At 42.7% G+C, this 72,089-nt stretch overlaps 2 protein-coding genes across 2 annotated transcripts; both read left to right on the top strand.

The window, feature by feature from the left end:
- Positions 1-32,269: 32,269 nt before the first annotated feature.
- On the top strand, positions 32,270-38,082 carry LOC115138194 (kelch repeat and BTB domain-containing protein 8). Its single transcript, XM_029674786.2, has 5 exons — positions 32,270-32,369; positions 33,234-33,435; positions 33,650-33,956; positions 34,215-35,022; positions 35,099-38,082. Exons 1-5 carry the CDS (start codon positions 32,354-32,356, stop codon positions 35,560-35,562), a joined length of 1,797 nt encoding a protein of 598 aa, XP_029530646.1. The 5' UTR covers positions 32,270-32,353; the 3' UTR covers positions 35,563-38,082.
- A 370-nt stretch (positions 38,083-38,452) lies between these two features.
- On the top strand, positions 38,453-69,975 carry LOC115138193 (monocarboxylate transporter 2-like). The gene is made up of 5 exons (XM_029674759.2): positions 38,453-38,600; positions 57,051-57,271; positions 60,713-60,856; positions 64,241-65,083; positions 68,665-69,975. Exons 1-5 carry the CDS (start codon positions 38,521-38,523, stop codon positions 68,931-68,933), a joined length of 1,557 nt encoding a protein of 518 aa, XP_029530619.2. The 5' UTR covers positions 38,453-38,520; the 3' UTR covers positions 68,934-69,975.
- Positions 69,976-72,089: the final 2,114 nt, after the last annotated feature.

The following is a 72,089-nucleotide window of genomic DNA, read 5'->3' as shown; positions in this document are numbered from 1 at the left end:
AAGATGGTAGTGATGCGGAGAGGGAGGAAACGGATAACGCGAGCTCTCTTCCACGAGCTCGGTGACGAAGATCTACCCGTCGTTCTATACGAATAGCGAGTTCAATCAAAGAATCCACGCTGGAAGGAACCTCCCGGGAGAGAATCTCATCCTTTACCTCCGCGTGGAGACCCTCCAGAAAACGAGCGAGCAACGCCGGCTCGTTCCAGTCACTGGAGGCAGCAAGAGTGCGAAACTCTATAGAGTAGTCCGTTATGGATCGATTCCCTTGACATAGGGAAGACAAGGCCCTGGAAGCTTCTTTCCCAAAAACTGAACGATCAAAAACCCGTATCATCTCCTCCTTAAAGTTCTGATACTGGTTAGTACACTCAGCCCTTGCCTCCCAGATTGCCGTGCCCCACTCACGAGCCCGTCCAGTAAGGAGAGATATGACGTAGGCGATACGAGCTGTACCCCTGGAGTACGTGTTGGGCTGGAGAGAGAACACAATATCACACTGGGTGAGGAACGAGCGGCATTCAGTGGGCTCCCCAGAGTAACACGGTGGGTTATTAATTCTGGGCTCCGGAGACTCGGAAGCCCTGGAAGTAGCCGGTGGATCGAGGCGGAGATTGTGAATATGTTTCGAGAGGTCGGAGACTTGGGCGGCCAGGGTCTCAACGGCATGTCGAGCAGCAGACAATTCCTGCTCGTGTCTGCCTAGCATCGCTCCCTGGATCTCGACGGCTGAGTAGAGAGGATCCGAAGTCGCTGGGTCCATTCTTGGTCGGATTCTTCTGTTATGCAGATGAGTGAGGACCCAACAGCGATTCAACAGAAACAGTCTTTTAATGTCCAAACAGGGAAAACATAAATCCTCAATCGTTACAGGAGATGTCCAAACAGGGAAAACATAAATCCTCTATCTTTGCAGGAGAGTCCTCCTTCTAGTAGTAGAGGAGAATTGCAGGGCTAGCGGCAACAGACTGCAGGTCCCTCAGGGTAGGCGCGGGCCGTAGAGGACAAAGACACCTGCTCACACGTAGCATCTAATAAAGAGGCAGATTACGACAGGACGGGGCAAAGCAAACAAGAATCCGACAAGGACAGAAGCAGAAACAGAGAGAGAAATAGAGACTTAATCAGAGGGCAAAAGAGGAGACAGGTGTGAGAGAGTAAACGAGGTCGTTAGGAGAATGGGGAACAGCTGGGAGCAGGAACGGAACGAAAGAGAGAGAGAAAGATAGTAACCTAATACGACCAGCAGGGGGAAACGAAGAGAAGAGAAAGCACAGGGACAAGACATAACATGACAGTATGTAAACGGTATATCAATTCTAAAACTAACCATTGGGATTCACATCAGTGAGGATGAGTTAGTGTAGTTCAACAAGCCCATAGTCTAGCCCAGGGGTACTCAACTCTGACCCTACGAGGTCCGGAGCCTCCTGGTTTTCTGTTCTTCCTGATAATTCATTGCACCCACCTAAATCAGTCCTTAATTAGAGGAGAACAATGAAAAAAACGCGGTGGAACTGGCTTGAAGTTCCAGAGCTGAATTTTAGGGGTCTAGTCCATGCAGCCATCAGACAGAGCAGAGCTGAAAGCTGACTCCCATAGCTCCCATGCAGGTGAAGGGGTAGGAGAGGTAGGATAACCCCGGTGTCATACCTCCCAGGGGGTACATCAGGTCCCCTCGCCGCCCTCCCTCACAGCCAACATCATCTACTGATTCTTTCACCATGTGACAAGACCTCTGTCACAGCACCCCGAATGAAAGCGAGCCTTTCTTCTCCTCCCTGTCTGGGCCATCTGACAATCCAATATGCTGGGCCAACGGTAACCATACACTACTCCTCCTCCTTATCCTCCTTATCCTGCCCCTAACTACTCCTCAGCCATGGCTCTCTGCTTCTCTCCTCGATCACTCCCTTCCTCTCTCTCTATCCCCCTCTCGTTCGTCCTATACTCCTCTCTTTCTGTTGTTGTGGCAGAGATCCACAGAGAGGTGATCGTTGGAAGTGCAGGTGTCTGATTTTCATTAGAATTGCAAATTGAAGCGGATGCCTGATCTGATAAGGAGACGCGTCTGGGACTCACTGTGCTCTCTTTCAGCTCAGGGAAGACGAGCAGGGATCATTAAACAATACACCACACCCCAGGGGACAGGACGATCCCCCTTACCTTGACCCCTCTCTCACCAGCCTCCCACCGTGTCACAATGGACAATGCCATGGGAGCCAAAGACCTCCACAGGAGTCTGGGATGAGACAAGACTAAGTCAATTGTGTGCTATATTTTCAAACAATGTAAAACCATTTCCATAAAACAATGTGTCATCACAATATTGTAACTACAGTAATTACTGTTTAGTTACACAGGTACAAGAGAAACGTAATGTAACGTGTTACCATCCTGTCCTGAACGTGTATTCATGTCATCTACACTGTTAGATCCTGCATGTCATTACAAAGACACTGTAAATAGTGAACATGATAATAGTAAATGGATCTAAAGTGGTACAACGCTGTGGATAAAAAGCACAGAGCAACACCAGCTGGACCTTTAAAGAAGAGAGCAACAGCTTAACACCTCTCCCCTCTCAGTGAAATATCACATCACATTTCAGGCACCAAAAATCACAATTAACAAAGAGGATTTGTCAACCTTCCAAGTTGTGGGAAACAACCGATTTGCGGTGTACTGTGAAAAGCACTGCAGCTCGGCCACATCATGCTTGCTTGTTAAATCACATTGACAAGTCCAGTTTGTAAAAGGATAACCTTTCCTTTGTAAATGTCTTTGTAAATGTCTTTGTAAATGTCCTCCTTCTGTCTATGTGAGAAACGTTTCCCCCCTAAAGAGACACACCTTCCTCCCCATAGTCATTGCTCCCTCCACACTCCCCCAGGGTGAAGTGTTGAAAATCATAATTTCCCGTGGGCATGTTGCCGTGGTGAAGGCTTGCAGAAACACGGTCGGTCGGCTTTTGTGCTCCCAACATGCACCTGAATGTGTTTGTGAAAGGACATGACAGGCTGGAACGAAGGAACAGCTATGTCAATACAGCCAAAATGGGAAAAACAAACATTTTTGAGTCAAGTGTCACTTCAGTTATTTTCACCTCTACTGGAGCTCACCCCCGTACAAAAACACACACACAGACCCCACCCTCACACACACAGACCTCACCCTCACACACACAGACCTCACCCTCACACAAATCAAATCAATTCACATTTTATTTGTCACATGCGCCGAATACCTTACCGTGAAATGCGTACTTACAAGCCCTTAACCAACAAGGCAGTTTATAGAAAAATAAGAGTAAAAAAAAATGTACTAAATAAACTAAAGTAAAAAATAAAAGAGCAACAATAAGATAACAATAATGAGGCTATAAACAAGGAGCACCGGTACCTAGTCAATGTGCGGGGGTACAGGTTAGTCGAGGTAATTGAGGTAATATGTAGGTAGAGGTAAAGTGCATAGATAATCAACGGAGAGTAGCAGCAGAGTAAAAATGCAAATAGTCCTGGTTGCCATTTGGTTAGTTATTCAGGAGTCTTATGGCTTGGGGGTAGAAGCTATTAAGAAGCCTTTTGGACCTAGACTTGGCGCTCCGGTAATGCATGTCGTGCGGTAGCAGAGAGAACAATCTATGATTAGGGTGGCTGGAGTCTTTGGCAATTTTTAGGGCCTTCCTCTGACACCGCCTGGTATAGAGGTTCTGGATGGCAGGAAGCTTGGCACCAGTGATGTACAAGGCCGTACGCACTACCCTCTGTAGCGCGTTGCGGTCAGAGGTCGAGCAGTTGCCATACCAGGCGGTGATGCAACCGGTCAGGATTCTCTCAATGGTGCAGCTGTAGAACTTTTTGAGGATCTGAGTACCCATGCCAAATCTTTTCTGTGTACAGGAGCGGACTAAGCACGCACCCCTGAGGGGTCCCTGTGTTGAGGATCAGCGTGGCAGATGTGTTGTTACCTACCCTTTACCACCTGGGGGCGGCCAGTCAGGAAGTCCAGGATCCAGTTGCAGAGGAAAATGTTTAGTCCCAGGGTCCTTAGCTTGGTGATGAGCTTTGAGGGCACTTTGGTGTTGAACGCTGAGCTGTAGTTTGTGAACAGAATTCCCAGGTAGGTGTTCCTTTTGTCCAAGTGGGAAAGGACAGTGTTGAGTGATTTCGAGATTGCATTATCTGTGGATCTGTTTGGGTGGTATGCAAATTGAACTGGGTCTTGGATTTCTGGGATGATGGTGTTGATCTGAACCATGACCAGCCTTTCAAAGCACTTCATAGCTATAGATGTGAGTGCTACATGTCGGTAGTCATTTAGACAGGTTATCTTGGTGTTCTTTGGCACAGGGACTATGACGGTCTGCTTGAATCATGTAGTTATTACAGCCTCAGCCAGGAACAGGTTGAAAATATCAGTGAAGACGCTTGACAGTTGTTCAGCTCATGCACATCCGTCTGGCCCTACGGCCTTGTGAATATTGATCTGTTTAAAGGTCTTACTCAGTCGTCCGGAACAGCTGGTGCAATCATGCATGCTTCAGTGTTGCTTGCCCCGAAATGCGTCTATAAGTAATTTAGCATATCTGGTAGGCTTGTGTCACTGGGCAGCTCGCGGCTGGGCTTACCTTTGCAGTCCGTAATAGTTTGCAAGCCCTGCCTGTCATGAACCTTGCCGAAGATGGTGCCTCTTCCTGTTCGGGCGGTGCTCGGCGGTCGTCTCGCCGGCCTATTAGCTACCATCGATTCCCTTTCCGTTTGTTTCGGGTTATTGGGTAATTGGGTACACCTGTTTTGTATTAGGGTTTGTTTGTAGGGTATTTAAGGGCACTAGGCCTGCAGGGTATTTGTGCGGGCTTGTTTGTGTTACTCTGTGTTTGATGGTGTGAGTTATTCATGTATTTATTCTCCGGACTATTTTGTCCTGTTGTTTGGACTGGCAACTTATATACGCCCTGTGTGTTGGCGTGACTGTTTTGTTGCGCTGGGGAATAAATTTGAAAGAAAGACTGAACCCTGCTCTCTGCGCCTGATTCCATCCACCACTCCTAGTTGATCGTAACACTGCCACATCCGATGAGAGTCGGAGCCGGCGTTTAATGGTTCGTCTGATGGCATAGTGGGATTTCTTTGAAGCATCCGGGTTAGAGTTCCGCTCCTTGAAAGATGTATCTCTACCCTTTAGCTTAGTGCGGATGTTGCCTGTAATCCATGGCTTCTGATTGGTGTATGTACAACGTCATGTATGTACATTGCTGTAGGGACAACGTCATCGATGCACTTATTGATGAAGCCGGTGACTGATGTTGTATACTCCTCAATGCCGTCGAATGAGTCCCGGGAATCTGTGCTAGCAAAACAGTCCTGCAGCTTAGCATCTGCATATTTGACTACCGTATTGAGCGAGTCACTGGTACTTCCTGCTTTAGTTTTGGCTTTTAAGCAGGAATCAGGAGGTTCGAATTATGGTCAGATTTGCCAAAGGGAGGGCGAGGGAGAGCTTTGTACGCATCTCTGTGTGTGGAGTAAAGGTGGTCTAGAGTTTCCTCTGGTTGCACATGTGACATGCTGGTAGAAATGAGGTAAAACGGTTTTAAGTTTCCCTGCATTAAGGTCCCCGGCCACTAGGAGTGCCGCCTCTGGATGAGCATTTTCTTGTTTGCTTATGGCTTTATATAGCTCGTTGAGTGCGGTCTTAGTGCCAGCATCGGTTTGTGGTGGTAAATAGACAGCTACGAAAAATATAGATGAAAACTGTCGTGGTAAATAATGTGGTCTACAGCTTATCATGAGATACTCTACCTCAGGTGAGCAAAACTAATATTAAGACTTCCTTAATATTAGATTTTGCACACCAGCTGTTATTGACAAATAGACACAGACCGCAAACCGTTTTCTTAATAACAGAGGCAGCTGTTCTGTCCTGCCAATGCATGGAAGAAACAGCCAGCTGTATATTATCCATGTCGTCGTTCAGCCACGACTCGTGTAACATAAGATATTATAGTTTTTAATGTTCCGTTGGTAGGATAGTCTTGAAAGGAGCTCATCTAGTTTATTCTCCAATGATTGCACGTTGGCCAGTAGGACGGATGGTAGAGGCAGGTTACACACTCACCGACAAATTTACACAAGGCACCCGGGCCTACGTCCCCTGTATCGACATCTTCTTTTCATGCAAATGACAGGGATTTGGGCCTGGTCGGGTATCTGGAGTAAATCCTTTGCCTTCGATTCATTAAAGAACAAATCTTTGTCCAGTTCAAGGTGAGTAATCACTGTTCTGATATCCAGAAGCTCTTTTCTGTCATAAGAGACGGTGGCAGAGACATTATGTACAAAATAAGTTACAAACAGCGAAAAAAATACTCAAAATAGCACAATTGGTTAGGAGCCCGTAAAACGACAGCCATTTCCTCCAGCGCCACAGACTAAAGACATCAGTGTAATCTAAAAAGAGACAATTACATTTTTCTCCTATACTACTGTATAAGAGTCCTATACTCTTCAGCTTCGTGGGTGAGAAGAAAACTAAAAACAGATTTGATATCTTTTCTCTTTCTGTCGCATACTGAAATTAAACTTCTTTTCAATTGAGATTTTGCAATAAATACTGTACGATATCATTCATACGTCAGTGGTATATTTTGCATCTCTCAAAACTCTCTCTCAAAAGGGTTTAAAATCCTATGGTTACATCTAACTCTATCTCTCTGCTCGTGAAGAGCCCTCTGAGGCAGATCCACTCTAGCCCGTGCCCCTGACTGTGCCCTCATTGCCCTGGGTCGGGTTTACAGTTCAGACCGGTTTAACACACATATTCTCTATTCAGCTGGACACGGCTGTAGAGTGCACCTGGTTGTGTCCATGTTCTCACGACATTGTGTCATTCCACAGCACCTGTTGGTAGAACCGTCAGAAACAGATGTTCCAGCCACATACCAGCAGTAAGGCATGACTATTGATTTGAAGGAAATCCCTGTCAGGATCCATCATAGAGTTTGCTTTGAGCTGTGGTGTGGGAGCATTGCAGTGCCATACTGTGCTGCTCAGAAATTAACTCGGGGGAAAACACTCTCACCCAAAGCCAGGAAAGCTGTTTCCTGTCATGTTATGACACATGCACACACACAAACACACTCTTGTAATTCAATGTGTCAATTTGTATTTATTTACAGTAAGTCCAGTGAAAGGATATAAACATGTTCATACAAAGAAAGGAATTCATGACGGTTCTTTTCCTCTGTGACTTGATACAAATGTACAGTATTACATCTGAACAGTGTGCTTTCTCTTCTTTCGTTGATGGTGTAGCGTGATATGCAGCAGTCTGAAGATATAGATCACAGGGCATATTTGCTGACGAACGTGATTGTTAAGAAGAAGTACGGTTTGACAGCGTAACAATGACAGCCGTCCTTGTAAATAAGAATTTGTTCTTGACTGACTTGCCTAGTTAAATAAAGATAAAAAGCAAGTGGATGACTTATGGAGCAAATCTGCCTTACAGCGCTCTGTTATCTCCTCACACTGAGATACCTGAAAAAGATTGAGAGTGACTACGAACAATTAAACCAGTTTGGGTGAGTGAGTGAGCGAGTGAGAGAGTGGGGAGTGACCCTCTAGGAGGCTGGTGGGAGGAGCTATAAGAGGACGGGCTCATTGTAATGGCTGGAATGGAATCATGGGAATGGTACCAAACACATGGAAATTGTTTGACTTCATTCCATTGATTCCAATCCTTCCATTACAATGAACCTGTCCTCCCATAGCTCCTCCCACCAGCCTCCTCTGGGAGTGACTTACTGAAATAATGAATTAGTGAGTAAGGGATGAGTGAATGAATAAGTGAGTGACAGTGAATGAGAGACAGGAATGGAGGAGGGAGGGAGTGGGCTAGAGGATTGCAGAGAGTGGGAGAGCTTTCACCTCTTTCGCCATTAAAATCCAACGGCCACAAGAAAGCTCTCTAAGAGAACAGGCCGTACAGCTGTAACTCCCAACTATAGAAAAGGCTCTCATCTTTATTACTACTTTTTAGTTAACTGTCCCTTTAATTGCACTTTCTGGTTAACTGTACCTTTTAACTGCAGGCACCTCAAAGCCATAAAGATTGCAACGACGTATCAGTCCTCAATGGCGCTGCCCATGTGAACATAGGCTTTATGGCACGAGAGACGTCTATACAGCTCTATGCTCTGAGCATTTCCCTTATTGAATACCTGAGTTCCCTGTGTCTTTCAGTTCAGTGCCAAACAATCAATGTCTCTTGATAATACTCTCCAGCATGTATCCCTTTTAGTTATGTTATCTGTGCTTCCAATACCCAACCACACACACGTCAATAACGGAAATGAAACTGGATTATGATTGAGTGGAGAAAATCAACCGGAGCTGCAACTCTAAATGGAAAGTCTCTCTGCTCCTATCCTTGCCCTCTATTTGGGACTCCCATACCTGTATCAGCTCCTACCGCACCCAGTGCATTCAGAATAGGCAACCAGCCTTAATACCCACAAACTTACAGACAATTACTGATTTTGGTTGCCGTGGCAATGTCATTTCTGACAGAGCAATGTAATTTACAAAATAGCTTAAACAAAGCAAACTGCAGCCTGACAATGGGCCATTGGGCATGACTTTTGTCCCCAAAAATTATGCATTCTTCCTCAGTGACTTCAAACGGTCCAGCTACAAAAACATTATTGTATGTTCCCTGCATTACAGGCATCCCAATACAGAGACAGGCCCTCCTCTCAGAGGCTGAGGGGTCCTCAAACCCTGGCACTTTTCTTGTCATTGTGCAGTTTTTGTGAATGGGGCCGCAAGTAGGGTTTGGTGTGGGTGTGTGTGACATGTGTGTCCCTCACACACAGACCCCATCTGTTGATGGCTGGACACAGTCTGGGAACGTGTGTGCAGGCAAAGAATTCACACACAGCACAAAGGTCCAATTATGAGCCCAAACTCTGAGGAGGGAGGAGGGCTGCTTTGGAGAAGGATAATAGAGGCTTGTCCATCTCAGACGGGGGTATGATGGTTTCCTTGCCTCTCCCCTTCCCCCTCTCCTACCAACTCGGATGAAGTTGTAGGGTAACTTTACTTTAAAGCAAAATATATAACAATATAACAACAAAATGACACAACATTTTCAAATGACATAACTTGACATCTAGTATAGTAAATAAGTATTTTTTAAATAAAAAAATATTTCACCTTTATTTAACCAGGTAGGCTAGTTGAGAACATTTGAGATACTACTTTAGGTTTAAGAAAAAAACCTGGACAGAGCAATCTCCTGTGTCGAAATCCCCCTTGAAAACTTCACCTTCAGTCTGTGTGAACTCTGTGAAAGCTGATTAGATAGCCTCTATTGGGAGGCGGCGATAATGCCCTGTAAGCGTCACCTTTCATCCGGCGCAGTCACAGGAGTGACAGAAGTTGTGCCAGCTCACAACTTTGATTCCTTATCTCACATTTCAACAATCTACTTTTGCAAAAAATGTTCTCTCCTTCATTACACATCTATTTTATCTTGACAAAATGTCAAGCTACTCTACTTTTATTTCACACTTTGTAGTTTGCGAGACGTTGTGACTGCTTTCATCTCTCCCGTCTTGTTTAAACTGGACAAAGCGTTACTTCCCTTGTTGTGATACCAGAGGCTGGGAGTGTGTACTGGTCCAAACTTTGACACTTCTGGCCTGAGTCAAAATAAACAACCTCAGTAACATGACCGAGTTAGGTAGCACAAAAGCAATGTGGATAATTCACTTTGAAAGGCATGATAAAAGTTTGCCTATCTGCTACTGCAGGGCTGTTCTCCACGTACTCATCGTTTGCCAAAGCAACTCAATAGGTTTTTGTAATCTGCAGGTTATATGCACTCCCGTATGGTATACTAAACACATTTCACATTTACAGCATTTCAAATGCATAGACATTCAGTTGCAGACCAGTCCAGGGACTCAGCATTGCATCTCGTACTTTGTTGCAGTTGTGCGTACAGGATTGTGTCTTTGTGCATACCATTAGGGATATACAGTAGGCTCTGGAGAGCACATGTGAGCATGAGTGCAAATATGTAGGTGTAAGATGTATGTATGAACAAACATGCAGGCGTGTGTGTGTGTGTGTGTGTGTGTGTGTGTGTGTGTGTGTGTGTGTGTGTGTGTGTGTGTGTGTGTGTGTGTGTGTTTGTGTTCTGTTACTGACATCAGAGTGTCAGCAGCTGGTCAACTCTTCTCACACACCAGGTGTGACCTGTAGCTTTCAGCGCTGTGTCAGCACATAACCTAGCAACATGACACTGTTTAACACAACGGACACACACACACACATACACACACACACACACACAAACACACGTGAGTACGCAAGCACACACATCTTTATATCTCACATGGAAGCGACTTCACCATCATTGGCAATTTCACCACAGCATGATCATTGACTTATGTATGAATATTTTTGTAGGGCAGGATATAGTTGTAAACTAATTGTGGTCATCTTCTGGTTGTGTGGCTGTGGTGTGATCATGACTATTCAAACTGAGGCCACAGAGACAGATGGGCTTGTACTGCCTCTGTTACTTGTGTGTCCCTATCACTTCAATTATGGCTCACATCAGCACTGGGAATATGACAAGCCTGCATGCCTCTCTCTCTCTCTCACACACGGACGCATCAACTGACCTAACACACTCTTACAACTTTGGTTCAAGCCATGTCTATGTTCAGATAGTGAGTCGTGCCCTCTATCTCTGTTTGACCCATGTCAGGACAAGACAATCCATCAACGTTGACTAATTACTGGTTAACAGTAAATACTTTATTGAACCACGATAATCTGTAGAATTCATATTTTTCTTATGAGGAAAACAATGGCGGAGGAGAGCAACTGATACGAGCAGGCGCTGACAGACACGGTAAGACACAGACACCAGTCCGGGTCACAACATTAGACCGCACTGCAGACTTCCCAATCATCTCCAAATTCACATAATCCCACCGTCCGGATTTAAAGGTTATTGCCTGTGTTCTATTCTTTGTCTCAGGGGTCACTTTTGAGGCTGAGGTGACTCTGAGGTGAACACTGAAGGATTGTAGCACAACGGGATAATGTAGTGTTGATGTAAAATATAGCATCCCAACCCGTGCGTAACGCTCATTCATTTTGATGGAAATAATCTGCGATGACAAACCTTTGAGGGCGGTTACCTGTTGAATAATATTATTCAAGGCCGTTGCAGTAGTGAAGGGTGCATGGGGAGGTACAGGCAGGGCAGGCCAATCTATTGTGAGGCCAGTTGAATGTTTGAACAGAACACCGAAGGTCATGGGTGACACCTGTTTTCTGTCTCATCTCCAACGTCAAGTTGAGTCTCTGCAGGGATTCTATCCCCCACCCACTCTGGCTCAAATACCCCAGTCTTCCTTTCCTAAATAGCCTACAATAAAATGAAGGGACAAAATGTCAACGGTTGTAATTTAGAATGATAAATTAATTCCCAAGTTGAAATGAAAGGAAGGCATATCTCTATTGGAAATGTACTCTTTGGGATTTATGCATGAAAACTTATTCTGGTTTGAGCACCATATACAATTGGATAAACGTATGTGTGAGCATCTGTTAGGGCCTAAAGAAACACTATAGCCCAATTACTAGAAATGTGAATGGAGACAGATTGCCCCCTTGTGGGAGCTGTGAACAATGTTGAGTTGCCCTTGTGCCGAGACTAAGTAGTAGGCCGCTAAGCAAATTCACACAGCTTGCCTCACATTAGATAGGATCATGGTCTGTTAGGCAGGCTATAAATCATGATCCCTTATTGATGTCACTTATTAAATCCACTTCAATCAGTGTAGATGAAGGGGAGGAAGGAGACAGGTTAAAAATATGTATTTTTAAGCCTTGAGACAATTGAGACATGGATTGTGTATGTATGCCATTCAAAGGGTGAATGGGCAAGACAACAGATTTAACCCTTGTGTTGTGTTAAGGGTCAAAAATGACCTGCCACAATGATTAACAGCAGAGAAAACCCACTAAGTTATCTTTTTTCAACTTGAAATTTCATTTCTTTTCCTAGAGTGACCCCAACATTTGAAAAAGTGAAACATCGCCTTTGTTCATATTTCCATGAAAGCAGTACACCACGAGGGTACAAATATTGTCTAAGGGTAATTTTTGACAAGGCAGTTATAAAATCATTTACACACCACAAAAAAAAAAACAAAGACACACACACACACACACAATGCGAAATTGAGATTAGGTGTGCTACTGATTGAACTCAGACAAAACTCAAATGTTCTTGTGCATGTGCAGCATCTCCCCTCCACGACCCCACACATGACTCAAGTTCACAGACAAAATAAAAACAATTTCAGACAAAATAAACAACATTTCAGACAAATTAAACATTTCTTGAAAGCATTGTTTAGTAATGGGGAATGCAGTCAGAAGCTATAAAGGTGCTGCTGATGACAGCCCCCCTAGTTCTCTCTTTGCTGAACCATGAGTGTACGTTTCAGTGCCCAATAGGTCGTAGATCTGATTTATTTCAGATGTCCAGGAGGAACAGCAGTTTCTGCAGCGCTTATGAAAGCTGTTCAGGAGGCTGAATCTTGTCCTGATCCACCTGAGGCTACAGCTGGGGCAGGCAAGAGGAGGAGATGCCATTTCTGCCCCCCAAAGAAGGACTGTAAAACAAATACTTTGTGCTGCACATGTGAGAAATACATCTGCAAAGATCATGCACAGACACTTGCATACTGTCCTACATGTGCTAATTAGAGTTGATTGATGTATGTTCTTCACGTTTTTGCTATTATCTTATTTTATTCCTATTTATTGTTGATGTTTATACACCTTGTGGGTTCAAAAAATAGGAATAGACTAGTATTTTGTAGTTGAATTCCTCATTGTACAGTATATAATAATGTTGCCAAAAAGGTTCATGACTTTTATTGTTTCCCTTCAATAAAATGCATTCAATACTACTTTCTGCACATTTCTGCTACTTTCTTAGGCTATACAAGTGCTATCTCTTGCACCGATACACCTATGCAGTACCTTCAGCAATAATAATAATAAACTTTTACTTTAGTAAAGAAAACAATTATGACAGGTGTGTTGTAATATAAATGAGTGGTGTCCACTGAATGCTGTCTTTCGGCATTGTGAAGAGGGAAAACCAAGATATTCACAAAGTTTGTGATGAATCACAGGTTGTTTCTTCATGCAAAATAGATTCGGGGTTTAAAATTCAATTAAGCTGCTTTATTTTAGAGCTTTAATGAAGGCGGGTCATTTTTTAATCCTCAGGGCAAGGGGAGTATACAGAATGTTAAGACTACACAAGGGTTAAGTACCTTTGAACAGGGTATGGTAGTAGGTGCCAGGCGCAATGGTTTGTGTCAAGAACTACAGAGCTGCTGGGTTTTTTCAAGCTCATCAGTTTCCTGTGTGTTTCAAGAATGGTCCACCACCCAAAGGACATCCAGCCAACTTGACAAAACTGTCGAAAACATTGGAGTCAACATGGGCCAGCATCCCTGTGGAATGCTTTCGACACCTTGTAGAGTCCATGCCCCGACGAATTGAGGCTTTTTCTGAACTCAATATTAGTAAGGTGTTCTTAAAGTTTTGTACACTCAGTGTATATAAGCACCCACCTTATTATTATTTAAAAAACTTGTTTTCAGCTTTGCACGGCGTTAGGCCCCCCAATAAATGTCTAGTGGATTTTTATACCTTCATTATGCTTACCACTGGTAGGCTCATTGAGATATACTATGTAATTGACATTTGGGGCTATTTGTACAACGGACAAGTAATACATTATAGGCTATAGGTTCCTTTTGTGAGGGTCTTGTTTTGAGGTATTCTACCTGTTTGCCTGTGCAAACTAGTATAAACCCATGTGTTTTGTGTTGTCATGGTCAGGCTGTTTGGCTCTTACCTTTACCATATGGTCTTGTATAATGCTGTGTGCACACCCTTAAGGCCGGTTTGTATTGGGAAGGGTCTCAGTAAAAGAGGAGAAAAGCGTTTTCTTCCAGCCTCTTTATTAGCCCCCTGTTTCCCAGTTGAGTTCTCTGCAGCTGAGGCGTGAAACTGCTCTGTGTTTAAGGCCATGACGCAGCTGCACACTGACTCAAGGTGCAACTCCTACTCCTTATCCCTCCTCCCCTTCTCCTGGCTGTCCCTTCTTTTCCCCCTCCTTGGTTTGGAACATGCTAAAGCACTTACCCCTTCTCGTTCTCTCTCTCTCTCTCTCTCTCTCCCTCCTCTCTCGTTCTCTCTCTCTCTCTCTCTCTCTCTCTCTCTAAAACCATTACACGGATAAGAGTGCATCCACATGTATTCCTATGCTAAGGAATTTAAGGTAGCCTAGCGGTTAAGAGCGTTGGGCCAGTAACCGAAAGCTTGCTGAATTGAATCCCTGAGCCGACTAGGTGGAAAATCGGTCGATGTGCCCTTGAGCAAGGCACTTAACCCTAATTGCTCCTGTAAGTATCTCTGAATTAGAGTGTCTGCTAAATGATTAAAATGTAAATGAATTGTCCTCCATTTCATATGTTAGACATGACTTGCACAGAGTTAGTTATTGTTGAGAAGATACTATAATAGCAACTTGGGTAGTTATGGTTTACAATATTGGTAAAACCATACAAGTCAAACAAAACCAATCAGAATGACACAAACCCATTCAAACCATACAAGACCATACAAAATCATACAAAACAATACAAAACCATACAAAATCATACAAAACAATACAAAACCTTTCAAAACCATACAAACCATACAAAATCATACAAAACAATACAAAACCTTTCAAAACCATACAAACCATACAAAATCATACAAAACAATACAAAACCTTTCAAAACCATACAAACCATACAAAATCATACAAAACAATACAAAACCTTTCAAAACCATACAAACCATACAAAACCATACAAACCATACAAAATCATACAAAACAATACAAAACCTTTCAAAACCATACAAACCATACAAAATCATACAAAACAATACAAATCATACAAAACCATACAAAACCAAAACCAGTAGATGGCATCAGTGTGCCATAACTTGCTTGTAATGTATTTCTCTTTAAAGCATTGTACCAGTCAATGTGTGGTTTGTATGGTATTGTGAAGACGACAATAAAAGTGTTGGGTGTTGAGAAGATACTAGAATCTGACAAATGAGCCAGCCATCCCTGTAAAATATGTTTCAGACAACTGTCATATTTATATTCATTGGACACTGTAATTCATTATACAAGGCTCTTCATCCAAAACCAAATCTACTAATTACACGTTTCTTCCCCTAGTGGATTTACCTCAAAACCTTCTGCATCTAACTCGATGACAGACAGTTGCATTGTACATTGTGGTGAGGTCACTCTTGTGCCCCGGCCAGGTGTTGACGCCGTGGGAAGGGGATGCTGTGAGCTGTGAGGACAGGAACGGAGACAGCTGTTTGAGCAGATCATTGAACAGTTTAACATCAGAATATCTAGAGTGTGCTGGACTGGGCACACTTTGTGCATCAGCTCTGTATATTTCCAAGCGACTGAACCTCAATAGCCTGCCGTAGGTATGGCATATACTATGTGTGTATTTTTCAACCCCCTCACTGTTTTTTATGTCACTATCACTATGTTTAATTATTGGCTCTCCATATTTGGGCGTTCATCCAAGTGAGCTTCTCAATTTCCCAAATCCATATATTATTCATGTAGACTACACAACACTATTTAGTGTTGCATTCTGACTTCCCCCGGCCATGCCTATGCATGGAAGAACCCTGCAACATGCAAACCTCACCGGCCACCTTGAGTGCACAACCATTAATCATTTCACCCACACCGTTTGTGCACGTGAACGAGCGTCTGAGTTGCCAAGCGCTAAAAAAATAACTTAGTTCTATTTTAATTGAGGACGCTTCACACACTGCACGTCCCCTCCTTATTGGCTATCAGGAAGATACAAACCCAAGCGGATGCTTGAAAGACAAACTAGGAGAGATTCATTGGAGATAACTAACTAAAATATTACTGGGTTTCCCTTTTTAGCTGTGGATTCATCTTCAGAGTAGAGAAACACATGATTTACACACGATTTTGTATGACTCCTTGTAATAAAAAAAAAGAAGTTCATCTGCATGTCATGATTGCATCTGGTGCGGGAGACAAAATCAACATGAGCTCATACCATATTTCCTGAAACGAGGTAACTGCAGAGTGCGTCGCTCGTGCGCATGCGCCATCGCTTGTCTGGTGTCTATCCCCACCAGACGTGATCATGACACACAGGTTCAAATACCAAAATCAACTGTGAATCATTGATATTCATTTCTGTCAGGTTGAAGCGCACATGAAACATTCATGGACATTTAGCTAGCAGTTTGTCCTGGGAGATGAACACCTGGGTTGTTATTTGACCTGACATACACATAGTCCTCTTTTTAACTGGTTCTTCCTAGAATTTTGACGAGGAGTCATACAGAATCGTGTGTTTCTGTACTCTGACGATTCATCCACAGATAAAAAGGGAAACCTAGTTTGTTTTTTGTTATCTTTAATGAATATCTTCTAGTTTGTCTTTCAAACATCCACATGGGTTTGTATCTTCCTGATATCCAGTAAGGAGGGGGACTTGCAGTGTGTGGAGCATCTCAATTACAGTAGAATGAAGTTCTTTTTTTTGCACTTGGCTAAGCAGACGCTCGTTCACGCGCACAAGTGGTGTGGGTGAAATGATTGAATAACATGTCTGTGTACATTTATTTTGCAACGCTCGCACACACAATGTGGCTGGTGAGGTTGGCATGTTAGAAGCGAATGGCACTCTCTACATTTGGATAGTCAGAGGAACTTATCAATCCAGCCAGAGCTGAGCTGAGGCCTCATTTGTCTCCCTTTCACATGCCTCTTAGATGACTGGACGCTGCCTTTTCGCCCAGCTAGTGGCAGCCTTCCTCAGACAGACAGACAACTTATTAATCAGGCTTTCCTCCTCCTCCTCCATTCCTCCTCAGCAGCCCCCCAGAGTCCCTCTCAGATTGGACAGCTGCAAACAATACTGGAAAAATCCTTGAAAGTGTAATTAATGAGTGTAATGGTGAGATAATTCTGGCGAACAAACATATTGATCAGGGCCAAGAACTCCCGAGTCTTACAAAAAGGAGTGCGCGCTCAGCAGTTACCTCATCCATGTTTCAGGAAATATGGCATGAGGTCATGCTATACCTCTGACTATTTTATTGCAGTAAAGCATTATTCAGATGGATAAAGAACACACAATCAGAGAAGAGACAGGTTCTTAGTTGAACTCTCACTTCTTTCCATTTAGGAGAAAGTGTCTGAACTGGGGAGAATGATTACTGTATTGCTGTGCTGAGGAAGTGACTTTATTATACTGTTAAAGTGCCATAAGCCACCCGGCAATCATAGTAGATGTCATTCTTGTTTAAAAATGGCCGAGTCATTATTAAAAGAGCATTGAAGTTTACAGTAAAGCCGCTGGTAAAGTTTCATGTGTGAGGTGACTGTGAACTTGTGAAGGACTCCTTGGTGACCTCTATTGGTTCTGCATAACAAATAGCCAGTGTTTCCTATTTGACTGATGAAATGGAGTCACACACTGGACACGATCAATGATCCAAAATGGGCTAGCAGAATAGAATAAACAGTAGTCCAACGTACTCACTGAGACCTTAAAATGACCTCAAGGAGTAACTTCTCAACACTTCTACCCTGTACATACTCTTAACATATCACACTCAACATAAGTAAGCATTTCACTGTAAGGTGACCTGTTGTATTCGGCGCATGTGGCTAATACAATTTGATTTGATTTGATATCAATTCAAAATGATGAAATAAGGACATCAATACAACAGCCTGTTTCAAATGATTGGCTGACACCCAACATGCTCTCCTCTCCTCACATGGTTGGGGTTAATGAATGAGGCTGTGTGCTGATGGCGAGATGAAGGATAGTCAGTGAGAGTGACAGGTTTATTTTGGGGCTCATACAGGAGCAGGCTTGAAAAATGACGTGCCAAGCTGAATAATTCAGCAGCTCTCAGTTCTACTGATCCGTCCACAGATCAATAGACACTATTCAGATGGATCGTGCCATATGTCCTCTAAAACTCGACATCACAACCACACGGATTCGATTTATCTTAGTTAACCTTTCTAATATCCAAACAACCAATAACTGAAAGGTACAGTACCCAGACTGGGCATCATACACTTCCCTTCAATGTAATGACTGGGAGCTCTTTACATCAGCCAGGGCTTGTACTGGTATGTCTCTTATAGCCAATCAATTCCATTACTGCAATTTCCCTCTTGTAAACATTAGTCAGTTGTGTACATGAATCCACATGATCATTATTGCAGCAAGTGGCTTAATATTTTTTGTATTATCCCGTAATCCATGTTTGATTGAATGCAGCCTAATGTGTTTTTCTCTGTCTGTTTAACACCAGTAGCGACAGTGCTGCACCCTGTTCTGGGTTTAGAGTGCTTGTTATTTCCTAAAAGGCCCCTGACCTCTGCGGCTCCCTGACAGGGTGAAGCATTAGCCACTCGCAGTGGCGTCCGCACACCAGCAACTCTGATGCAAATTTCATGTCACAACCTCAAACGCTCATCTGATCAAAGGTCAGCTCTCCTTTGTGTAGGTGTTTGATATAGAAATTTCTATTTCATCTCCAGCTGTCAGGGTATGTTAGGAGGGAGAGAGGGAGGGGAGAAAGATAGAGGGAAAGAGAACGAGAGAGAGGAGAGCTCTGTGTATTCAGTGTACTCGGTGAATAGAAGCTAAAAAGCTTGTCATTTGCTGAGTGTTTCTTTTTGTTATCGGAATGTGTTTTGCAAATGGTTAGTTTGAGGAAGACAGTTTGGTACTGTGAATGTGAATGCAGACTACCTGATTATTCCTGTAATAGTAAACCAATTGGATTTTGAGAATATCTACTTGCTCCTGAAAATCCTAACCCAGCTCAATTAGATTGTTAGATTGTGCTTTGGACATGCACCTACACTCACAGGCACACACAAATGGATACACATACACTCAAACATGACCCTACACACCTCACACAGTAAAACATTGAAAGCAAAAAGGATGCTGAACAGCAATTTTATGTGTAATAAAATGCCTCATCTGGGTTTACTGGCCCCTCACCTCAAATGGCATTGTTGTTATTTCCCCATGTAATCCTCGTGAGCCACAGCAGATTGGAGAGGAAGGTAGTTTGAATCGATGCATCATTCCGATTAATTAGGGGCATGATTTGCTGCTGCGCCTCTGAAATAAACCAATCTGAATGTGAAATTAGGATTCATCAGAGAACAGCGAGGCCAGGAAACATCCAGATATGTGACATTATGCATTAAATTATGTTTAAAATAAAAACCTCCCTCCCTCCCTCCCTCCCTCGTGTGTGTGTGTGTGTGTGTGTGTGTGTGTGTGTGTGTGTGTGTGTGTGTGTGTGTGTGTGTGTGTGTGTGTGTGTGTGTGTGTGTGTGTGTGTGTTTTAGAGAGAGAATATGCCAGATTTGAGTCAGGTGGGCTATGGAGGCATGCGGTAGCTGAACTAACACACAGCCATGTCAGACACATGTGCAATTACTTGCACCACAAGGGGTGTTTTACATTATCGCCGTAATATATTACTGAGTCTGGCCCCTCTGTCTTTGTGATGCACTGCCACCATATTAGCCTGCAGAATGTACATAAGATTCATGGCAGGCACCAGTGGGACACATAAGCAAAGGATTATTATTCCACTTCATGGAAGCGCCACCGCATCCCATGTAAATGTACCACCTCAGATATGTCTGCTCAATGCAGGCCATAAGAAAACATCTCAGCACTGCTACACATAGCCAAGGCCATGGTTGTATTATTATGTGCATGGTAAGTGTCACAGTAGGACAGTCTGAGCAAAACGGCAGTCACGGAGAGACAACTAGGGAGCATTCTAGATGAGCTATCTCCTGTTTAGGGTCCTAATATTTAGTCCCCTGTCTGTCTGATTAGCCCTGATGTGTTTTGATTGACTGTCTGAATTCTGACATGAGATAGAGCAGTGAGACTAAAGGTGTCAGAACCTGCATAGTTCTCCTTATGCCCATTGTTGCCTGATTATTGGAGTAATACAGCCTATCAGTGATTATGCCTGCTGTTTTTCCTCCCATTAACCCTGTGTAGCCCAGGGGTAGTCAACCCTGTTCCTGGAGTGCTGCAAGGTACTGCAGGATTTTGTTCCAACTAGGCACCACACCTTACCAACTGAACTAATTGATCAGTTCAGCCTAAATTCAACACACCTGGTCTTCCAGGTCGGTTAAATCCAAAACAAGTGGCTGCGGCATTCCAGGACCAGGGTTAAATACCCCGGGTGTAGCCTATCCTCAAATACTATCCTGTTGATAAACATGTTATTCCCTTTCTAGATGATAGATGGCAATGTTGTTCTTCCTAAGAATCTCATCCAGTCAAGTTTGGTGCCAATAATGTGACTAGGTGTTCCCTCTCTGTCCCTTTGCTAATGTAAATGACTGCTCTTGTGAGAGAACATTTAGTTTAGGTACAATACAACACCATAATGCAACACATCTGACTTTACGACACTCAATGTTACAACTAAATCAACAGGTAACTTTTTTCAACAATGTGTTTATAGAAAGCATCAAAATAAATGCATACATTTTGTGAGCAACGTTGAGTTTGATGGCTCAACAGTAGGCATACATCATCATAAAAGTTGAAAACATATTTTCTTTCACCATAGCTGCCATCATGGACAACATCATTTGAATCCCTGCCCAGACATTTCCTTCCATCCTAACCATGAAATTCTTCTCTTTGACAAGTTCAATGTGAATCATTGCACATGATTCATAGATGATAAAAAAGACAGACTACTGCTGATTTTGGGGAAGGGGGAGAATTTGCATTGCTCACAGGGGGTCTATGTATTTGGACTATAATCCATAAAGAAAAATCTGTATGTGAAAAGAAAAGAAAAGAGAATGGGCGTCTCTTAACAGATTGCCTTATCATCTCAAATATAAAATGAATCAATGGGGAAGAGAGTTTCATTCCACTGGGTGATTTATTCTCTCCCTGCTGCAAATGAATGTCTGGCCTCATATCTGTGGCAGTGAATAGGCTTTGTTTTACTAAGCCGTGGAGTCCATAGACTGCTACATTAATCGGCTGACAGCCCAACACTGATCAGGCCCATAGAGAGGGAAGAGGCTGAGCGACCAGAGAGAGAGAGGAGAGGAGCCAATAATTCACAGTCCTTTATTTATTGGCACCCCACCTTACCCATTGTGAAAATGGAAGAGAATAGAGTTCAAGAGAGACAAATGAAGAGAGGGAGAAAGAAAAAAGTGAGAGAAAGAAAATGAGAGGGAAAGAGTTAAATAAAATGAGAAAAGTTGGAGAGAGGGCAAGAGGGGATGAAGAAAGAGCTAAGAGAGAGGAGGGGCGATGGAGGGAGTAAGGGAGGGAGAAACACAGTCTGACAGAGAGAAAATATGATCTCAGTACAGAGCTCCAGATGCTGTTCAAATCTCCTCTTTCCACTGAGTGCCACTGAGGAGGCTTCAGCACTGCTCCCCTGTGTGGTGGCTGCTTCTGAGACTGAACACTTAATTACCACACACACACACACACACACACCAACCAACAGTGTGGCTAGGATATGTCAAGCAGACAGGTGTTCCGTCTCAATTCTGATGTAAAGATTTATTCAAGATGTATCAAAGTGTGTTTTCATATTGATTTTGTAAGTGTCACTTCACGTGTACTATATCGGAGTGTGTATTGGAGAGCATTGGAGTGTATATTTCACCATCATGTCTGCCTCCACACACTCCCACTCAGTGTTGGGATGTGATGTGTGTGTGCATTGTGATTAGGCTGAGTTGATGAAGGAGAGGAGTGAGGGAGGAGGTACTCCGTGACATTTCCTCTGTCTACAATGCAAGCAGGCAGGCAGACAGACGATGGTCCCGTCCCCAGCCCCTGCTGCTCCTGTGTCTCGCCACCTCAGGTCAGTGACTTTGACTCACTACGCACCTTCATTAGTATTCCAAGAAGCTCCACAGCAGACACCCTGTTTCTGGGTTAAAAAAAACAAGGCTTGTGTCATTGTAGGATTCACTTCCCATGTGCCATAATATTCCAGAGATCAACACTAAGGGTTGAGGAGAAAGTGAGATACTCTCAGACATCTTAGTAAAAAAAAAAGAGTAAAACTACCAGAAACAGGTGTTTTAGCCACTTTTATGTTGTTCGGAGGCACTGATGACACATGCGCACGCATGTACACACACACACACACACACACACACACAAACACACACACACACACACACACTGAGCTGTCATGATGTCAACGGAATGACATTTAGCTAAATTAACGTTACTAGTCTGCATGAAAGAAAATCTCCATATTGAAGGATTAATGTTTGCAGGAACACTAAGTAATGACTGTACGTTATGCTTCTGAAAATTCTCATAAATCCCGTTTTTAGGTATGCAAATATCTCAGTGGGGTTTGGCTTTTTAGATAAATATTTTGCTGAAATGGAACAGTGACAGGGAATGTGTATACAGTGAATAGCTGCTAAATGAATTACTGCTCAAAATGAGCTACATACATTTAGGCACTTTAGGGCGTTTTGAGATGTATTTTCAGGGGAACATTTTGTGGATTAGCCATTAGACACACTCACCATGAGAAATTATTTAAATGTTCCAACATTTAATTCAGAGACAATAAGAGAAAAAAAACATGTACACATACATGTCCTTTAGTACTTTTCCTTTTCTTGTTAAAGAAAGAAGCCAAATATGTATATGTTTGTATTGGTTGGGGTTATGCACAAGCAAATGTACAAGAGGCCACATGGATCCAATCCCCAAAACACCTAATGTTGTTTTCATATGCATAATAGGATGGACTTTCAGCAGAATTGTAAGTTCACTAGGTTGTCTGCTTATACTGCCTATATTAAGTCAAATTGGATATTAACTTAACATGTGTAAATATTTGTATGAACATAACAAGATTCAACAGCTGAGACATAAACTGAACAAGTTCCACAGACATGTGACTAACAGAAATTGAATAATGTGTCACTGAACAAAGGGTGGTCAAAATCAAAAGTAACAATCAGTATCTGGTGTGGCCACCAGCTGCATTAGGTACTGCAGTGCATCTCCTCCTCATGGACTCCACCAGGTTTTCCAGTTCTTGCCGTGAGATGTTACCCACTCTTCCACCAAGGCAGCTGCAAGTTCCTGGAGATTTCTGGGGGAAATGGCCCTAGCCCTCACCCTCCGATCCAACAGGTCCCAGACGTGCTCAATGGGATTGAGATCCGGGCTCTTCGCTGGCCATGGCAGAACACTGACATTCCTGTCTTGCAGGAAATCACGCACAGAACGAGCAGTATGGCTGGTGGCATTGTCATGCTGGAGGGTCATGTCAGGATGAGTCTGCAGGAAGGGTACCACATGAGGGAGGAGGATGTTTTCCCTGTAACGCACAGCATTGAGATTGCCTGCAATGACAACAAGCTCAGTCCGATGATGCTGTGACACACCTCCCCAGACCATGATGGACCCTCCACCTCTAAATCGATCCCGCTCCAGAGTACAGGCCTCAGTGTAACGCTCATTCCTTCGACGATAAACGTGAATACAACCATCACCCCTCGTGAGACAAAACTGCAACTTGTCAGTGAAGAGCACTTTTTTGCCAGTCCTGTCTGGTCCAGCGATGGTGGGTTGTGCCCATAGGCAACGTTGTTGCCAGTGATGTCTGGTGAGGACCTGCCTTACAACAGGCCTACAAGCCCTCAATCCAGCCTTTCTCAGCCTATTGCAGACAGTCTTACACGTGGTCTGCCACTGCGAGGACGATCAGCTGTCTGTACTGTCTCCCTGTAGCGTCGTCTTAGGAGTCTCACAGTACGGATATTGCAATTTATTGCCCTGGCCACATCTGCAGTCCTCATGCCTTCTTGCAGCATGCGCAAGGCACGATCACGCAGATGAGCAGTGACCCTGTGCATCTTTCTTTTGGTGTCAGTAGAAAGGCCTCTTTAGTGTCCTAAGTTTTCATAACTGTGACCTTAATTGCCTACCGTCTGTAAGCTGTTAGTGTCTTAATGACCGTTCCACAGGTGCATGTTCATTAATTGTTATTGGTTCATTGAACAATTGAAGCATGGGAAACAGTGTTTAAACCCTTTACAATGAAGATCTGTGAAGTTATTTGAATTTTTACTAATTATCTTTGAAAGACAGGGTCCTGAAAAAGGGCTGTTTCTTTTTTTGCTGAGTTTATTGATTTATAAGAACTTGTTCGATAATAATTGCCTTGCAACATATAGAAGTACCTTAGTGTGAATGCCTTGTTAACTAATTAATGTTACTGACTTGTCCTTAGACTCTGGTCATGAGATTAGAAAGACTAAGAAAGTGGGCACGCATACTGGTAGTCTTGAATATTAGGGTCCAGCATTTGTCACCTTCTAAGGCAAGTGAATAAAACATGCGGTTGTCCAGCCCAACCACAGTAAACCAAAGCCACTCTCAGTAAAAGGCCCTTGTCTAACCGGTTAGGCCCCCTAAGGTTGATTCAGACAGGTCTATTTGGAACAGTCTTGTTTGACCTCTCACTGAGTCTTCCCCTGGAGCCATGCATGCAGTGAATCAATCACATGATAATACACACCTCACTATTCATGACCTCACCAGGCACACAACACTGCCTCTAGTACTTGTCTGGTCCCTCTCCTTGCTATCATAATGTAGCAGGCTGGAGGGCGTGGTACACTTAGTTGGGAACAGGGCCACTCTCAGACCACACCACATGGGGATGCAACAATACAGTATATCCATCTTCCTATCTTTTCAGACCAGCAGGTCATTGTCATTAACTGTTCCTCTAGGGATTACCATAGCCAAATGTTTTTGGCAAACATATAGTATTTTGTACACTGCTAGGTGTTTCATTTTCTTTGGTATCCATAATGCAATGGTTTTCGACTGAAAACGCTCAGCACTTAATTAATTAGATTTCTGTGTGTAAATGTAAATTCTGCAGAAGGTACTGTATAACATCACACCCTACTCAGCTATTTTCTTAATGGCATAACTTAATTTACAGTATATGGCAAGGTTTCATCTGGTGCATAATTTGTTTGAAATCAGCCGGTGCATTGGTTGCTGGTACTTTAAATGAGAGAGGGACAAATGGAGGGTCAGAAACCCTAAGATGAGCTGGAGATTACAACAGTGCACCCGATGGGGAATGTGGTAACATATTGTTGGGAGAACGATCATATAGACTGGTATGGTCTGCATGGGTGAGATGATTAAGTGCTAAAGTTGCACTTTCTCCTCAGAGTAACCTGCCTGGGGCTGGAAGGCTGCATGATTGCCTCTGCGTGCTAGATTACATTAATGGATACTCTCCCGGAATAATGTCAAAGGGGAAGAAAAGCCCATCCCAGCTTTCTGCCAGTATCTCAGAATTCTGGGTGTGCAATCGGATTTGCTGATGGATCACCCCCGCGCAAGCACCTCAATATTGATGATGGTCAGAGCCTTCACACACGAGTGAGCCGGACACGCCGGGGGAGTCCTCTAATCCGATTCTGCTATTAGAGCTTCAGACTTCCCAGCTGGGTGTCTCCCGGCCCGCTTCCATTCACACCGAGAGACCTCAATAGTGCCTCAGTGCGGACGCACCGCCTGTGAAGACCAAAAAAATTGCTGAAATATGTATTTTTTTTCCTTCAGTAATTAGAGAGCGGCTAAAAAAAAGCCAGATTTTATCAAACAGAATCCATCAGCCGGACAAGTGGAACAAATGACTCGAGCTCACAGTGGGGAGCTGCAGCCTTATTTGTTTTCTTTTGAAGGGCAGACAATGCACGGTCACCCAGCCCAATGAACTGTCCCCAAAGTTATAAAGGAAAACTGTACTCCTGCTTACTCCAATTCAGTCACTTTGGGATACTACCCAGAAAATATGTATTCATAGACCTACAGTACAGAAGTGCTTTCATCCATTGTTCTATAATCTCAAATTCTGAAGAGATGAAAATGTGGTTTTCTGTGGGGAACTCTTTTGCTAAATTGAGGTTATAACCTCAGACCATAAAAGGATGAATGGCTAATTACACCAAAGAGGGGAGACCACCAAATATGCTAGCTACAAACCGAACAATATTTCCCAATATTTGTGCAGTATCCAACAGACAGCAGATAATAAAGATGCCCATCTGTATTTTACCCTGTTTTTCTCCCCAACATGACTCGCCAAAACATTTTTTTAATTTGTAATTTATTTCATCTTTATTTAACCTGGTAGGCCAGTTGAGAACACGTTCTCATTTACAACTGCGACCTGGCCAAGATAAAGCAAAGCAGTGTGACAAAAACAACACACAGAGTTACACATAAAAAAAAAACTACAGTCAATAACACAAAGGAAAAGAGAAATAGACAGATCTATGTACAGTGTGTGCAAATGTAGAAGAGTAGTAAGGCAATAAGTAGGCCATAGAGGCGAAAATAATTACAATTTAGCATTAGTACTGGAGTGATATATGTGCAGGTGATGAATGTGCAAGTAGAGATACTGGGGCGAAAAAGAGCAAGAGGGTAATTAATAATATGGGGATGAGGTAGTCAGGTGTGCTATTTACAGATTGGCTGTGTACAGGTACAGTGATCGGTAAGCTGCTCTGACAGCTGATGCTTAAAGTTAGAGAGGGAGATAGAAGACTCCAGCTTCAAAGATTTTTGCAATTCGTTCCAGTCATTGGCAGCAGAGAACTGGAAGGAAAGGTGGCCAAAGGAACATGACCCACCAAATTGCGCTTCTTAACACCTGCCCGCTTAACCCGAAAGCCAGCCACACCAATGTGTCAGAGGAAACATCGTTCAACAGACGTTCAGCCTGCAGGCGCCCGGCCCACCACAAGGAGTCAACAGATCACGATGAGCCAAGTAAAGCCCACCTGGCCAAACCCTCCCTAACCCAGATCGATGTTGGGCCAATTGTGCGCCGCCCTATGGGACTACCGATCACGGCCGGTTGTGATATAACCTGGGATTGAACCTGGGTCTGTAGTACTCGTAGACCGATGTACCACTCAGGAGGCCCAAGAGGATTGTTTTTGACTCATTGACCAAAGAGGCCTTCAATGAACTAAAGTGTTTTCCAGTGGTGTAAAGTACTTAAAATACATTAAAGTTCTACTTAAGTCGTTTATTGGAGTATCTATACTTTACGATTGATATTTTTGACTACTTTTACTTTTACTTCACTACATTCCTAAAGAAAATAATGTACTTTTTCCTCCATACATTTTCCTTGACACCCAAAAGCAGGACAGGAAAATGGGCCAATTCACTCACTTATCAAGATAACATCCCTGGTCATCTCTACTGCCTCTGATCTGGCTGACTCACTAAAGACACATGCTTTGTTTGTAAATTATGTTTGACTGTTGGAGTGTGCCCCAGGCTATCTCTAAATTAAAAATAATATATATATTTTTAAACGGTGCTGTCTATTTGATACTTAAGTATATTTTAGCAATTACATATACTTTTGATACTTAAGTATATTTAAAACCAAATACTTGTAGACTTTTACTCAAGTTGTATTTTACTGGGTGACTTTTACTTGAGTCATTGTCTGTTAAGATATCTTAACTTTTACTCAATTATGGCAATTAGTTACTTTTTCCGCCACTGGTGTTTTCCAATTCTGCTGTAATTCTACTCATAAACATTAGCCATTGTAGTCATTAAGAAACATCATCAGCAGTTTTCCAAGTGGCATCATGGGGTTGTGCTGAGACTAGCTAGGTAGGCTCAGAGCATATGATGAGGTATTCACCCAGCCCCATAGATGGGGTTAGAAAGGCACTTTTTAAACATGAAGCAGGGACTCCAGGTCTGTATTTACAGCAGCCTCCCATCGTGCTCCTATTTGTCTCCTCCTGGGTGGCAGAGGAGACACAGACAGACCGAGAGGCTCTTCACAACATCTGCAGGCGTTCTCCCACAGGTCCCTAGAGGCATTTTATAACCCATTACCTCCATCTCTGACAAAAACACACATTTAAACTACAATTACACCCCCTGTGTCCTCTCCCTCATGCATTCCATCTCATCCTCTCTTCTGTTCTGCAATTCAATCGCTCCCGACCCAAGGCTCCTCCGCTTATCCCTCTCTCTCCGATGCCCGGCAGACGGTGCAAAATTGTCTTACAACTGAAGAGGGGCCTTTTAGGCAGGATGGGGAAATTCATCATAAAGTGCAATCCCTCCATGGCACGCGCACACACCTACACACATTAAAACACATTGAATATGAATTCTCACATTCATGTACACCTTGGTCATTTTTTGGAAGTGAACATCTGGTGTGTAATTCAATCAACGTACAGTACGTACCAAATATTACATTTGCATTCCACAGGACAATAGTGCTCATTTACTCAGCAGGTTTCTGGTGCTAAGGGTTAAAGAATCTGAGAAAAGGGCTGGGCTAAATGATGACATTGCAATTTCTTCCAGAAAAATATTTTATAGCATTTCTGTTGCTCCCCACTCAAAAGAAGCTCTGGGACACTTTTATTCGTAAAATAATTGTAGCTTAACAATGTGTGTCAAAGGACTGCAGTCTTTAAACCATATAGTATCATTCTGTAAGACTATAACTACATGATATAGTTCATCCAAGCATTTTCCCTTCGGAGAAAAACACGGGCCGAAAATTTTAGACTGCAATCTGAGGATAAACCACAAAAGATGACCCCATCTATTCCCATTTTCTCTCAGTCAACATTTCCCCACATGTCATGGATTGTAGCAAATCCCACTGTTTTTAAAGTTGAGACAGAGTAGCCTATACATTTTGAAAGTGCACCAAAAAGAAGGAATCCTTTTTTCATTGTTACTGTAACCTGAAGATGCAGTTCTACGTGCAAAAAGTAAAAAAGTATTAGGCTATAAAGAGCCAATATATCAGGAGATGGTTTCAATGTATCAAAAAGGGGGCATTCTGCAGAGGGGTAAACATAAGCTAAAGGTATCATTAAATAACAGAAACCCCAGGAAGCCTCTTTCCTTCATTCCAGAGCAGCTAGGCCCAATTTAACAGCCTGCACTGTAGCTGAATGGGAACAAATTGGAGAGAAAAAATCGATTGTGCGGATTGCAGTTATTTTATTTGACTCTCCTCCTATCATTTTACAATGTTATGCAGCGTTAGAGTCATTTTCCAGGCTGCACTATGCTGATAATGGCAAAAAGAATGATCAGACTCTTGCCTCTACTGTAGTATTGCAAAACACAAACATTCCGACCAGAAAATATACAGTTACTAGTGAAAGTCCACAAACCTTTTGCACAGACTTCACATTTCGCTGCCTTAAAATTAAATCTAAAAAGTGATTATATTAGATTTTTTCCCCTACCGATATACACAACCTACTCCATATTTCCAAAGTGAAAGAAAAATGATAGAAAATGAATGAAAATGTATTGATTGCGTATGTCTTCACACCCCAGAGTTAATACTTTGGCAGCCATTACAGCTGGTAATATTTTGTTGTAGGATTCTACCAACCTTGCACAACTCTTAGGGCAACATGTATACATTGTTTTTGTAGAAATGACTCAAACCAAGTAAATTTGGTTGGAAATGATTGATAGACAGCTGTATTCAAACCTTGTCACTGATTTTCAAGCAGATTTAAGTCAGGACTGAGACTAGACCACTCAGGAACACTCAACACCTATTGGAAAACCATTCTGCGGTGTCTTTGGCATTACAATTTGAGTAATTGTCCCGCTGAAAAAAAAAACTATAGCAGGGTTAGGTTTTAAGAAGACTACCCATAACATGATGCTCTCACCACAATAATTGACAATACAGAGGATCAACAATATTGCATTCACTCAACATTACTTGTCTGCGTGACAAAGTTAAAAGAAGGAAGCTTGTGTTTTAAAAATAGACACTGAATCATCCTCTCTGTTTGCAACAAGGTCGTCAAGTAATACTGTGAGACAACACGGCAAGACATTTTCTTTTTGGCCTGAGATAAAAACGACATATTTGGACTTACAGCTGTAGTTTTTAACTCAGGCCAAAAAGAAAATGTCTTTGCCGTATTGTCTTGCAGTATTCCTTCTGTCAAATCTAATCCAACAAGACACAGTGTGAAACCCTCTGTATTTTTTAGTATTGTGGTGGCAGCATCATGTTATGAGTATGCTTGTTACCAGCAGGGACTGTGGAGTTTGTCGGGATCAAAATAAATATGAAAGAAGCAAAGCCCAGGTAAGAAGTTATAGGAAAATCCACCTCAAACTTCTGAGTACCTTACCCAGTGATTGAGTCTTAATTTTCAGCGGGACAATTTCACAAAATGTTATGCCAAAGACACACCAAAATGGCTTTCCAGGTATTGCGTGTTCCTGAATGTTCTAGTCTTAGTCCTGACTTAAATATTCTTGAAAATCAGAGACATGGTTTGAAAATTGCTGTACATCAATGATTCACAACCAAATTTACCGAGCTTGAGAATTTTGACAAAAACAATGGATATATGTTGCCCTAAGAGCTGGTAGAATCTTATTAAAAATGATTCACAGCTGTAATGGTTGCCAAAGGTGCTTCCACCAAATATTAACTCTGGGGAGTGAAGACACGCATTCAAGACATTTTCAGTTTTGTAGATCTGTGGGGGGGAATCCAGTTTAATTCATTTTTAGATGTACATTGAGCCTACACAAATGAATACAAATGTCTAACCATAGAATAGAACAACAAAATATGCCAGCGTCAATTACTTGTTATAGTCATTAATAAAATATAATGTACTCTTGCATGTTGATGTAATTAATCTAATAATGCTGCCAGTATATACATTCTAATTAAGAGCAATACAGATTAAATGACACACTGCATTAACATATGGAAATTACAAGCCAATTGCATGCCTTGTTACAGCAAATACCCTGTTGACACAATTAGATTGCAAGTGGCACCCCATGTGCCAACCTGGACTCAGGGTTAGAAGTAACATAGTAAATTTAAATCTGGAAAATGTAAATTGGTATCATATGTTGTGTTTCGTATGGTATGTATACATTTGTGGATGTCCATCATCCATTTCGTATGATATGTTATGAATTGCAATTCATACAATGTGTAACAAATCTGAATTCGGTAACAATATGTAAATGTATGCTATGTTACGAATTCCAATTTGTTGTGGCTAACATTAGCTAGGTGGCTAATGTTAGCTAGATTAGGGGTTAAGGTTAGGGTTAGGGTTAGGAGTTAAGTTAGAGGTTAAGGTTAGAACTTAGAACTTAGGTTTAAGGGTTATGGTTAGGCTTAGGGGAAGGGTTAGATAACATATTAAGTATTTTCAAAGTAGATACAAAGTTGTAAGTAGTTGCAAAGTTGCTAATTAGCTCAAATGATGTGATGAGATTCAAACACACAACCTATGGGTTGCTAGACATTTGCGTTATACACTTACCCATCCACCCCACGACCAACCACGCTACTAGCTTTTGCCTTAAGCAACCTTCTGTCTTATGTAGCCATACTAAACGTAACATATGATTCTACAGTAATTTGAGTGGCCAGGATTTACATTTACTATATTATGCCTAGTTTATGAGACCAGACTGTATGTGCTGAACTTCAAGAGGCCCACATCAAAATGCTGACCACTCTCTCTTGTGATTGAGAGTTCAAATTTAAATGAATTGCATTTCATACATTCTTCTTAATTACTGAAAGGCCATTCACCAATTGTAATGTTGATAACAAGCTTGGTATGGGCCTTTAGCAGCATAGAGACAATCAAAGTAGTGTAGTTTCATAGATGCAAGGTAATGGCTAGACAGACCTTGGAGTTACTTGGATGCTAAGAATTTGTGTTTTTGTAAGGGTTGTCCTACATTAAACTTCGGATGCATGACAAGATAGTGTGTGTAAATCATATCATTAAATAGAACACAGTGTTGGCCTATACAGAGCCCTTGTTCTAAATTAAATGCTCTGGGCCTTTAAATCTATATTCAAATTATTCCTGATTAAAAGAGAACGTATAAATTGTTGCCTAGATGTTCCTTTAGTGATTAATTTGATCATCAATTCCATTGGCTCTATGTTGATTGGGTGTCATTGTCGGCTGTTTCCGTTTCACCGTGTGCTCTGAGAACAGACTGAGGAGAATGGCTGCCAGTGGAGGTTAGCGTTTCTTGATTGTTTGTGTTAACGAGGCAGACTTTTTAAAACCAATTTTAAAGTTCCCTAATTCATATTGAATGGTATATAACCACCAAGATTACACCCTGACAAAAGTATTAGACACTTAAGATTGTCTCTTCGTTTTACAAGTGAAGCAGTAAGCGAATGGCTTCCAAAGTGTATGCTGGTTAGCTAGCATTACTATCTATAACGTTATCAGATGGCTAGTTTTAACCACATTTTGTCTGTTAGTAGAACTAAGTCTAAACAATTGCCTATATTTGTATGCCAATGATACTGTTAGACATTTCATGTGTACTATCTGAGCTTTTATTAATAGCTGTCAATAAGGTATGTAACAAGCTAACTAACGTATGTCCGGCTAGCTAACGTAACGTGCCCACGTCTCGTCCTGATGAAACATGGCTAGTTGTTGGCCAGTTTGACGGTACTTGTGTAATGAGCTAACCGACTAGCTCCATGTCAACATGAGTTAGCTAGCTAGTTAAGAAAGGTATCGTTGTTTCGGAACGGGTCTTTGTTCTGTCAATAAATCGTGCACACAAGTTGTGCTGAGGGGGTGATATCCATGGCACACTGATTGCATGCTCGCTAACGTTACTATACAAGACTATCTAGTGTGTCGAATAGTAATTTAGTATAGCCATAGCTAGTCAGTTTACTAATCTCCACATGTTTTAGAATATTTTTCTCTACCCATTGTAGCCAGTACGCTTGACTCAATTGTTGTGGTGCATATGCTACTAAATAATATTATTAACGTTTCCCACAATTTCATCATAGTGTCTGTTTAATGTCCATCATGGAAAAAGGGTATGTTTCTCTCATGTGTTTCTTCCATAGGCAAGCTGTTTCAAGTACAGAATGGGAGTCCGTCAAGCACAAACTACAGTGGGGTATATGCTGTTCATGCCTGTAACATCCTCCAGCAGCTCAAAGTCTTGTATGATGAAGCACAGCTCACAGATATTGTTGTTGAAGTGGACCATGGCAAGACATTCTCGTGTCACCGAAATGTCCTTGCAGCAATCAGCCCTTACTTTAGGTAGGTCTGATGTGAGCAGCTTGTTTGTAGTCGTTATCTAAAAATGTAAATGACCAATGCTTCAACTAGCCTGAGTGCCAGTCCGTTTGTGCCATCATACCAGCTTCCTGTCACTCATTGTCATGTCAATGATGGCAATGGAGTAGTATCTGGGACCAGGCAATGCTGCAACAAGCTTATTTAAAAGAAAATGTGTATTTCCTCTTCCCTCCAGGTCCATGTTCACCAGTGGCCTTACAGAAAGCAGCCAAAGTGAGGTGCGGCTCGTCGGGGTGGAGTCTGAGTCCATGCACCTTGTCCTGGACTATGCCTACACGTCCAGAGTCACGCTGTCAGAGTCCAACATCCAGGCCCTGTTCACGGCAGCCAGCATCTTCCAGATCCCAGCCCTGCAGGACCAGTGTGCCCTGTTCATGATCAGTCGTCTGGACCCCCAGAACTGCACCGGGGTCTACATGTTCGCCGACGCCTACAGCCACCAGTTGCTGAGGGAGCGCTCCCAGGACTACATACGCAAGAAGGTGGGTTTTAATTCTAAGAAAAAGCTGTTCTATTACACTATTGTGCTTCACTTGGCTTGCCATTTGGGAAGGATTAATGTATCAATATATCATTAAAATGGCCTTATAATTACAATAATGTGAAAACACAAGTAGCATAAAGTAGTTGACACTTATATTTTAGGCTAGCATTCCAGGTCTTTATCTGTTAGTTGAGCATTCTGCGACAAATGACTGAGGTCTAGGTGAAATGTGACATGTGGTGTTGTGCTGTTGTAGTTCCTGTGTGTGGCGCGGGAGCAGGAGTTCCTCCAGCTCACCAAAGAGCAGCTGGTGAGCATCCTGAACAACGATGACCTGAACGTGGAGAAGGAGGAGCACGTGTATGAGAGCATTGTGCGCTGGCTGGAGCACGACCGCTCCCGCAGGGAGGCCCACCTGGCTGAAGTGTTCTCTCAATGCATCCGCCTGCCACTCCTGGATAACTCCTTCCTCAGCCGCATCCCACCCCCCTTTGCCTGCGCCCTCTCCAGAGACTCTGCCATGGCCCGTCTCAACGGCACCAACGGCTGCCCCCAGCGCTTGGGCATGACCGCCTCTGAGATGGTCATCTGTTTTGATGCGGAACACAAACACTCAGGGAAGAAGCAGACTGTGCCTTGCCTGGATACCACTGCTGGGAAGGTGTTCAAGCTCTGCAAGCCCCCCAATGACCTGCGGGAGGTGGGCATCCTGGTGTCATCTGAGAATGACATCTTCATCGCCGGGGGCTACCGCCCTAGCAACAATGAGGTGTGCATCGACCACCGCGCGGAGAGTGACTTCTGGCAGTACGAGCACGCAGGGAACCGTTGGCTGTGGCGTTCGCCCATGCTGCGGGCCCGGATCAGCTGCAGGCTGGTCCACTGCTGCGGGAAGCTGTACGCCCTGGGGGGCCGTGTGTATGAGGGGGATGGGAGGAATGCACTGAAGTCAGTGGAGTGCTACGATGCCAGAGACAACTACTGGACCGCCGTCAGCCCCATGCCTGTAGCCATGGAGTTCCACAGTGCTGTGGAGTACAGAGACCGCATCTACATCCTCCAAGGTGAGGCGGAATAGTGGAGACACTATGTTTATGTTTTTCTTAACACTCAATGGTGCTTCTTTTCTCTGTTTCTCAGGTGAATACTTCTTCTGTTTTGACCCTCGCAAGAACTACTGGGGCCACCTGGCCCCCATGAGAGTCCCCCGGAGCCAGGGCCTGGCTGCCTTACACAATAACTGCATCTACTACATTGCTGGCACCTGCAGGAACCACCAGCGCACCTTCACCATGGAGGTCTACGACATCGAGCAGAACACCTGGGCCCGCAAGAGAGACCTTCCGTTTGACCAGGCCACCAGCCCCTACATCAAGGCCCTGCTCCTCCAGGGCAAGCTGCAGCTGTTTGTCCGCGCCACACAGGTCATGGTGGAGGAACATGTGTTCCGTACCAGCAGGAAGAACTCCCTCTACCAGTACGACGACGAGGCGGACACATGGACCAAAGTCTACGAGACGCCCGACCGCCTCTGGGACCTTGGTCGCCATTTTGAGTGTGTGGTGGCCAAACTGTACCCACAGTGTCTTCAGAAAGTGCTCTGAGGGCCGTAGGTGACAGGTTCCCTCCTCCACGAAGAGGGCTGGTGCGTTGTCCTGCGTGCCTGGTACTGTCCTGTGTTTGCACCACAAGGACTGTTGAGTTTAGTCTTAAAGCGTTAATGGTTCAACACGATCAAATTGGGGTGGTTTTAAAAGATTGCAGAATTATTTTTTTATTTTTTTCTCCAGTCCGGAACCAAATACCCATACTGATACTTGTTTTACAGTATAGGACAATGAATCATAAGTGCAATTATCTTGTTTTGTTTTTTGAGCCATTTTGTTCCATTTTATTGTGTGGACCCCTGGAAGAGTAGCTGCGGCTTTCGCAAAACAACTAATTGGGATCCTAATAAAATACCATTCTTAAAAGGATATATAGGTTAGAATTTTTACAATTGATATGCATGCAGTTGCGGGATCAATATGAAGTGCCCTCTTATTGTCATGTCAGCATAAAGTGAGAATTATTAATAATTTTAGTCTTTATTCATACGGGTAAGATGGGCGGTGATGCTCAATTGATGGGGTTTTGTCTGCTCATTGCGCCCTACAGCAAGCTCGTCTTTGGAAGTGTTTATTATTTGTGTGTGTGCTAGTGATTTAGGTTTATTTCAATCGGTGGTAGGAGGAAGGTATGTTATTTTGTGAAATGCATACTTTGCTTTTAAGAGAAGGCCTTCGCTGTGTCAACCAATGTGCTGTTTGGCTTTGTTGTAGTTGGATTCATAATTTTTGCATTCGTAGATCAGCTTCACACTCGCAGCTGACATCCATATTTTTGTAACAAGTTTCACATGCCAAGACAACTCGAAGTTAGACTATTCACTCTCCACATTGGAGAAACAAGCATGGCGTCAGGTGTGTGTGTGGCTAGCATAAGTGAGACATTTTGAACCATGCAACCGTTTGCTTTGATAGCAACTCAGCAGTCAGGTAAGGAGCGAAGGGACGTGGTTCAGTCAGATGCATTGATTTGTCCAAAGTGTGGGCAGCTTGCTGCAGCAGTTTTCTGTGGATATAAAAAAAAAATTCAGCATGTCTATTGATTAGAAGTGTTTGGAATAACCTACCTCTTAAATGCCAAAATGCATTTCAGAACTTGGTTCATCTGAAAAGTGGATAAAGTTTCTAGTAGCAATAACTAAGGAAACGTTGATACAATTAGGTTTACCCTTGTGGAAGTGCATTAACTTTTCAAGCTCAATTTGTGTATTTTAGGTGAAACTGCTCAATATTGGCTGTGTGGCTAGCTGATGTACAGTAGTAGTTTGAGGAGTAAAATGGAGATTGTTGGTGTGTAACTTGGCGCAGATCCCAATGGCTGTCATTGTGCCTGTGGGTGGGTGCATCGGATAGTAGTCCTGTGTGTTTAGCCTGGCGAGGCAGTGTCTCAAGTCTTACTCATCATTGCACTGAATCACTCTCCAATAGTCAGTCACTGCAAACTTTACCAAGCACCGTCCTGGACAGAACTACCAGTGTTGGGCACAACTTTACATCTTTTACACATGAATCCATCTGTACATGCTATCACATGGAGGAAAAACAAGAACTTGGCCCTGCTTTTTTGACAGTCTTGTATGTAATAATTGGGGTAACACAGCCATTGAGTGACGGTTCCCTATGGAACTGCAACATTTTCAATGATGTCAATAATTTCCTCATGCAGGTTGCCGTGTCATCTTTGCACTACATATGATTTTCCCTAAAATCAATCAACAACAAAGCAATCTTGGGATATACAGTTCTGCTTGCAAAGAATTTGAAATGGGGAATAATATGAAAACCCACATTCTAGGTGTGGAGGTGACCATGATAAACTTTTGTAAAGAAAATGATTGCAGCTCATTTGGTGCTTGTTTGATCTGGTCAGAGCAATGCCCTCCTGAAGCCTCACAGGTGAAAGGGGGTTTGCCCGAATGCCTGAACTCAGTCACTTGGGAACCAGGAATGGACAACTCTCAGGATTTCTATTGATAGAGTACTGTATTTAAATGTCTTGTGTAATATACTGAACTATACGTTTTCTGTACTTGCACAGTTTTTACAAACTTTTTTTTTCCTTTTGTAACTTAAAATAATGTGATTTAATTTCAATGGCTGTATTTCTATTTTCTATATTTAGTTATGGTGGTGATTATGTTCTGTATCCCACACATGGATATCGGCACATTATTTGATTTTCTTGTTTGTTTTTCTTTAACATAACTTCTCAGTAAGCATTACAGATATGTAACTTCAATGTTGAGTTAATCTCCAACACGATGCAAATCTTAAAATGAATCAGACAATCGATGTGCTTTCTGTGCAACAGCCGTAGTTGGCCTTGTGCAGCCATATCGACGCTCATTGAAGACCTGTATGTAAGTATTGTCCACAGATGGCAACTAGCAGTGGACTCTTCCTGTATTTATTTTTGTTTGATGGTTTGTCTTTGTAGGGTTTGGGGGGATAGTGGTGGTTGAGCTCAACTGTGAAATTCACGTTGCACATATTTTGAGAATAAAATTTGATAACCTATTGGTGACTACTTGCCATATGATTATTTGGTGCTTTATTATTATTAGCAAACCTTGTACTACCCTTGTCTAGCTAGCTATTTTTATAAAAAGTAACTTATCACATTGTACAATGTTAGTAAAAAAAAAAACTCCCAGTTGAATTCGGCGCATGTGATGAATACAAAACAATTTGGTACCTTTTCAATAGATAAAGTTACAACATTTGTAACAAATATAGCTAGCAAGTTGACATGACGTCACTGAGTAAGGACATTCTAGTGACCTGGGTAGTGAAAGATGGGACCATCAATGTCGGTTTGCATAAAATATAAATAACGACCAGAATCGATTGCCTAGTAAATAAAATTCATAGCCTTTTGGGAGTAGAAGACTGTTCGAATTCATTCAATGAACCACCAGGGGGAAATGAGGTGACACGTGTCTAAAAGCTTCTGAAATGTTCTATCGATTTGTTTCAGAAACTTTCAGGGTTGTCCTCGGAGTTCAAGTGCTGGGCTTTGTATTTTCGTGGTCAAGGTAAGATTGTTTTATTTATGTCTCGCACCCAATATGTTAAACGTTTCAACTTGTATGTGTGCACACCGAGTCGGATATCCACGTGTACCAACCAAATTCGAGGCTTCCTGAATTTGTTGGGTGTATCGCAAATGGTCATTATGCTAGCTCCTTAAAATGAAAACACGTTCTTTGGATTTTTAAATTGACTCCATATGTAGGATCTGGGGAGATGATGCACCTTCACAAGCAAACAGCTAAAACGTATTATTTACGTTCTTCTGTGCGTCTCATCAGGTAGTCTTGATGCAACTCGTAAAACGGCTAGTTTGAATTACTTAACTAAACTTAGCAATGATCAGCCTGGTCTCAGACTAGACATAACATAGTACACGTAAATCTCGTGCACTCAAATTAGTGCGCTTGGTATGGTTACTTAAGGCAAAAACAAACGTAGGATGGTTGGTTGGTGTGGGTGTATAGGGCAAACGTCTAGCAACCTAAAGGTTGTGACTTCGATTCTCATCCCGGACAATTTGAGCTAATTAGCATATGTTCAACTACTTACTATGTTAGCCAATCCTTATCCCTAAACTTCACCCTTGAACTCAACTCCTAAATCTAACCCTAAACCCTATTTTAGCTAACGTTAGCAAACTAGCTAAAGTTCACGTAGTTAGAATTCGTAACATACTTTTTTTTGCTAATTTGTGACATATTGTACCAATTGTAATTCGTAACATATCATATGAAATGACTGATGGACATCTACAAACGTGTACATGCCTTACGAAACATATCATACTAAATGGAGATTCACTGATGTACGTACAGAATAATACAAAATGCTTTGAGACCAGGTTGAAATGATTGACACAGCAACATAAAAACATGCAACCTATGAGTATGATTCTAAAAAGCAGAGTAAATAAACAAATCAATTGGAATTACACCATCTACAACAATAGCATATATTGAAAGTCTATTTACTAATGGACATTTCCATATATAAGGACCCATGAGCACCAACATGAAGTTCATAGAGCATGTTAAATGTGGTTTCAAATGAAAGCTAAGAGTATATTTTTGAGAATTTAAGGCATATATACATTGTCCAACAATTTTCTATCCTAAATGTTAGGAATAAGTCAAAGGGATCTCACATGCTGACTGCGTGCGCAAGCGTTGCAAAATAAATGTACACATACATGTTACTCTGATTCCAAGACGGCGTAGCAGTCGAATGTCTGTTTGTCTTGTCCTGTCCCATGTATATATTTTTCTTCGTACATATTTTTTACATATTTATTTTATCTCAATTTCCATCTACGGACTGAACATACTCTCCCGCCTCACCCAATGTGGTATGGATATGCAATTTTTTACACTTTAGCACAAGAACCCCAATAAGCAGCTAGCCAGCTAACTAGCTAGTAGTCAGCCACTGTTAGCGGTCATCACCGTTAACTCGGACATCAGCCAGCCTCAGCCCGGTCAATTTCTGCCAGTGTGCACAGCGTGATATCAACCCAGAGCATATCGGACTGCTTTTTCTCTACCACATCTTCAGATTCTTACTGCAAGCTCTGAAATTTTACAACGGAACATTGCAGCTAGCTAGCTGCTATGCGAGTGGCTACTCCTGGCTAACGTCTCTGTCCCTAAGCAAGCACCAGTTAGCCTGGAGCTAGACCCATCTCCCAGCTAGCAGAAGAGGTCCATCATCCAATTATTGGGCTACAGTACCTATTTTGCCAATACCTGGGCCGTTTTACTGCCGACACGGAGCCCCGCCGATCCATCACGACTGGTCTGCCGACGTAACCATCCGAGGGGGTTTCAATAGGCTCTTCCATTGCGACGTCCATCGAAGGCCCATTTGCTAGCCACGGCCCGCTAGCTGTCTAAATCGCCGTGCCTCAAGCTCGCCTAGCTACTCACTGGACCCTATGATCACTCGGCTACACATGTCTCTCCTTAATGTCAATCTTCCTTATCTATTGCTATTTTGGTTAGTGATTATTGTCTTATTTCACTGTAGAGCCTCCAGCCCTGCCTTAGCTAGACCTATTGTTCCACCCCCAACACATGCGGTGACCTCACCTGGCTTAAATGGTGCCTCTAGAGACAACCTCTCTCATCGTCACTCAATGCCTAGGTTTACCTCCACTGTATTCACATCCTACCATACCCTTGTCTGTACATTATGCCTTGAATCTATTCTTCCGCGCCCAGAAATCTGCTCCTTTTACTCTCTGTTCCGAACACACTAGACAATCAGTTCTTATAGCCTTTAGCCGTACCCTTATCCTACTCCTTCTCTGTTCCTCTGGTGATGTAGAGGTTAACCTAGGCCCTGCAGCCTCTAGCTCCATTCCCATTCTCCAGGCGCTCTCATTTGCTGACTTCTGTAACCGTAAAAGCTTTGGTTTCATGCATTTTAACATAAGAAGCCTCCTCCCTAAGTTTGTTTTGTTCACTGCTTTAGCACACACCGACAACCTGGATGGCCTAGCCATGTCTGAATCCTGGCTTAGGAAGGCCACCAAAAATCCTGAAATTTCCATCCCTAACTACAACATTTTCCGACAAGATAGAACTGCCAAAGGGGGTGGAGTTGCAATCTACTGCAGAGAGAGCCTGCATAGTTCTGTCATACTATCCAGGTCTGTGCCCCAAAATATTGAGTTTCTACTTTTAAAAATCCACCTTTCCAGAAACAAGTCTCACCGTTGCCGCTTGTTATAGACCCCCTTCAGCCCCCGCTGTGCCCTGGATCCCATATGTGAATTGATTGCCCCCCATTTATGTTCAGATTTCATAATATTAGGTGACCTAAACTGACTGGGACATGCTAAACATCTTTGGGGTAGAGGGCAGTATTAGAAATTTTGGATGAAAGCGTGCCCAAATTAAGCTGCCTGCTACTCAGCCATAAAAGCTAGAATATGCATATTATTAGTAGATTTGCATAGAAAACACTGAAGTTTCTAAAAGTGTTTGAATGGTGTCTGTGAGTATAACACTCATATGGCAGGCACAAACCTGAGAAAAAATCCTACCAGGAAGTGGGACATCTGAGGTTTGAAGTTTTTTAACCCCTATCGAATACACAGTGGAATATTGGTCATTTTGCACTTCCTACGGTTTCCACTAGATGTCAACAGTCTTTAGAAACGAGTTTGATGCTTCTAATCTAAAGGAGGGGCTCATAAGAGCTCTTTCAGTGAGTGGTCTGGCAGAGTGCCACAGGCTCAGGAATTGTCCGGTTGGAACATTATTGAAGATTTATGTTAAAAACATCCTAAAGATTGATTCTATACATCGTTTGACGTGTTTCTACTAACTGTAACGGAGCTTTTTTGACTTTTCGTCTGAAACTAGTGAACGCACTTTATGAATGTGGATTACTGGACTGAACTCGCTAACAAAATGAGCTATTTTGACATAAATGATGGAGATTATCGAACAAAACAAAAAATTTTGTGCAACTGGGATTCCTGGGAGTCCATTCTGATGAAGATCATCAAAGGTAAGTGAATATTTATAATGCTATTCTGACTAATGTTGACTCCACAACATGGCGGATATATGAATGGGCTCTGAGCGCTCTACTCAGATTATAGCATGGTGTGCTTTTTCTGGAAAGTTTTTTTGAAATCTGACACAGCGGTTGCATTAAGGAGAAGTGGATCTAAAATTCCATGCATAACACTTGTATCTTTTATCAATGTTTATGATGACTATTTCTGTAAAAGTATGTGGCTCTCTGCAAAGTCACCGGATGTTTTTGGAACTACTGAACGTAACGTGCCAATGTAAAATCAGATATTTGGATATAAATATGAACTTTACCGAACAAAACATACATGTATTGAGTAACATGAAGTCCTAGACGGACACTGTGGTTGGATTAACGAGAAGTTTATCTATAAATGGTGTATAATACTTATATCTTTGATGAATTTTTATCATGGGATTTCTGTTGTTTTGAATTTGGCGCCCTTCACTGGCTGTTGAGAGGTGGGTGTTAAAGGTCATTTCACCAATTCGGCCACTTGGGTACATTTGGGCAACTTGTGTGGGACACCTGGGTGACTTCATGCTAAATGTAATGTAGCTCACCCATTCCTAAAGTTATCAGTCTGAAACTTTGCACACCTACAGTTGCCCTCTGATGTTATCCGTCAAAATTATCTCCAGCATCCTATCTGACTGTGTGGCTATTCTAGTACATGTGAAAGATGATACTACAACAATAAAAAACAGAAAACGTATGCTCTTTCTTTCTCTTTTCTTCCACCAGATCTACTGTGTTATATTCTCCTACATTCAATTAACATTTCCACAAACATCAAAATGTTTCCATTCAAATGATACCAAAAATATGCATATCCTTACCTCTGGGGCTGAGCTACAGGCAGTTAGATTTGGGTATGTCTTCAGGAGGAAATTGAGAACAAAGGTATGCAGCCATACAATCTAAGATAGATGCCCTCAATCTCACAGAAATTATCAACGAACCAACCAGATACATCCCTCAATCCGTAACCATGGGCACCCTCAAAGATATCATCCTGAGCAACCTGCCCTCTAAATACACCTCTGCTGTCTTCAACCAGGATCTCAGCGATCATTGCCTCATTGCCTGCGTGCGTCAAAAGACCACCCCTCATCACTGTCAAACACTCCCTAAAACACTTCAGCGAGCAGGCCTTTCTAATTGACCTGGCCTGGGTATCCTTGAAGGATATTGACCTCATTCAGTCAGTAGAGGATGCCTGGTTGCTCTTTAAATGTGCTTTCCTCACCATCTCACCACAAAAACATTCAACGTTCTGCATTAGCATCGAATAGCCACCGCAATATGCAACTTTTCAGGGAGTCTGGAACCAATAAACTCAGTCAGTTAGGAAAGCTAAGGCTAGCTTTTTACAACAGAAATTTGCATCCTGTAGCACTAAGTTTTGGGACACTGTAAAGTCAATGGAGAATAAGAGCACCTCCTCCCAGCTGCCCACTGCGCTGAGGATAGGAACCATTGTCACCATCGATAAATCTACGATAATAGATCATTTCAATAAGCATTTTTCTACGGCTGGCCATGCTTTCCACCTGGCTACCCCTACTCCGGCCAACATCTCAGCACCCCATGCAGCTACTTGCCCAAGCCCCCCCCCGCTTCTCCTTCACCCAAATCCAGACAGCTGATGTTCTGAAAGAGCTGCAAAATCATATTCTGGGCTAGACAATCTGGACCCTCTCTTTCTATATTTATCCGCTGCAATTGTTGCAACCCCTATTACTAGCCTTATTCAACCTTTCTTTCGTATCATCTGAGATCCCCAAAGATTGGAAAGCTACCACGGTCATCCCCCTCTTCAAAGGGGGAGACACTCTAGACCCAAACTGTTATAGACCTATATCCATCCTGCCCTGCCTTTCTAAGATCTTCGAAAGCCAAGTTAACTTCTTGGTGACAGGGGGCAGTATTTTCACGTCCGGATGAAATTCATGCCCAAATTCAACTGCCTGCTACTCATCCCCAGAAGATAAGATATGCGTATTATTAGTATATTTGGATTGAAAACATTCTGAAGGTTCTAAAATAGTTTGAATCATGTCTGTGAGTATAACGGAACTTAGTTAGCAGGTGAAACCCAGAGGACAAACCATTCAGATTTGTCCCTTTTTCAATGGGTTTTCATTTCTAAGGGACCTTCTTGCAGTTCCTATCGCTTCCACTGGATGTCAACAGTCTATTGTTTTAGGTTTATCCTTTGTGTAATGAAGAAGTTCGGCCATCTTGAATGAGGGTCACTTTAAGTGTACTGTTAGATAGAGGCGCTTGACCAGAAAGCTAGCTACAGTTTATTTTCCTCCTGTTTTGAACACAGATCATCCCGTCTTCAATTGTATTGATTATTTACATAAAAAAATACCTGACTGAGATGGCCGCCTCGCTTCGCGTTCCTAGGAAACTATGCAGTTTTTTGTTTTTTTACGTGTTATTTCTTACATTAGTACCCCAGGTCATCTTAGGTTTCATTACATACAGTCGAGAAGAACTACTGAATATAAGATCAGCGTCAACTCACCATCAGTACGACCAAGAATATGTTTTCCGCGACGCGGATCCTGTGTTCTGCCTTACAAACAGGACAACGGAATGGATCGCATGCAGCGACCCAAGGAAACGACTCCGAAAAAGAGGGAAACGAGGCGGTGTTCTGGTCAGACTCTGAAAAAGGGCACATCGCGCACCACTCCCCAGCATTCTTCTTGCCAATGTCCAGTCTCTTGACAACAAGGTTGACGAAATCCGAGCAAGGGTAGCATTCCAGAGGGACATCAGAGACTGCAACGTTCTCTGCTTCACGGAAACATGGCTTACTGGGAAGACGCTATCCGATGCGGTGCAGCCAACGGGTTTCTCCACGCATCGCGCCGACAGAAACAAACATCTTTCTGGTAAGAAGAGCGGCGGGGGCGTATGCCTCATGACTAACGAGACATGGTGTGATGAAGGAAACATACAGGAACTCAAATCCTTCTGTTCACCTGATTTAGAATTCCTCACAATCAAATGTAAGACCGCATTATCTTCCAAGAGAATTCTCTTCGATTATAATCACAGCCGTATATATCCCCCCCCAAGCAGACACATCGATGGCTCTGAACGAACTTTATTTAACTCTTTGCAAACTGGAAACCATTTATCCGGAGGCTGCATTCATTGTAGCTGGGGATTTTAACAAAGCTAATCTGAAAACAAGACTCCCTAAATTTTATCAGCATATCGATTGCGCAACCAGGAGTGGTAAAACCTTGGATCATTGTTACTCTAACTTCCGCGACGCATATAAGGCCCTGCCCCGCTCCCCTTTCGGAAAAGCTGACCACGACTCCATTTTGCTGATCCCTGCCTACAGGCAGAAACTAAAACAAGAGGCTCCCACGCTGAGGTCTGTCCAACGCTGGTCAGACCAAGCTGACTCCACACTCCAAGACTGCTTCCATCACGTGGACTGGGACATGTTTCGTATTGCGTCAGATGAAAATATTGACGAATACGCTGATTATGTGTACGAGTTCATTAGAACGTGCGGCGAAGATATCGTTCCCATAGCAACGATAAAAACATTCCCAAACCAGAAACCGTGGATTGATGGCAGCATTCGCGTGAAACTGAAAGCGCGAACCACTGCTTTTAATCAGGGCAAGGTGTCTGGTAACATGTCCGAATATAAACAATGCAGCTATTCCCTCCGCAAGGCTATTAAACAAGCTAAGCGTCAGTACAGAGACAAAGTGGAATCTCAATTCAATGGCTCAGACACAAGAGGCATGTGGCAGGGTCTACAGTCAATCACGGACTACAAGAAGAAACCCAGCCCAGTCACGGACCAGGATGTCTTGCTCCCAGGCAGACTAAATAACTTTTTTGCCCGCTTTGAGGACAATGCAGTGCCACTGACACGGCCTGCAACGAAAACATGCGGTCTCTCCTTCACTGCAGCCGAGGTGAGTAAGACATTTAAACGTGTTAACCCTCGCAAGGCTGCAGGCCCAGACGGCATCCCCAGCCGCGCCCTCAGAGCATGCGCAGACCAGCTGGCCGGTGTGTTTACGGACATATTCAATCAATCCCTATACCAGTCTGCTGTTCCCACATGCTTCAAGAGGGCCACCATTGTTCCTGTTCCCAAGAAAGCTAAGGTAACTGAGCTAAACGACTACCGCCCCGTAGCACTCACTTCCGTCATCATGAAGTGCTTTGAGAGACTAGTCAAGGACCATATCACCTCCACCCTACCTGACACCCTAGACCACATATGTCAGAGTCAAGGCCCGCGGGCCACATCCGGCCCGCAAGAAGGTTTTTTACGGCCCCTGGGATGATCTTGATTTATTATTAGAACCGGCCCGCAGCAAGCCGGCAGCCCGCAGATCTTTTACACGCACCAATACTACATTTCCCACAATGCAAAGGTGACGCACCGAGCAGTAGGCTGCTTCATTTCAATATTTATTGGCACAGCAGTCGTCAGCATCACAGTAAAATTAACTTTCAGATACCCATCAAAAATGGCAAAACGGAAGGTGGATACTGAGAACCGGGGGTTTCAAACAAGGTGGGAGTCGGAGTATATGTTCACGAAGGTAGCTGGAAAACCTGTGTGTCTTCTGTGTGGAGAAAGTGTGGCGGTACTGAAAGAGTATAATCTGAGACGACATTATGAAACGAAACACGCGGACAAAAACAAGAATATGGACATGGAACAAAGGCTACAAAAGGCAGAGGAATTAAAACGAGGCCTCAAATCTCGACGGGCTCTGTTCAAAAAAGCCAAATCACAAGGCCAGGCTGCTGTCAAGGCCAGTTTTATTTTGGCAGAAGAGATCGCTAAATCAGCCCGGCCATTTACGGAGGGGGATTTCATCAAAAACTGCATGATTAAAGTTTGTGACGAAGTTTGCCCAGAAAAGGCAACTCTTTTTAAATGTGAGTCTGAGCAGAAACACCATTGCCGAGAGAGTAGACCAGTTGTCCATCAATCTAAAAGAGCAGCTTGTGAAAAAGGGAAAAGATTTTATTGCATATTCCTTGGCTGTGGATGAGAGCACCGACATTTCTGACATTGCCCAGTTGTCAATTTTCATCCGCGGAGTGGACTCCAACCTAAGCGTGACAGAGGAGTTTTTGGCTTTACGTCCTATGCATGGCACAACTACGGGGCATGATTTGTATGAAGAGGTGTCAAGATGTGTAAATGAGATGGAGCTGCCTTGGGAAAAACTCGTGGGTTTGACAACCGACGGAGCACCTGTGATGTGTGGACACAGGAGCGGACTGGTGGCGAAGATACGGGAAAAGATGCAAGAGGAAAACGCGACAGGTGAGCTGACAGCTTATCATTGTATCATACACCAGGAAGCGTTGTGCGGTAAAGCCTTGAAAATGGAGCATGTAATGAGCATCATCACGCGCACAGTTAACTTTATCAGAGCCAAAGGTTTGAATCACCGCCAGTTCAAGGCATTTCTGACGGAGTTAGAAACGGAGCATGGTGATTTGCCTTATCACACAGAGGTGCGATGGCTAAGCCAGGGAAAGGTGCTTCAAAGATGTTTCGAGCTTCGTGAGGAGATTTGTCTGTTCTTGGACAGCAAAGGGAAAGACACAACACAACTCCGAGACGAAATGTTTCTGTGTGAAATGGCTTTTCTGTGTGACATTACGAGTCATCTGAATGCAATAAACTTGCAGCTGCAGGGTCGGGATCGTGTCATCTCTGATATGTACAGTACAGTGAAGGCATTTAAAACCAAACTGACTCTGTGGGAGACGCAGATGCGGAAAGAAAATTTGAGCCACTTTCCCAGCTGCCAGACCATGAAAGAGAAGCTCTCTACCAGTGCGTTCCCGAGCACACAGTTGGCTGATAAAATAGGTATGCTTGCCGCTGACTTTCGACGCCGATTTGCTGACTTTGAAGCACAAAAAAGCAGGTTGGAACTGCTCGGTAACCCATTTGCTGTTGACGTGGAAAGCTCACCACCAAACCTCCAAATGGAGTTGATTGACCTCCAATGCAATGATGCACTGAGGGCAAAATATGCGGCAGTGGGTGCTGCGGAGTTCGCCCGTTTCCTCCCGGCACAATGCCCCAGCTGCGCATCCAGGCTGCTCAAACGTTGTCTATGTTTGGCAGCACATACCTGTGTGAACAACTGTTTTCTTTGATGAACCTGAACAAAACATCACACAGAAGTCGACATACTGCTGAACACCTCCACTCAATTCTGAGGATTTCTTCAGCTCAGAGCCTTACCCCGAACATTGATGAACTTGTGGAAAAGATGGGACACCACCAAGTATCACCCTCAACCTCAAACAAGTGAACATTACTGTGCAATCACATATTTAGAGTTTTTACTCAGTTCAAGTTTAAAAGTTAAAATTTAATATTTGTTTTCACTGCATGTTACTTCTCCTTAAACAAAGTGTTGTTTTTGATTAATAGATTTTTGCACTTTATTTTTTTGTATTTCAATCCAATTATATTTTAAAAATATTTCAGTTGAGTGGATGATAGAAAATTGCTATTATTGTTTTTTCTTTGAAGTAAATTTAGCCCACTTTTGCTAAAATAGAAAATATAGTCTACTGATGGTGCCTTGAATACCGGTTTCTTTCATTTAATGTTCATGTTATGGGGATATTTATATAAAGGAAATTTGTCTTTTGTGTCTGTTGAAAATTAAAGATTACTGACAGAGCCATAAGAAAATATTGCTTTATTTATCTGATCATATTGTAATATATTTGTTAGGTTTTCAGTAGGTTCAATTAGGTTCACTAGACTATATGCGTCATTTAAAAATTTTTCAATGAACATTCGAACAGTCCGGCCCTCGTCTTGTAGCTGATTTTTTTATTTGGCCCTCCGTCCATTTGACTTTGACACCCCTGCCCTAGACCCACTCCAATTTGCTTACCGCCCAAATAGGTCCACAGACGACGCAATCTCAACCACACTGCACACTGCCCTAACCCACCTGGACAAGAGGAATACCTATGTGAGAATGCTGTTCATCGACTACAGCTCGGCATTCAACACCATAGTACCCTCCAAGCTCGTCATCAAGCTCGAGACCCTGGGTCTCAACCCCGCCCTGTGCAACTGGGTACTGGACTTCCTGACGGGCCGCCCCCAGGTGGTGAGGGTAGGCAACAACATCTCCTCCCCGCTGATCCTCAACACGGGGGCCCCACAAGGGTGCGTTCTGAGCCCTCTCCTGTACTCCCTGTTCACCCACGACTGCGTGGCCACGCACGCCTCCAACTCAATCATCAAGTTTGCGGACGACACAACAGTGGTAGGCTTGATTACCAACAACGACGAGACGGCCTACAGGGAGGAGGTGAGGGCCCTCGGAGTGTGGTGTCAGGAAAATAACCTCACACTCAACGTCAACAAAACTAAGGAGATGATTGTGGACTTCAGGAAACAGCAGAGGGAACACCCCCTATCCACATCGATGGAACAGTAGTGGAGAGGGTAGCAAGTTTTAAGTTCCTCGGCATACACATCACAGACAAACTGAATTGGTCCACTCACACTGACAGCGTCGTGAAGAAGGCGCAGCAGCGCCTCTTCAACCTCAGGAGGCTGAAGAAATTCGGCTTGTCACCAAAAGCACTCACAAACTTCTACAGATGCACAATCGAGAGCATCCTGGCGGGCTGTATCACCGCCTGGTACGGCAACTGCTCCGCCCTCAACCGTAAGGCTCTCCAGAGGGTAGTGAGGTCTGCACAACGCATCACCGGGTCAAACTACCTGCCCTCCAGGACACCTACACCACCCGATGTTACAGGAAGGCCATAAAGATCATCAAGGACATCAACCACCCGAACCACTGCCTGTTCACCCCGCTATCATCCAGAAGGCGAGGTCAGTACAGGTGCATCAAAGCTGGGGCCGAGAGACTGAAAAACAGCTTCTATCTCAAGGCCATCAGACTGTTAAACAGCCACCACTAACATTGAGTGGCTGCTGCCAACACACTGTCATTGACACTGACCCAACTCCAGCCACTTTAATAATGGGAATTGATGGGAAATTATGTAAATATATCACTAGCCACTTTAAACAATGCTACCTTATATAATGTTACTTACCCTACATTATTCATCTCATATGCATACGTATATACTGTACTCTACATCATCGACTGCATCCTTATGTAATACATGTATCACTAGCCACTTTAACTATGCCACTTTGTTTACTTTGTCTACATACTCATCTCATATGTATATACTGTACTCGATACCATCTACTGTATGCTGCTCTGTACCATCACTCATTCATATATCCTTATGTACATATTCCTTATCCCCTTACACTGTGTATAAGACAGTAGTTTTGGAATTGTTAGTTAGATTACTTGTTGGTTATCACTGCATTGTCGGAACTAGAAGCACAAGCATTTCGCTACACTCGCATTAACATCTGCTAACCATGTGTATGTGACAAATAAAATTTGATTTGATTTGATAGTTTGAAATGTTTTGGCAAAGTTTACAGGTAACTTTTGAGATATTTTGTAGTCACATTGTGCAAGTTGGAACTGGTATTTTCTGGATCAAACGTGCCAAATAAATGGACATTTTGGATATATATCGACGGAATTAATCGAATAAAAGGACCATTTGTGATGTTTATGGGACATACAGTGGGGCAAAAAAGTATTTAGTCAAGTTCTCCCACTTAAAAAGACGAGAGAGGCCTGTAATTTTCATCATAGGTACACTTCAACTATGACAGACAAAATGAGAAAAAAAATCCAGAAAATCACATTGTAGGATTTTTAATGAATTTATTAGCAAATTATGGTGGAAAATAAGTATTTGGTCAATAACAAAAGTTTATCTCAATACTTTGTTATATACCCTTTGTTGGCAATGACAGAGGTCAAACGTTTTCTGTAAGTCTTCACAAGGTTATATACCATGACTTTGTTGTTCTTAAGCCATTTTGCCACAACTTTGGAAGTATGCTTGGGGTCATTGTCCATTTGGAAGACCCATTTGCGACCAAGCTTTAACTTCCTGACTGTCTTGAGATGTTGCTTCAATATATCCACATAATTGCCCTGCCTCATGATGCTATCTATTTTGTGAAGTGCACCACTCCCTCCTGTAGCATAGCACCCCCACAACATGATGCTGCCACACCCACTTGCTTTACGGTTTGGATGGTGTTTTTAGGCTTGCAATCCTCCCCCTTTTTTCTCCAGACATAACGATGGTCATTATGGCCAAACAATTCTATTTTTGTTTCATCAGACCAGAGGATATTTCTCCAAAAAGTATGATCTTTGTCCCCATGTACAGTTGCAAACCGTAGTCTGGCTTTGTTATGGTGGTTTTTGAATAGTGGCTTCTTCCTTGCTGAGTGGCCTTTCACGTTATGTTGGTATAGGACTCGTTTTACTGTGGATATAGATAGTTTTGTACCTGTATCTTCCAGCATCTTCACAAGTTTCTTTGCTGTTGTTCTGGGATTGATTTGCACTTTTCACACCAAAGTACGTTCATCTCTAGGAGACTACGTCCCTTTCCTGGGCAGTATGATGGCTGCTTGGTCCCATGGTGTTTATACTTGCATACTATTGTTTGTACAGATGAATGTGGTACCTTCAGACATTTGGAAATTGCTCCCAAGGATGAACCACACTTGTGGAGGTCTACAATTTATTTTCCGAGGTCTTGGCTGATTTCTTTCACTTTTCCCATGATATCAAGCAAAGTGTCACTGAGCTTGAAGGTAGGCCTTGAAATACATCCACAGATACACCTCTATTAGACTCAAATGATGTCAATTAGCCTATCAGAAGCTCCTAAAGCCATGACATAATTTTCTGGAATTTTCCATATTTAAATGCACAGTCAACTTATTGTATGTAAACTTCTGACCTACTGAAATTGTGATACAGTGAATTATAATTGAAATAATCTGCCTGTAAACAATTGTTGGAAAAATTACTTGTGTCATGCACAAGGTAGATGTCCTAACAAGAAATTTGTGGAGTGGTTGAAAAACTAGTTTTAATGACTCCAACCTCAGTGTATGTAAACTTCCGACTTCAATTGTATGTGGACATCTACAAATACCTAGATGTCTAGTTAGACTGTAAACTAATCTAGAATTGGCTTCCCATTTCGCAACAAAGCCTCCTTCACTCATGATGCCAAACATACGCTCGTGAAACTAACTATCCTACTGATCCTTGACTTCGGCATTGTCATTTACAAAATTGCCTCCAACACTCTACTCAGCAAACTGACTGTAGTCTATCAAGGTGCCATCCCTTTTGTCACCAAAGCCCCATATTCTATCCACCACTGCTACCTGTATGCTCTCGTTGGCTGGCCCTCACTACATATTCGTTGCCAAACCCACTGGCTCCAGGTCATTTGTAAGTCTATGCTAGGTAAAGCACCGCCTTATCTCAGCTCACTGGTCACCATAGCAACACCCACCCGTAGCATGCGCTCCCCCAAAGCTAACACTTCCTTTTGCCGCCTTCCAGTTCTCTGCTGCCAATGACTGGAACGGATTGCAAAAATCACTGAAGCTGGAGTCTTATATCTCCCTCTCTAACTTTAAGCATCAGCTGTCGGAGCAGCTTACTGATTACTGTACCTGTACACGGCCAATCTGTAAATCGTCCACCCAACTACCTCATCCCCATATTGTTATTTATCCTCTTGCTCCTTTTCACCCCAGTATTTCTACTTCTACATCATCATCTGCATATCTATCACTCCAGTGTTAATGCTAAATTGTAATTATTTCACCTCCATGGCCTATTTATTGCCGTACCTCCCCAATCTTCTACATTTGCACACACTGTACATAGATTTTTCTTTTGTGTTATTTACTGTACGTTTGTTTATGTGTAAATCTGTGCTGTTTGTGTCGCACTGCTTTGCTTGGCCAGGTCGCAGTTGTAATTGAGAACATGTTCTCAACTGGCTTACCTGGTTACATAAAGGTGATTAAAATAAAATTCAATTATTGCACCCACACTGATCGAACTTGGTTCTATTTGTGATGCTTGATGCGCTGCAAGTTCCGCCTCTCCCATCTCCTCAAATCAAATTAGCGAGCCTATAACTGACTGATCAGTTCTTTTTCTCTTATTGTGACCTCCCTCTTCACGGTTAGCATTGAGCACTTCTCTTCATCTTTTTGGATCTTCTCCAAGGTCCATTGTCAGAGGAACTTCTACATTCACAGGAGGTTTCAGAGTTGGATGAGTGGTGAGGAAGCAATCCTTACATTCACCAAAAGCACATAGCTTCGATTTCGGGTCACACATACTTGAGTCGACCATGTCCTCAAGGTTTTTGGTGGACTGAAGGCCAAGGCTGTGAAGAGAATTTGCCATAAACTGTAAATTATCATGGGTTTTGCACTGACAAGTTTCACGATCAGTGTCATTGGGCGTAACAGTAGCAGAAGGAGGTATAGGACAACTGACCTAGTTCCTCAGACTGGAATTTCATGTGCAGATTTTCATTGTGGTGGTCGTGTGGTGGTTTGTTTGCATCATCACGGAGGAAGAAATCCTTAACTTTTGATTTCTGTTTCTGTTCTGCTTCCTTTCCTTCCTCGTCAAAAAAGAGCAAAGGTCCCCTTCCAACTTCACGCTCCTATTTGAAAAGCCCAACACTGTCTGGGCATACTTCTGAAGTTAATACTTCTTCAGTATATTCACAGAGGTCACTTTTGTAATGTTTTGCTTGTTCTTCTGTTTCCTTGCATTTCTGTATTTTGTTTTGACATCTTTAATGAGAGATGTGTGAAAGAGAAGAGCCCTCTTGATACGTTATGTCACATTCTGATGTCTCAGCAATGCTTTGACTGTTGAACGAGGCGATACAGATGCCTGTTCTCCCCTAGTCCTTGCATACCTCTTCCTGAATTTTTCCTTTTTCTCCTCTCCTTTGTAAAATCTCTTTTTGGAGTCTACTGTGTTTTTCTTTCTTTCTTCTAATGCGTTCCACTTGCTGGAGTTGCCTAAAACACATTAAATGAATGGTTAGGATTATAGAGGTAGAGTCAGAGATAAAGGTAAGGATTTCTTAGTAGATCGGGATTAGGGTTATGGGTTGTGGTTAGGGATTATGGTTAGAGTTAGTAGAAAGTTTAGCAACTAATAATCTTAAATGCCTTATTTTAAGCATATTCTAACCTTGAAGGCCCAGGCTGATTTTCAGGAGTTGGGGGGGGGGGGGGGGGGGGTGTTTGGGACTGCAGTATCGCACTAGCCTTGGCCCTGGCTCTGAGTATCCTTTTGGAATCTCTCCATTTCTTCCTTTCTGCACTCTGTCACTGACTTCAGCTATTGTCTTCTTCTTCCCTGTCTCCTCCATTTCTCTAAATACTATCTCCTTCTTTCTGGGTCAGCATTACATCATTCTCTGTATTGCCGCTGTCTTTCAGCTGCACTAAGAGGAGGTGCCATTCCTTCAGAAAGACCTGATTCAATTGATATTTACTTATTCTTAAAATACTATACATGCTAAATATACTGTAAATATGTAATACAATTTATGAACAAAAACACATATTTTGCAACACACTACTGCAAGATATCCATTTATCCACCCTATTGAGTGTATGTCCACCCTGTTACGTGTACATGGATAACAGGGTTTACGATAATAGGGTGGACATTTTGAGCTACAATTAGCTCCAAGTGATCGTGATGAAGCTAGGATAATGGCTGCCACTTGAAAAGGAATTTGCATTGTTTGACAAATATATTTTGAAATTATGGAATTCAATGAACGCCTTTTTGTGTTTTTGCTTAACAGGGTGGACATGTTATGCTTTCTCACATCACATCACCGACATATAATGATGAAAATGTAATACTCACCAGGTTCACCACAGTTGTTTTCCCGCCAAGGAAGTGAACCCTTCCGTATAAAGCCTAACACTAGGCAGCAAGATGCAGCCACTGGTCAACGAGTACTTCCACGCTGGGAAAGTCGAATTGCAGAAGCATCTCAAATATTTTTATCTCCCTAACTAAAGCAGTTTATAGTTGTGTGTGTGTGTGTGTGTGTGTGTGTGTGTGTGTGTGTGTGTGTGTGTGTGTGTGTGTGTGTGTGTGTGTGTGTGTGTGTGAACAAAAACCTTGTGATAGGACAAAAAACAATTAGGGTGGAGGATTTTTAAATATTTGATCAGTAGCTGTAATATTATTGCTCAATATAGCAGTAACTCCGTTATATTTCTCGTCACCGCAAAAAGTAATATTATTACTGTAACGCATTACCCTGAACACTGGTCACACAAACCACCATTGAGTCACCTGCTACATTCTACCCTTCCACTGGCATACTGTTTTGTTCAGCTCATAACTGTTTACTTTCTCTTTCAGTCATCTGGTGGTCAACACAAGTGTGAAAACAGTCTGGAGAACATTCTCTCTGTCTCTCGCTGTCTCTACCCTCCCCCCCGACCAAATCTGAACCAATCATAGACGCTATGTTTCACAAATTGGGGGAGTACAGTAAAGTTAAAAGATTTTGAGTACGGTTCAGCACAGTACTTTATATATTCAGTAGCGCTATACAATTTTTTTTATAACCATCATTATGCATTTCTGTGTAGCACAGATCAGGGACTAATGATGACATGCCATTATTGCAGTTCTGTTCCTGGGTATAAATCTACTTCACTTACTGTAGTTCATCACCAAAATAGATTTTCTTAAACCCAAGGTGTCATTATAATAGCTGACATCCCATTCTTTCTGCAGACATATTTGAATCTTAATTCTGAGCAGATTTTCAATTGTTTTTTTGAAACCATGGTCACATAAAAAACGGAGGGAGATTTGACAAATTTCAGTTACTGTTCTTTGCGTAAATGTGTTTTTGTAAAATGGTCAGTCTAAATTGTGAAAAGTGTTCATTTAGCATAGAGTTGTATGGTTTGTTAAACTTTGAAATAAATCGTTTTTGTATGGCATATATTTTAATGTGAAAAATCTGAAAAAATGTACAATTCCTATACACCATTTTCATTTGGAACCAGGAGTAAAAATATGTGTAGCATGCATCAAAGGTTTTATTGTATAGCCCATGACTACTCAAATACTATTTGGGAAGGTCCGGTCACACAAATGCCCTAGGTTGCAAAAGTCCAGGTGGATTTGCCATTTAATGGCGTAGGAACAAACCCCTACCTCACAACCCATGAAACCTCAAACTGTTCACACCCCTCTTGGCAGATACATTTTTTTAAAGCTAATTTTTTGCAATTCTACACATTTTGCCATGGGGCATAGAGATTATTTTGTCTTTTTAAGATGAATTTTCTGCAGTTCATGACCTGTCTTATGTGTTTATATGATAGCTAAGTATCTCAAAAAAGTCAGTGGGGGCTCCCTGGGGGTTGAGGCCTCAAGGCACGTAATCATGCCATGATAACTAGTCTACAAGCGTTCAATATGTTAGCCTAACTTACCTACCTAGCTAATATGTTGATCAACTGGACATTTCTGACAGGTTATAAATAGCTATTGGAGGTCTCAGTTAATGACATAACAGGAAAACTGCCCATACTCTCAACAGCATTAAGTTGAAATCCCGACTGACTTGAAACTAATCAAATCACAAAAGAGGTTAGGCCTGTATGCTCCTCTCTGTGACAGCAGTAATTTGTCACTTTAAATGTGTGTAACAATACCTGGGTCAAACAATTATTTGGTTTGGGGAAATAACTTAAATGTAATGTAAATGTAATGATGATTTGACTGTTTTTCTCTGTAGTGATTTGTGCGTGTACTTAAAAAAGGTATATTCAAGATCATGTTTTTGCTGTCATGAAACACTTTGATCCGGATTGTGAACTTCATCCTCTTTTCTATCGACAGAAACATGTCCCCTGCACCAGAATCTCCTCTGGGGTACATCCCACCAGACGGGGGCTGGGGCTGGGTCGTGGTGTTTGGGGCCTTCATCTCCATTGGCTTCTCGTATGCCTTCCCCAAAGCCCTCACAGTCTTCTTCAAAGACATCCAGCTGATCTTCGGTGCCTCCTACAGCCAGATAGCATGGATCTCCTCCATTATGCTGGCAGCCATGTATGCCGGTGGTGAGTAGGCATTCATGAAATCAAGCAGCTCTGAGCCAGCATCAAGTCACATGAGGACCACAATGCACAGATTGTATTAACGGATGCATGTCTTGTATGGAGCTTTGCCGTTGCTTGTTTTTTTTCATCCCCAAATTGTAGGCCTGTGTCTTGCATGTGACCGCTGAGTGTAATAGCTGGAACTAATCAAGAAGAATGAGTACTACTGTGTTCAAATGACTATGACAGCCTAAGAAGTGAAGTCTTTGTGCAGTCATCAGACTCTTCTCTAAAGTTAGATGCTATTATCCCTGAATAATACATAGATGTTTGTAGTTTATTTAGTAAGTCTACTAGTTGAAGAAAATACAGTAGTAGGCTATTTGAGATGAAAGCCAAGCAATTCCAACCGACTTTATCATGCTGATAGAGTAAGCAGAGAATAAGAAGCTTGCTGTCTTACTTAACTCTAATGAGCTTTCACAAAGCAACCTCTCATTTTGGAAACCCGTAAATATATTGAATTAAAGAAACTCGTTGACCAGTGGCTGCATCTTGCATCTAGTGTTAGGCTTTATATGGAAGGGTTTGGCATAGGTTAGTCATGTGATTTTTACACCTGACACAAATTTGTGTATTTAAACAAAGCCACTCTTTCACTTATGAATGGGGACGTGAGGCGGCAGGGGATTCACCCTGGGGAATGTTCAGTTGGCCAACATGAGTGTTGATCCAGGGCACACATATATAGTCTGTCAGTTGAAAATGCTGTTTTTTTGTTTTGTTTACCCTTGCTCTGTTTGCATGAGCATTTATATTTACAATTGTCAGTCTGTGCCGCAAGCCTTGATGGGACCTGGTGTGATGAATGGCCAACACGAGTGTTCCATGTCACAATAAGAAAAAACTACCGTCTTAGAAATCCCTGTTGTTACTCAACGCCTGGGCCTGAATTTATTAACGATTAGGCACCTTACATGACTCATTAGATGACACTGAGATATTATAATAGAATGATCCAATTGAAGTTTGAGATAAATCAATCAGTGGCTGCAAGGTTAAAAGATGACAGGGAGCCTGACTCACCTGCAGTCACCAGCACAGAGAATCCTGTGAAATATTCCTGCTCTCAGTGGCAGAGGCACATGGCTTTATCATATTGTCCTTGGCTCAGCTTTTGTAATGTCACCCAGTTGAAAAAAGACAGGGAAAATATATCAGTCATGGGTTCAGCACATTTGGGCCTCGCACCAAGTCCCTATGGGACAAACGTGACAGCATTTCAGGGGACCTATGACTTAGGGAGCCAGAGTGATAAAGTTATAATGGGAGAGAAAATTGTGATGTCTGGGATGCAACCCCAAAGTAACACAGGAACTGGGAGGATGTGATCTATGCAATACACACCACTAGTCCCTATCCTCACTGGGGTTTGCTAGGCTGGATGAATCTGTTCTAGCTAGGTCACTGCTCAGATTACATGTCTTTTTTTTTATCATCCAGAAATTATTGCGGTATGTTGTAGATTTGTACATGCACAAGTGTATTTTTTAAAATATCTATGCTGCCACTACTAAACATAGCATTTTTTAACAATGAAAAGAGGGAAATAAGACCTGATATGGTGTACTTCCGCTGGACCTGTGGGACGGGATGAGAAGCAGGGTTTGATTAAAAAACAAAGGGAAATAAAATGAGAATTTGATTTATTCTTTGAACCTGTGTAGCGTACAGCTGCTTTTACAAGAAGTATTACGTCAAGGTCATTGTCAGAATATACAGTGAATTCGGAAAGTATTCAGTCCCCTTGTCCTTTCCCACATTTTGTTACGTTACAGCCTTATTCTAAAATGGATTTAAAACTAAATGTCCCTCATCAATCTCCACACAATACCCTATAATGACAAAGGTAAAATAGGTTTTTAGAAATTTTTGCAAATTTATTAAAAATAAAAAATATACCTTATTTACAGAAGTATTCAGACCATTTGCTATGGCACTCGAAATTAAACTCAGGTGCATCCTGTTTCCATTGATCATCCTTGAGATGTTTCTACAAATGTGGTAAATTCAATTGATTGGTCATGATATGAAAAGGCACACACCTGTTTTATATAAGTGCCCACCATTGACAGTACATGTCAGAACAAAAACCAAGCCATGAGGTCGAAGGAATTGTCTGTAGAGCTCTGAGATAGGATTGTGTAGAGGCACAGATCTGGGGAAGGGTACCAAAACATTTCTGCAGCATATGAGGTCCCCAAGAACAGTGGCCTCCATCATTCTTAAATGAAAGAAGTTTTGAACCACCAAGATTTCCTAGAGAGCTGACCAAGAACCCGATGGTCACTCTAACAGAGCTCCAGAGTTCTGTTAGAGAACCTCTGTGGAGATGGGAGAACCTTCCAGAAGGACAACCATCTCTGCAACACTCGACCAATCCGGCCTTTATTGTAGAGTGGCCAGACTGAAGCCCCTCCTCTATAAAAGGCATATGACAGCCCGCTTGGAGTTTACCAAAATGCACCTAAAGGACTCTCACCATGAGAAACAAGATTATCTGGTCTGAATTTGGCTTGAATGCCAAGTGTCACGTCTGGAGGAAACCTGGCACCATCCTTACAGTGAAGCATGGTGGTGGCAGCATCAGGCTGCGGGAATGTTTTTTCATTTTTTTTAAATGACATTTTAGTTGTTTTTTTGCATAAATCACGAGCTATGTAAGTAAACAACAATTATTTAAAATGTGTTTTTTAACACATGTAATCAATTTTGGAGAATGGATTCAGAGTGGTAAAAATAACACCATTATTTTATTCAGATTAATCATCAGTCGTAAACTTGCGATTGAAATAGCCGCTGTCTGCCAAACTAATCCGCTTATTTTTTTACTAGGAATTTTCAATTATCACCCACCCTCCTTGCAGATTGTCATTCTAGCACTGACTAGAAAGGCAGCATGTTGAGATTTCAATAATCGTGGCAGCCTACATATTTTCTTGATTGATGCTCCCTCCTTTTATTTTATTTAATGAATTGCGGGGAATGATTTAGCGTTGTGTGATGCTAAAGGACTGTTCTACGTGTTCTCTGTGGCAGGGTTATGAATGAAGGATAAAGAGAGACCGAAATATAGAAGGCTCTTTAATTACTGATTGATCACTCACACTAGCTGTTTTTGCGGGAACATTGTCAGGAGAAATGCTCATGAGTCACTGGCTTGCTTTGCTTATGTAGATAAGATAACTATTTAGAACATCAGTTACCTCTTCAAGCCCTTTTAAACATGAGTTCCTATGTATGGATATTTGACCGGCAGTGCGTTAGGGGTAATGAATAGGGATGAAGGGTTAGGTTTTGGTAGAGATCTACCGGTCGGGTGTCAACTGCCTATCCATGAACCTAAGACTGACACTTTCTCTCCCCTTCTCCTCTCTACTCTCTTACTCTTTTCCTTTGCAGGACCTATCAGCAGTATTCTGGTGAATCGCTATGGAAGCCGGCCTGTGGTCATAGCTGGTGGAGTGATGTGTGGCGTTGCTATGGTAACTGCTTCTTTCGGCAATACCATTACGCATTTGTACATATGCGTAGGAATCATTGGAGGTACCCACTCATTTCATACATTTGATTGACGTGGCTTGTTTTGTGATTTTATGTTTATGTGTGCGCCAAATCATACTCAACAGTAACAAAAATCTATTGTTTTTAATTGAAGGAAAGTTGACAACTATTTCTGTAGGCCTAATCCAAAAGTTTACTTTATGCTCTAAATGTGTGAACCTAAATAATTCTAATTGTGGTCCTATTGAAGATAATGTAGTTGATTAATTATACCTAAAACACAACGTTAGATATAAGGGTTCAGGAAAGACATCTGGGACGATGTGTTGTGTAAATGAACCAGTCTCGACACGGGCTTAAATTTTACCCTGCCGATAGACCAGCCCTCCCCCAGCCCTCAACCAGCCCTGGCGGTGCTCCTATGGGGCTACACATACTCTCTGGGTGGCCCTGGTCTCCCTGGCTGGGCTGGCGTGCTGTCTGTCTGGGTTCAGGCCGGGGAGTCTCAGCCTCTGGGTTGTGTCCGGTGCACTGGAGTGGGGAGGGGGGGGGGGGGGCCAGCGCAGGTGTAATTAGAATGGTGCCATTCTGGTTCCAGGAGAGCACTGTTTACCAGGGCTCCCTGTTCTCTCCCACAGGCTACCGTCCAGGCCCCCACATGGCAGTGGCTGCCAAACGCCACCCAGCGAGACTCATTAACCAGCCACTGAGCTGCAGGCCTGGAGGATTAATAGAGGGAGGAGGGATTTGTGTTGTGTTCTATCCTCTCCTCTTTGCCCTGGCCCACTGAGACACACTAAGACACACATCCCTCTCTCACATACACGTACAGTGCCTTCAGAAAGTATTTACACCCTATTGACTTTTTCAAAATGTTGTTGTGTTGCAGCCTGAATTTTAATTATTTTAAATTGAGATTTTGTGTCACTGGCGTACACACAATACCCCATAATGTTAAAGTGGAATTATGTTTTTATAAATGTTTACAAATGACAAAAATTTAAAGCTGAAATGTCTTGAGTCAATAAGTATTCAACCCCTTTGTTATGGCAAGCCTAAATAAGTTCAGGAGTAAACATTTGCTGAACAAGTCACAAAATAAGTTGCATTGACCAATTCTGTGTGCAATAATAGTGTTTAACATTATTTTTGAATGACTACCTCATCTCTGTACCCCACACATACAAAGTGAAGTTATTCATTACACTTTGGATGGTAAATCAATACACCCAGTCACTACAAAGATACAGGCGTCCTTCCTAAATCAGTTGCCGGAGAGGAACGAAACCTCTCAGGGATTTCACCATGAGGCCAATGATGACTTTAAAACAGTTACAGAGTTTAATGGCTGTGATAGGAGAAAACTGAGGAAGGATCAACAACACTGTAGTTACTCAAGAATACTAAACTAAATGACAGTGAACAGAAGGAAGCCTGCACATAATACAAATATTCCAAAACATCCTTCCTGTTTGCAATAAGGCACTAAAGTAAAACTACAAAGAATGTGGCAAAGAAATGAACTTTTTGTCCAGAATACAAAGTGCTGTGTTTGGGGAAAATCCAACACTTCACTGAGTACCACTCTTCATATTTTCAAGCATTGTGGTGGCTACATCATGTTATGGGTATGCTTGTCATCAGCAAGGACTAGGGTGTTTTTTTAGGATACAAAAAAAAGGAAATAGAGCTTAACACTGGCAAGAGGAAATCCTGGTTCAGTCTGCTTTCCAACAGACACTGGGAGACACTCACCTTTCAGCAGGACAATAACCTAAAAACACAAGATCAAATTTACACTGGAGTTGCTTACCAAGATTATTATTATTATATATTGTTTTACCTAAATTTAACCAGGAAGGGCTCATTGAGATTTGAAATCTCCCTTTCAAGAGTGTCCTGGCCAAGATAGGCAGCACCAAGTCATTACCCCATTACAGACTGACAACGTGAAAAACTACACGTAATTTAGTAAAAACCATAGAAATCACAGAAGTGTAACGAAATCATAAAACAGCAAATTAAAAACATTGACAGGTCAAGTTTAAAACTATTTTGTAAGGAGTTCCAAGCCGATGGTGCAGAGTACATAAAAGCCCTTTTACCAAATTCAGTTTGGACATTTGGAACAGTTAGCAGGATAAAGTCTTGTGAACGAAGAGAGTACCCACCACATTTCTGAAGAATAAAAATGCCCAAAGAAAATGGTAATAAACCCAAAATGGCTTTGTAAATACAAGTATACCAGTGACTGAGCATACGAGTGACTAAAGAAGGCCAGCCAACCCTGGTATATAAGGTGCAGTGGTGTATAAGGGGTTTTGCAGTTTTAAAATACATCTCAATGCTCCATCATGAAGGGTGTCAATTGATCTCAAACACTGAGCGGAAGCATTCATATATAACATAGCACTATTGAATGTTCCTGAATGGCCTAGTTACAGTTTTCACTTAAATCTGCTTAAAAATCTATGGCAAGACTGGAAAATGTCTGTCTAGCAATGATCAGCAACCAACTTGACAGAGCTTAAAGATTAAAAACAATAATAATGTGCAAATATTGTTCAATCCAGGTGTGCAAAGCTCTTACACAGAAGTACTCACAGCTGTAATTGCTGTCAATGGTGATTCTAACATGTTTTGACTCAGGGGTGTGAATACTTATGTCAATTATATATTATTTCTGTATGCAACAACTAGTTAAGTTGAAGAGATGTCCTCCCTCTGTACCATCTCAGAGACAAATAACACATACAAGGAGTATTTATTTCTAATCATTGTGCTTTAAAGAGCATCCCAGTTCAATCAAGTTGAGACAGAGATAATTGTTGACCAAAACTCTTAAAACAATGAAGATGAAAACGAATCAAAATCCCCTGTGGAGCTGGGATATCTACCTTGCATTAAGTCTTGTGTTAGCATGTACTTTTCAATCAAGGAAGAATGAATACTGAGAACTATTTATATCTGTCAACTAAAACTAGACTTTGGAATTTGTGCAGCTCAGTGGGCATTGTTCAGTGGGGGATTGTGAGCAGCAGACATTTAGCAGTCGTTAGAATGATGGAATGGTTCAGTCGAGGTTGCTACCTGGAGCTCTTCATCTTAAAGTGGAGACTCATTTAGAGAATAAGATGCTCATTTACAGGCTGAAATGTTACTAAATTGGATTTTGGGGAAAGGAGGTGGTAGTGAATGAATTACCTGGAGTCTCTAATTTGCCATTAAAATGTAGAAAAAAAATCTGAAAATGTTCCAGCTTCCTCAAATGAGATTTTAGTTGGCAATGTGAAATGAGATGGAACCTTAATGTGCACAAAGTAGAATGGTCTTCATTTAATCCTGTAGTACCAGTCGTTTTAAATTGTATCCTCTGAAAATGTGACATGTGAACGTAACTACTCTCCTCTCTTGTATTTCCTGCAGGGTTTGGACTCTCCTTTAACCTCCAGCCGTCCCTCACAATCATTGGGAAGTACTTCCAGGTCAAGAGGCCATTAGCCAATGGGCTGGCCATGGCAGGAAGTCCAGTCTTCCTCTGTACATTAGCACCTATCAACCAGTTCCTGTTTAACCACTTTGGCTGGAGGGGCAGTTTCTTCATCCTGGGAGCTCTGCTGCTCAACTGCTGTGTTGCCGGCTCTCTCATGAGGCCCATTTGTCCAAAGCCAACTGGAGGCCAACTCACGCAGACAAACGGATTCCCGAAGAAACCTCCCACGGACCGGTCTGAGGCCCAGGTGAATGGACACAACACACAGCTTGAGAAAGGCTGTATGGAAAACTTCAACAAGTTTCTGGACCTCTCGCTCTTCAAGCACAGGGGCTTTCTGATCTACATCGTAGGGAACACAATGATGTTCTTCGGTTTCTTCGCCCCTGTAGTGTTCCTGGCCCCGTACGCCCGGAGCCATGGCTTTGATGAGTACTCCTCCGCCTTCCTCCTCTCCATCATGGGCTTCGTGGACATGTTTGCCAGGCCGGGGACTGGGCTGATAGCTAACACTAAGTGGATCAGGCCCAGGATCCAGTACTTCTTCAGCTTTGCCATCATTTATAATGGTATGTGCCACCTGTTGTGCCCCTTGGCCAGTGGGTACTGGGGGCTGGCGGCCTACTCAGTGTTCTTTGGTATAGCGTTTGGCATGGTGTGTGCCCTGCTGTTTGAGACACTCATGGACCTGGTGGGGCCTCAGCGGTTCTCCAGTGCAGTGGGACTGGCCACCATCATAGAGTGCGGCCCCGTGCTCCTGGGACCACCTATAGGAGGTAAGCCTACACACTGAACACAGCCCACAGTCCCCCTCCTTCTCCAGAGCCAATACACATACAGATCATAGACAGCTAACGGCTTTAGCCAACAGAACCTATTGACAAAAGGACAAGCACTATTTTACTCGAGTCACCACTCTCCCTCCAGTTCTTCTAAGATCACCTCTCCATCGTCGTTCAGTACATGGCATTCAGTACTATCCCAGTATTACACATGCACTTGAGAGAAGGAGGAGTCCTACTTTAGAAGACGTTAGGTTAAAAAATAAAAAAGAATTTATTTGAAGCAGAAAAAGCAGGCAGTCGGTTGTTGCTCTCTTTCTCACTCTGCTCCTCTGTCACGGCCTGTATGGTGGTGGAGTGGAGCCCAACTTCTTTCCAGGGTGTCATTATTGTAAGACATTCCAGTAGAATTGGATTATCATCGGTGAGCAGGGCGGCCTGGAGCGCACGGCCCTCCTAGAGAAAAGCAGTAATTGGTCACGGTTATTTACTGTTGTAAATAAGCCGCGCCGCTCCGGCTTTCAGGGCACGCCCGCTAGAGGATTCATCCTCCACGCAAATTATGGAACATTTTTCGGAGCTAAGAAGCCGTAAGGGTAATGACGGTCTCTCTGCGACTCTTTCGCTGTCTATTTTCCCTTCTCTCTTTCCCAGGTCCCCTCGGCCTAGAGTACAAGGCCATTAGACCTCTACTATCACTGGCTGCAAACAAAAGCTTGGAGAGTTAGTTATTGGCGTTACAGAAACATTTGACCATTGCAGTGTTCCCAACTTAATTTGATTAGCTGACGATACGTTCATGGAAGATTAAAGATACACTGTAAGTGGTTAACCCCAAATCCTAATTAGCAAAAGCACAATCTAGTAGACTTTACTATTAAAACAATGTCATAGATCTCTCTCTGGTTCTAAGGTTTCAGAGGAGACATTTCCACATAATAGCTTACTACTGATTAGGCATCATTGTGTAAGATTATTCTGACAGGACCATTTGCTTTCATGCTTTTTTTTGTGTGTTATCAAAAAGGGATAGTTCTCCCCCCATATTTCCCTGAAATTGCCAGGGATAACACAACTTTTCAAAATGTAATCTTCTACAGTCAACCTTGATGTTATTTAGCACAGAGGAGAACTAATAATGTTACCATTCTCTGCTCAGCCCAAACTGTTAAATAACACATTTTCATGGAAATCAACTTGCTTATGGTCTTTGTGCTTCATAATAATACATAATACAAATGTTCTCCTGGAGATAATCTCATTTCAGTCTCTGAAATGGTAGAACACACTTCTCTTCCCCAGACAAACTGGTGTTCTGCCTAGTCCATAGAGATCCTATGGTCTTGTCTGTCAGGTAGGTAGGATCCTTTTGTAGTCATTCCTATGCTTCTCTCTCATCTGCAGAGTTGTAAGGAGGTGTAAATGTATAGCCCTCCTGGTTGTATTGAGCGATCCCGTTCTGAGGTGCTCGTTTAATGGAGGCAAATGCATCTCTCTGCATGTTGAGCATTCTTCTCCAGAGAGTCTTTACGTTTCCCATTACAAGTCTCCTCGTTACGGCCAGCCTCGTTGTGCTGCGCCGTGCCTCTGCCCTAACCTGGGGGTCAGCCTAATTAGGAGGAAGTGATGTAATTGGTGTAATTATCCTTTTGCTTTCGTGTTTAATGGAATCTCAGTTCAGACCTCACTTCACTCATCAGACTCCCGTAACTTGGAAGCCATGAATATGCATTTAGAAAAGAGGTGACTACGCCAGATGGACTTAGTTACCGTTCAGCCAATCAAGGGCTGCCTTAATTAGGGTGACGGTTATCTGCATATGCCCACAGGACAGAACACCCTCAATCAGACCATGGCCCTGATGCTGATTTACACTGGACCATGGGCAAAGTGACCCATCCCCTCCCTTTATACTGGACCATGGGCAAAGTGACCCATCCCCTCCCTTTATACAGAACCATGGGCAAAGTGACCCCCCCCCCCCACACACACACGCATGAGAGAGAGAGATAAATGAATGGCCCCGTCCATATCAGCTTCATTGAAAATTGACTCATTAAGAACAGTCTTTTAATTGGTTTACCTAACCTGAAAACTGCCCCTCCATTTAACAACCTAACTTTGTGTTTATGTATAGTGGGTGTTTAGTGTTGTTGATTATGTCAGACTCGGTAATTGACCATTAGTAACTGAGTTTGCCAGACATTAGTCCATTACAGGTAAATACTCTTATAAAAGTTTGAAATGCAGAGGGCAATCAAAGGCAATGTCTCCTTGTACAAACACATGGAAGTTAGATTAGATACATAAAAAGTTTATGGATTTAAATCATGTTGTGGTGCTCAGCTGTAAAAACTTTCTAAATGTATTCACTGTGATTGAATTAGTCAATGACCATAAACTCCCCATACAATAGCTTGGGATAGTACAGCTTGGGATAGTACAGTTTGGGATAGTACAGCTTAGGATAGTACAGCTTGGGATAGTACAGTTTGGGATAGTACAGCTTGGGATAGTACAGCTTGGGATAGTACAGCTTGGGATAGTACAGTTTGGGATAGTACAGCTTGGGATAGTACAGTTTGGGATAGTACAGTTTGGGATAGTACAGCTTGGGATAGTACAGCTTGGGATAGTACAGCTTGGGATAGTACAGCTTGGGATAGTACAGTTTGGGATAGTACAGCTTGGGATAGTACAGCTTGGGATAGTATAGCTTGGGATAGTACAGCTTGGGATAGTACAGCTTGGGATAGTACAGCTTGGGATAGTATAGCTTGGGATAGTACAGCTTGGGATAGTACAGTTTGGGATAGTACAGTTTGGGATAGTACAGCTTGGGATAGTACAGCTTGGGATAGTACAGCTTGGGATAGTACAGTTTGGGATAGTACAGCTTGGGATAGTACACCGTTGTCACAGATGATCTTCACCTTCGTTAATCAATTTAGCAGATCCGACAAACATCTGACATGCATAACCCTGCAGAGTGTTATACAGTATACACAGGCGGAGGGGTGGACAGACAGATAATTAGATACACCCTGTGGAGGCTGAGTGAGATGGGGAGGACTGCAGAACGATCCAGGGGAGGATGGAGGCTCAAAAAGCTTATGGTTCCAATCTGATATAAACTACATTTGTCACTTTTTTCCCTCTGAAGCGGGCTAGTTTTTGATCGTTTTCAGAATGGGCATGGCCACACTCCTGATTCGTTCTTGTGCAGCAGACAAAATTGCCTTCCCAGAGAGCAGTGTGGAGCGTGGCCAGGTGTAATGGCTCCATGTTATTTCCTGCATGTCTCCAGTAGGATCGTCCTATCTTCTTCTCTACAGAACAGAGTTTGAAAAGCACATTAAACCATACCCATGTTACACCTCCTGATTCACCTCGTGGAGCGAGATGGGGAAAGGCTTCCCTAAACCCATAACAACCTGTTGATGGAAAGATACTATAAGCAGGGGGGATTTTTGTGGCGATCTTGTCTAACTATACTTTCTATAAGTGAACTTTTGATCGGAAAAAGGGAACAGAGACTTTGTTTAACCTCCCGTATCATTTCTGCTCCCCTGCAGGAGCCTTGGTGGACACCTTTGGTGACTACAAATACCTGTACCTCATGTGTGGAGCGGTGATGGTGTTCGCAGGACTCTTCCTCTTTGTTATGAACGTCTACAACTACAGGATGCTGGAGCGGGAGAGGAGGCAGGAGGAGGGACAGGTGAAGGAGGGCTGTGAGAACCAGGAGCAGGGTATGTGGCTGTGTGAGAGGGGAGAGGCTTCCTCGGAGGAAAGAGCAGAAGAGCCTGAGTCTACGAAGGAACAAGACACCCAGGGAGACTGAAACATGCTATCCATCACAACAGTGTATACAAGCACACTATATTGATTTCAGTACATCAATGTATAGGCCTATCTCATATCCCCTCCACCCACGCACACACATCCTATTTGATTCTGTTTATGTTGGTTCCTGTTAATGTGTTAACTCTACTACTAACCTTGGTGGAGTACACTCCTGTAGCTGTTTCCCCATGCTGACAAAGGCTGTTTGGGGAGAACTACTTCTGGCTGTATGAGATCAAATAGCAGTGTAATCCTTTCCGGGAACGTTATTTATTTGAGCAGCCAGGTGTGCCACCCCCCCTGAGCAGTCCCAGCTAGTATCCAGTTTCTCGTGGTCAGGGACAACTCCAGGCTCTAATAATTCATTAGAAACAAAAAAATACCTAATAAATCAATGTAAAGTTACATCGAGTGTTACTCTGTGAATTATGACCATTAAATACATACTTGATATCAATGATGAAACTGTGAACAAACATTTGCAGTTGAGAGGTTTGTCACATCCATGACGAGGATGTAATATTTCAGCCTTGTGGTAGTCATGAACATTTTACTCTTCTGCCTGTATTGATGTTACAATGGGTGGATGAGGAATGCACTGTTACTGACATTATGATGTCATGTTATGCGTCTTGTTCAGGATCCATTTTTCACTTATATGACCAAAAGAAGTGTCTGCTTTAAAATGTTCCCAAACAGATCATATAATGAATGTAATGAACACGGATTCAGCTGTAATGAAGTTTACGATGACAATGTAATTCATGTCTAGGCTGTAGATTTGCATAAACTGTTTGTTTTCTTTTAAAGATGGATTTATTGTTTTAAGATGCTAACTGGAAGGACTGTATTTGAAGGACTGTATCCAAAGTTAATATGATTGGGTAGAATACTCAGCAATAAATGCCATCATTCCTATTCAGTATTTCAATAACAAAACAGCATATGAATTACAGTTCATCAGATGTAAAGTATACAACTCTGAATACTTTCATTCGTAACTCTTGACATTTAGCTTAAATAAATATTGTAATGGATAATATTGTTTCTTGTAGTTTTACCACTACAATTCAGCTAAGACAAAAGCATGTCTGTAAAAAAATGTTGCTGCATATTAACAGCAGGAGAGAAAAATGACAGTCCAAGTGGCACAGAACTTGGTGTCAAAGCCAGATTTACCATGCAGCCATTAATGTTTGTAGCTGTGGCCAATTTTTCACACCAATTAGAAAGATGTGTAACAAGTTTGAAAATGTCAGCGCTAAGGGCATGACTAGCTAATGAAGCAAGGCCCGGATGTTCCACACTAGCGCACTGAGCCGCATGAAGTCTCTGACACGCTCAGCAAATCACTAAGCCAATAAATTAGAACCCGCACACTCACCAGCCCACAGCCCAGCCCAAGGTCCTGGGACATGGCAAGGTGGGGGATGCCCCAGAGACAAGGGGATAGTCGCTGAGTCTGACATTCTTTTTATTATAATATATTTCACCCCTCCACGCTGTTGACCCCCTACCCCAACCCTCATCTACCCCCTGTGTGTTCCCATAATGCCCCATGGTCATTGTCCTTCATGCTGTCTCTCAGAACAACTCTAGTCTCTGGTGGATCCACAGGGGTGGTTCAGTGACCAACGTTTCCATACAGGGTTGGTGGAAGACTTTTAGGGCATGCTGACATGTTTGTTGTCCCCTTTATTAGGTTTTATCTTCGCGGTGAAGGTATGACTGCATGATAATCGTGTTGTGAACTTGTGGTCCTTGAGAGGGAGCAATGTAGTGTACAAAACATTAGGAACACCTTCCTAATATTGAGTTGCACCCCCTTTTGTACTCAGAACAGCCTCAATTCGTTGGGCATGGACTGCAAGGTGTCAAAAGCGTTCCACAGGGATGCTGGCCCATGTTGACTTCAATGCTTCCCACAGTTGTGTCAAGTTGGCTGGATGTCCTTTGGCTGGTGGACCATTGTTGATACAGACAGGAAACTGTTGAGTGTGAAAGACCCAGCAGTGTTGCAGTTCATCACACACTCAAACCAGTGCGCCTGGCACCTACTACCATACCATGTTCAAAAGCATTTACAGTGCATTTGGGAAGTATTCAGACCCGTTGACTTTTTCTACATTCTGTTACGTTACAGCCTTATTCTAAAATGGATGAAATAGCCCCCCCCCCAAGCTACACACAATAACCCATAATGACAAAGGAAAAACAATTAGCAAAAAACAATATCACATTTACATAAGCATTCAGACCCTTTTCTTAGTACTTTATTGAAGCACCTTTGGCAGCGATTACAGCCCCGAATCTTCTTGGCTATGACGCTACAAGCTTGGCACACATGTATTTGGGGACTTTCTCCCATTCTTCTCTGCAGATCCTTTCAAGCTCCGGCAGGTTGGATGTGGAGCGTCATGGCACAGCTATTTTCAGGTCTCTCCAGAGATGTTAGATCGGGTTCAAGTCCGGGCTCTGCCTGGGCCACTCAAGGACATTCAGAGACTTGTCCCGAAGCCACTCCTGCTTTGTCTTTTCTGTGTGCTTAGGGTCTTTGTTCTGTTAGAAGGTGAACCTTCGCCCCAGTCTGAGGTCTTGAGCGCTATGGAGCAGGTTTTCATCAAAGATCTCTCTGTAATTTGCTCCGTTCATATTTCCCTTGATCCTGACTAGTCTCGCAGTAACTCCCGCAAAAGAAAAATCCCACAGCATCATGCTGCCACCACCATGCTTTCCCCCTTCTGACGACCAGGTGGCGAATCGCATCTCTGCATGTCTGGCAGACATATCAGTGTGGATGACGGATCATCACCTCAAGCTGAACCTCGGCAAGACGGAGCTGCTCTTCCTCCCGGGGAAGGACTGCCCGTTCCATGATCTCGCCATCACGGTTGACAACTCCATTGTGTCCTCGTCCCAGAGCGCTAAGAACCTTGGCGTGATCCTGGACAACACCCTGTCGTTCTCAAATAACATCAAGGCGGTGGCCCGTTCCTGTAGGTTCATGCTCTACAACATCCGCAGAGTACGACCCTGCCTCACACAGGAAGCGGCGCAGGTCCTAATCCAGGCACTTGTCATCTCCCGTCTGGATTACTGCAACTCGCTGTTGGCTGGGCTCCCTGCCTGTGCCATTAAACCCCTACAACTCATC

The sequence above is a fragment of the Oncorhynchus nerka genome, linkage group LG2, assembly GCF_034236695.1.
Source record: "Oncorhynchus nerka isolate Pitt River linkage group LG2, Oner_Uvic_2.0, whole genome shotgun sequence".
Taxonomy (NCBI): domain Eukaryota; kingdom Metazoa; phylum Chordata; class Actinopteri; order Salmoniformes; family Salmonidae; genus Oncorhynchus; species Oncorhynchus nerka.
Note: the sequence above shows the minus strand (reverse complement) of the source record. Positions and strands in the feature narration are given on the sequence as shown.

Excerpts from the sequence above, each read along its gene's own strand:
- LOC115138193 (XM_029674759.2), top strand. The coding sequence starts at position 38,521 with ATGTTCTATCGATTTGTTTCAGAAACTTTCAGGGTTGTCCTCGGAGTT. Across the intron at positions 57,272-60,712 it reads GGCAGCCATGTATGCCGGTG|GACCTATCAGCAGTATTCTG; the intron begins GTGAGTAGGCAT and ends TTTCCTTTGCAG. Across the intron at positions 60,857-64,240 it reads ATGCGTAGGAATCATTGGAG|GGTTTGGACTCTCCTTTAAC; the intron begins GTACCCACTCAT and ends TATTTCCTGCAG.
- LOC115138194 (XM_029674786.2), top strand. Across the intron at positions 33,436-33,649 it reads GCAATCAGCCCTTACTTTAG|GTCCATGTTCACCAGTGGCC; the intron begins GTAGGTCTGATG and ends TCTTCCCTCCAG. Across the intron at positions 33,957-34,214 it reads AGGACTACATACGCAAGAAG|TTCCTGTGTGTGGCGCGGGA; the intron begins GTGGGTTTTAAT and ends GTGCTGTTGTAG.